The sequence below is a fragment of the Arachis ipaensis genome, chromosome B07 (genome assembly GCF_000816755.2).
Source record: "Arachis ipaensis cultivar K30076 chromosome B07, Araip1.1, whole genome shotgun sequence".
In the NCBI taxonomy this organism is placed as follows: Eukaryota; Viridiplantae; Streptophyta; class Magnoliopsida; order Fabales; family Fabaceae; genus Arachis; species Arachis ipaensis.
The window spans coordinates 64,396,615-64,463,182 of record NC_029791.2 but is presented as its reverse complement, the minus strand read 5'-3'; the positions used below and the strand labels follow the sequence as shown (position 1 = coordinate 64,463,182).

General features: G+C 37.7%; 1 protein-coding gene and 2 long non-coding RNA genes across 10 annotated transcripts; 1 reads left to right on the top strand and 2 right to left on the bottom strand.

The window, feature by feature from the left end:
* LOC110264236 lies at positions 15,595 to 18,053 on the bottom strand. The gene is made up of 2 exons (XR_002350000.1): positions 17,478 to 18,053; positions 15,595 to 15,857 (listed from the first exon to the last, which is right to left on the bottom strand). It is a non-coding gene; the product is annotated as an uncharacterized LOC110264236 (long non-coding RNA).
* Positions 29,122 to 29,743, bottom strand: LOC110264637. Its single transcript, XR_002350808.1, has 2 exons — positions 29,583 to 29,743; positions 29,122 to 29,202 (listed from the first exon to the last, which is right to left on the bottom strand). It is a non-coding gene; the product is annotated as an uncharacterized LOC110264637 (long non-coding RNA).
* LOC110264235 (actin-depolymerizing factor 1-like) lies at positions 45,779 to 62,782 on the top strand. Of its 8 annotated transcripts, none has more exons than XR_002349996.1 (11): positions 45,779 to 46,186; positions 46,670 to 46,935; positions 47,182 to 47,261; positions 47,403 to 47,547; positions 48,047 to 48,178; positions 48,386 to 48,937; positions 49,085 to 49,197; positions 49,374 to 49,678; positions 50,591 to 50,719; positions 51,063 to 51,124; positions 51,227 to 51,533. XR_002349996.1 is itself a non-coding variant. In XM_021105945.1 (5 exons), exons 1-5 carry the CDS (start codon positions 46,184 to 46,186, stop codon positions 48,076 to 48,078), a joined length of 489 nt encoding a protein of 162 aa, XP_020961604.1. In that variant the 5' UTR covers positions 45,782 to 46,183; the 3' UTR covers positions 48,079 to 48,265. The 8 variants fall into 8 exon arrangements, 2 of the variants coding, with proteins under 2 accessions (XP_020961605.1, XP_020961604.1); XR_002349995.1 differs by adding an exon at positions 50,822 to 50,983 and having other exon boundaries at positions 49,085 to 49,678; XR_002349997.1 differs by having other exon boundaries at positions 45,780 to 46,186; positions 46,670 to 46,805; positions 49,085 to 49,678.

The following is a 66,568-nucleotide window of genomic DNA, read 5'->3' as shown; positions in this document are numbered from 1 at the left end:
GAGCGGTTCGTCCTCGTGAGCCTGAGGGATGGACTGATTGTGTTTTATTGCATACTCTGGGTCATTTTTCTTTCGTGCTATTTAGGATATCTATTTGATATGTATCGCATGCTTGTTTATGAGCGTCTTCTTGGGATAATTGAAGCATTGGACTTGAGATATTAAAACTGATTACCTTGATATCGATTGTTTGGTGTAGACAGGACCCTGAATGGCAACTTGCAGGCAAGGTCGATCACGTAATCGAAGAGAAAATGAGAGTAACCACATTTGATTTTGGTTTACGTATAGATTATATGGTGATTGATACAACACTAGGTAGATGGTGGATTGTTAAGTGTTGAGATAGATAGGGCATGTATTAGGCTTGAATTTGACTAGGTTTGACATTAAGTGGTCTTTGATTTTAGTTATGATAAGTAGAAATTCATTAATTGTTTATTATATTTAAGGGAGGTTGAATTGTATACATTGGAGAAATTGTAAATGAATTGAATAATTAAATGTAGAATAAACGGTATGGTGGTATTGTGGACCTTGGGATTTGTTGAATGAGTGAAGAAAATGGAGAAAAGAATATTTTAGGTGTTGGAATAATTGAGTATGTTATGAGTGTGACTGTGTAGATGGTATTGAAATTGCGATTAGTATATGAACTGTTGTTGGGTTTGAGTAATTTATTGTAGTAGATTGAATTTGAATTGTTAGGCTTTGAAAGTGTTGGATAGTTGGAAATTAATGGATGAGTACTTGGGTCTGTGGAAAACGGTTTAGGATTAGAATTAGGAGTAGTAGAATGGTGACCATAAATATCTTAGGTTTTGAATACCTAAAACGTTAGCGGATTAATAAAAATAATTATTTCTAGAAAACTAAGTTTGAATTTGACTCTAAGATTAGATTGATTCCGAAATGGTTGTGGAGATGAGTGTAGGTGAGTAAGTTGGATTTAGGTGATGTAATACCCTACTACACAGAGTTTTACGCTTAAGTCATAAAACAGGGGTAGTGTGGTGTTACAGACCTCTAAACAGAAAATATTTACATATAATAGTGGAAAGAGATAATTTACTAGGAGCCTTGAAAAACGGGTAAAACAAAATCGCAAAATAAAAGGCGGAATGCTCAAGAAATAGAATTACTTGCGTGCTAAGAAATCTAAAAGTTAAGGATAGGAATAAGCGATAGAGTCACAAGAGTGCCAATAATACTGAGGAACTAGCTCCTGACTCAGCCTGCGAAGCCAAGGCTAGCCGGAGAATATTTACATATATATACATAAGTATTCCAAATACCAAAAATACAAAAACAAGTCCTTAACTCTGCTGTAACCTCTATGAGGAATAAAATAATCAAGTTTCTTGGAGACCAAGCTAGTACATATATACATACATATACAAACTGAAAACCCAAAATAACTCGGGGACTACTCCGCCTCAAAGATCCAGACGCCTAGCGAGGAGCCTCTCGACTTGCATCTGAAAACAACAACACAGTATGGGGTGAGAACCGGAGGTTCTTACCATGGTAAAGGTGCCACACGTATAATAAATAAGGTCCTGGGAAGGCCAGAGGCAATCCTAGAACTCCGTCATACACTTGTAAAACTTAATTTCTAAGCAGAAGCCATAAAAAGGGGTAGGTAATCTAAGCATTCCTAAACTTACTCACTTTTAAACCTAACATACACACCAAACCATTCTACCATTCTACCCTTCCTCTTCTCCTCCATCATCCATGATTCAGCAAAGACAAATAACCAAACAAGTTCACGCACCAGTAGGAAACAAATAGTGCAAATAATAGATATAACAATTAGCAGGATATATGTTCAGTTAGGCAACCCAAATAATGCACAGCAGACAAACAAACAAGATGCATATGATGTATGCCTGTCCTATGGCTGATGAGACTCATCTGTCGGTTATCCGGCCAACATGACAAGTCCGAAAACCTTAGACTGTCCCTCATCGCGCATCCCCATGAGTCTATGCATAGATTTCACATTCATTCATCATTTAATCATTCATTCATATATCACTCAATGGGGATATTCATACCCAAGAATTTATACATGCCCGGTCACCCTTACGACGGAGGGTCAACAAAGTATCGAGATCCAACCTGAAACACGTGGTGGCAAGCCACGGTTCTGTTACCCAGAAAAACTCGTATCTTAGATAACATCATTCATAAGCCATTTTGTATTCATAATCATTATTTAATCATTCATCGAAGCCATGGCATTATAACTTCATTTAACATTCTCATCTCCTTCGTATAACTCATCATTTTGCCTCTTACTTCACCCCTAAGTTACCTTAAATTCCTAACTTCCGTTAATTACTAAGCTTACCACTAAAACCTAAGGTTAACAGGGCAAAAATAGGGGTTTAGGGGTTCAAAACCAAGTTTAAATCATAAAAACTCAGGTGCTGGAAATAGTGGGTGTGCGTAGCACAAATGTGTGCGTGCGCACAGCCCAGAAAGAAAGCAAAATGTGTGCGTACACACGGATGTGTGCGTGCGCACACCAGCCAGGGGATTACTTGGTGTGCATGCACATCACTCCCTGTGGGCACCACCAACAGAAAGCCTATCCTGGTGTGTGCGTGCGCACAAGGGCGTGCATACGCACACTTTCTGAAAACACCAAGTGTGTGTGCGCACAAAGACGTGCGTACGCACAGGTAAAATTTTTGCTTATGTTGGGTGCGTGCGCACAACAATGTGCATGGCACATACCAGAAAAACCTGGTTCTGTTGCAACATTCAAAATTCCAGTATTTCGCACCGAATTTCCGGCGTCCATAACCTCCTCTATAGAATTCGGTTTTTCGCAAACCTTATATCATTTTCAAGCTTTAAAACCTTCTTTAATTTGAAACAAACCTCATCCTCATCCAAAATTTGTGGAGCAAGTTATGGACTCCCGAAGTTCATTAAAATTTACTTTTTACCAAAATACACCAAACCCCACTTTTTACCAAATTCACATTCCTTACCCATAAAACCTGCACATTTACAACATATCAACAAACCATTATTAATTCTAATAACACATATTCATTAACACCAATAACTCATTCTCATTATTGCCAATCATCTCACATCCATTAATTCCAACACAGGCCTAATCATCAATTTACCATCAACATCACAAAACCAATCATTTAATGCATAAAACCATTTCAATTTATCCTATAGTTCTCTAGCCTAAGTTTTCACAAAGCCTTATATATTAAACACGCGAAACCTAAATCATACCTTGGCCGATCGCTATATTTTGTCCAAGGCAGCCACACTAGTCACAACCACAGCCCCTCAAGCTTGAGAAACCACTCACAATCTTAGCTCCAATCACCACCAAGCTTCCAAATGCCCACAATTCAACTCCAATGCATATATATCTACTTAATTCACACGAGATAATTTACAGAAAACATTTACATATAATAGTTGAAAGAGATAATTTACTAGGAGTCTTGAAAAACGGGTAAAACAAAATCGCAAAATAAAAGGCGCAACGCTCAAGAAATAGAATTACTTGCGTGCTAAGAAACCTAAAAGTTAAGGATAGGAATAAGCAATAGAGTCACAAGAGTGCCAATAATACAGAGGAACTAGCTCCTGACTCAGCCTGCGAAGCCAAGGCTGGCCGGAGAATATTTACATATATATACATAAGTATCCCAAATATCCAAAATACAGAAACAAGTCCCTAACTCTGCTGTAACCTCTATGAGGAATAAAATAATCAAGTTTCTTGGAGAGCAATCTAGTACATATATACATACATATACAAACTGAAAACCCAAAATAACCCGGGGACTACTAACGTTAGGATTTTTGCCAGTAAAGAATTTTATAAAAACAGTCGTGTTGTAGATACAGTCTCTAAACCAACAGAAATCCCTTCGTACAAACGTTTTGGTTGTCACAAGTAACAAACCCCTAAATAAATTGATAACCGAAGTATTCAAACCTCGGGTCGTCTTCTCAAGAAACTGCAGGGAAGTATGTTCTTATTATTGGTTATGGAGGTTGTAAATTGGGGTTTTGAGAATGAGGAGCGAATGGTTTAATTAGCAATTAAAGTAAATGAAGAACAAGTAATTTAAAAGGCAAGTAAAATAAATAGATGATTGTAAATAAACTTTTGGCAAGGTATGAGAAATTAGAGGTCCTATCCTAGCTATCCTTATCAATGATGATGAAAATTGAATCTTAATTCAACTTTGTTAACCTTTACTAAGGCAAAGGAAGGTCAAGGGATTAATTGGTTTGATCTTCGGATCCTATTTATTTCCTAAGAAAAGATTGGGATTATTGAAGTTCAATTTAATTAACAAAGATAACAATTATCAATCATGTTTGAGTTTGATAACTCCTGAGTTACTGATTTCTTAACCAAGACCAAAAGGAGAAAAGTAAACCTACTGGAATAAAAATGTCTTCAGATGGGAATAGCAATAATGTAAATAAAAGAAAGCAATAATAAAATAAAATACCTCAAATAACATTAATTCAAAGAGTAATCTGTAACATAGAAGAATTCATAAATAAAATTGGGAAAATAAGAAAAAGGAATATTGAACCTGATAAAGAGAGATAATCCTGAAAGCGCTTAAAATCCTAAATCTAAATCCTAATCCTAAAGAGAGAGGAGAGAATCTCCCTCTCAAAACTAAATCTAAATCATGAAAACTAACTAAAGTGGAGACTCTCCTTGAATGGATGCATTCCCCCACTTCATAACCTCTGGTCTATGCCTTCTGGACTTGGATTTGGACCAAAAAGGGCTTCAGAATTCGCTATGAGCATTTTCTGCAATTTCTGGTGCGTAGCCTCTGTTGCGCGTCTGCGTGGGTCACGCGGTCGCGTCAGTCATGCGACCGCGTCATATGTGTTTCGCTCGAGGCGCGCGGTCGCGTCAGTCATGCTGCCGCGTCAATGCCTTTTCGCGCTGGCATGCAGCCGCGTCGCCCATGCGATCGCGTGGCTGCCAGTTTCTTCAAAAACTCTGTTTTGTGCTTTCCTTCCATTTTTGTATGTTTCCTTTCCATCCTTTAAGTCATTCCTGGCTTAGAAGATCTGAAACTACTCAACACACTAATCACGGCATCGAATGGAAATAAAGGTAATTAAAATAATTAATTTTAAAGCATAGGAAACATGTTTTTCACATACATCACATAATAAGGAAGGAAAAGTAAAACCATGCAATTAATATGAATAAGTGGGTGAAGGATTGAATAAATCACTCAGATTAAGCACAAAATATATCATAAAATATGGGTTTATCAACTACTCCTCCTCAAAGATCCAGACGTCTAGCGAGGAGCTTCTCGACCTACATCTGAAAACAACAACACAGTATGGGGTGAGAACCGGAGATTCTCAGCATGGTAAAGGTGCCACGCATACAATAAATAAGGTCTTGAAAATGCCAGAGGCAATCCTAGAACTCCGTCATACACTTGTAAAACTTAATTTCTAAGCAGAAGCCATAAAAAGGGGTAGGTAATCTAAGCATTCCTAAACTTACTCACTTTTAAACCTAACATAAAGACCAAACCATTCCACCCTTCCGCCATTCCTCCATTATCCAGGATTCAGTAGAGACAAACAACTAAACAAGTTCACGCACAAGTACGAAACAGATAGTGCAAATAACAAATATAACAATTAGCAGGATATATGTTCAGTTAGGCAATCCCGAATAATGCACAGCAGACAAACAAACAAGAGGCATATAATCATGCCTGTTCTATAGCTGATGAGGCTCATCTGTCGGTTATCCAGCCAACCCGACAAGTCCAAAAATCTTAGACTGTCCCTCGTCGCGCATCCCCATGAGTCTATACATAGATTTGACATTCATTCATCATTTAATGATTCATTCATATATAACTCAATGGGAGATATCCATATCCGGGAATTTATACGTGTCCGGTCACCCTTACGACGTAAGGTCAACAGAGTATCAAGATTCAACCTGGAACACGTGGTGGCAAGCCACGGTTCTGTTACCCAGGAAAACTCGTATCTCAGATAACATCATTCATAAGCCATTTCGTATTCATTATCATTATTTAATCATTCATCAAAGGCATGGCATTATAACTTCATTTAACATTCTCATCTCCTTCGTATAACTCATCATTTTGCCTCTTACTTCACCCCCAATTACCTTAAATTCCTAACTTTCATTAATTACTAAGCTTACCAGTAAAAGCTAAGGTTAACAGGGCAAAAATAGGAGTTTAAGGGTTCAAAACCAAGTTTAAATCATAAAAACTCAGGTGCTGGAAACAAGGGGTATGCGTACGCACACATGTGTGTGTGGCACAGCCCAGAAAGAAAGCAGAACATGTGCGTGCGCATGGATGTTGTGTGCGCACACCAGCCAGGGGATTACTTGGTGTGCGTGCGCATCACTCCCTGCAAGCGCCACCAATAGAAAGCCTATCCTGGTGTGTGCGTGCGCACAAGGGCGTGCGTATGCACACTTTATGTAAACACCAGGTGTGCGTGCTCACAAAGGCGTCCGCACGCACAGGTAAAATTTTTGCTTCTGTTGGGTGCGTGCGCACAACAATGTGTGTGGGCACACCCCAGAAAAACCTGGTTCTGCTGCAACATTCAAAATTCCAGTTTTTCGCACCGAATTTCCGGCGTCCATAACCTCCTCTACAGAATTCGGTTTTCCGCGAACCTTATATCATTTTCAAGCTTTTAAAACCTTCTTTAATTTGAAACAAACCTCATCCTCATCCAAAATTTGTGGAGCAAGTTATGGACTACCGAAGTTCATCAAAATTCACTTTTTATCAAAATTTACCAAACCCCACTTTTTACCAAATAATTCACATTCCTTACCCACAAAACCTGCACATTTACAACATATCAAGCCCCATTTTATTAATACTATCTACTAACACATTAATACTCACACCAATTCATAAAACTCATATATTATTCAAAAATCCACCCATAAATCATCATTAACCAATCAAAAAACCATTATTAATTCTAATAACACATATTCATTAACACCAATAACTTATTCTCATTATTGCCAATCATCTCACATCCATTAATTCCAACACAAGCCTAATCATCAATTTACCATCAACATCACAAAACTAATCATTTAATGCGTAAAACCATTTCAACTTATCCTATAGTTCTCTAGCCTAAGTTTTCACAAAGCCTTATATATTAAACACGCGAAACCTAAACCATACCTTGGCCGATCGCTATATTTTGTCCAAGGCAGCCACACTAGTCACAACCACAGCCCCTCAAGCTTGAGAAACCACTCCCAATCTTAGCTCCAATCACCACCAAACTTTCAAATGCCCACAATTCAACTCCAATGCATATATATCTACTTATTCCAGGTAGTATATGTTTCATTTCACATGCAATCTTTAAGATAACAAATTTGTAAATTATTAATCTTTCATATATTGTATGTTAATTTTTTAGGAAGGAAAAATAAAAAAGAAAGCAAAAAAGGTGCAATATGATCTATATAAACTAGAATTTGGGGGTAATTTACGCCTATAAAATGAATGGAGTTCAAAATTACACAAATATCCTAAACTAGAATTGGTTACATGCCCTATCTTAAATATTTCTATATAAATTGAATCAACTTGATTCAATTTACCATATATATGTTGTACCAATAGTAAATCAAATAAACTACTAATACAACATATACACAGTAAATAAAACTAGCCTGATTCAATTTACTACTTATACAAATTATTGACAACACGTTCGAGGAAGATAATTGTAACACCCTAATATTCAAATCCTTATGCTCGAGTCATAAGTCAATGATATTACGGTGGTACGACTCTCAGGTGGATTTTTAATAAATAAATATAGGTAATTTCGAAAGGAGTATTGATCGAGAAGCCTGAAAAGAGTAGAAATAAAATCGCGAAGACGTATCTCTCACGTTTCGACAACAAAAGATAAACCGTGAAGCCGAAAACGATATACGGACAAGGCGTAAAGGAGATTAAGAGATAGATAACAGATAGATATATATAACATAAGTAAATAGCTACTAGTCGCGACCCGCGAAGTTTAGGTCAGCTAGAGCTAGTACCAGACAGATCTCAGCCGGTACTGCCGGTCAAAATTCCACTGCGCACTTTTACGCAGAAAACTATATTTTCCGACTCGGAAAAATTCACTAAATCCAAATATCATATTTAAATTATCAAATTCCAATTGCCAAATCTTCCAACCATATTCGCTCCTATTTAACTTATTATTTAATTAATTTCGGTTAGACCGGGTATTACATTCTACCCCCCTAACAGAAATTTTTGCCGTCGAAAATTCCATTCATCACTATCCTCTCCCTCTGCCAAGCCAATTACCACTTATCACAGCTCAACTCCAAGCATAACCTCCAAACTTACTTTCTTATTCTCAAACCCTCAAATTTCTACATGACTTGCTATTATAAAGTCTCTGACTCATCAATCAAAAACCCCTTTCATTTCTAGAAAGCAAATGAGTTCGAAATAACAATTTAACAAAAATCATGAGAATCCACTTTCCTTTAATAATCTATAAAAGCATTCGAGACACATCTCTTTCGTTAAAGTTACTCATATAAAAAATTATCCTCAAAACCATAACCAGCACTCTTTCAAATTTTTTGGAGAAAAATTTTCAACAGTACCTCCCCAAGAATTGGAGTTTACCACCCGTCACGGGCTCCTTCAAACCAATCTCAGTACTGCATCTGTATTTCAATTTAGTGGCTTTCACATTCGTCTTTCAAAACTAATCATTATAAATCTCAATTTAATTCCAAGGTCACTATGACCAAACATCATGGTACTCATCTCTCAAACATGACAACTCGCACTCTCTCATCATCTAAATCCAATTATGCATCAATGATAATTTCCTCATCCGTTTCAGAACATCAAGGCCCACAGCCCGCAATTAATTCCAATTACCTAGAATCATTATCTGCATAGCTCACTAAACTTTTAAGTACTCAAAGCATAAAGCATTTCCAATCATGCTCTACTTTTCCTTATTATTACCATACTATGCTAACGCTTTAGCAAGCTTCTGCTATGCCACCTTGATTTCCCGTCAAGTATTAGTTCCATCACTTATTTCCTCAAGTACTAAACCACCACTTAACTTGACCGACAATTCGAATTAATGTTTCCAAATCCATCATTTAGGACCATCCCTTATCTATTTAAATCAAAGGAACTAAAAGTCACGAGTTCAATCCATTTCACCAAAAATCCAAAAATCAACCAACTACATAACAAACACAACACATCATTCTCAACAGAAATTCATTTACATCACAGGCATTTATCCATTTGTATTAAGGCAATTACCTCAATCTTACTGTCGCAATCGGCCCGCATCCTGACTCTCTCCTTGTTGGCAATTTCTTGATACATGCCCTGGTAACCCGCACTTGTAACATACACCTAACCCCAATCGGCACGGCCTATTTGGGTGATGACTTCCACATCTCTGACAGATTGAAACATCAGAAGCAGCCGCTGCCCGTTTTCCCTTACCATTCCTTTGGGACTCCTTACTCGTCGCAAAGTTATTCTGTCCTTGGGGAAATTGTTGTACGTATCCTCTCTCCTTAAACTCTCGACCCCTTGGTGCGAATCCTTGGTTGTGCTCTCTATGACTTTCCTTCTCTGCAACCCTCCTTTTCACACACTCTTCAGCAATTCCGCTCTTATTCACTAACTCTGAAAAAGTTCGGATCTCCATTGGTCCCACTGAACTTAAGATGTCGCTCCGGAGCCCTCCTTCATACTTAATGCATTTCCATTCCTCGAAGTCTCCCGGAGCTCCTTGACACATGCGGGAAAACCTGAATAGCTCCTCAAATTTGTCTGTATACTCAGATATGGACATAGCACCTTGCTTTAGCTGCAGTAACTCCAATTCCTTGGCTGTCCTGGCGGAATTCGGAAAGTACTTCTTATAGAATTCCACCTGGAAGGCATCCCAAGTGATATGATCATTCCCCTGTTGCAGGAGACGTCGAGCCGCTTGCCACCAATGCGATGCTTCCCCCATGAGTAGATAGGTAGCGAATTCAACACGCTGCTCTTCAGGCACCAACTGCGCTTGCAGTGCTCGCTCCATGGCCTGAAACCAAGTATCAGCTTCAGTCGGATTGGTGGTTCCCTTGAACTTAGGTGGATTAACCTTTAAGAAGGTTGCCAGTGTCATCGGGCCCTGAGCTTCCCTTCCGCCATTGCCATTATTGTTCATCTGTTGCCCAAGAGCCTCCGTAGTGGCCTGCATAGCAGCAGCCATATTCTCCAACACTGCCATAAGGTTTACCGGGTTATTCGGGTTGATTTCCGATTCCTGCGTATTAGTACGATCTCTTTCACGTCCCCGACCGGGTCCACGAGGTGCCATCTGGTTCCTATACACACCAAACAATCGATATCAAGTTGATCAGTCTCAATATCGGAAGTATAGTGCTTCAAAGTACCAAAGGTACACTCATGGACTTCATGCTAGATGTATCGATTAGATACCCTAACTAGCACAGGCACAGACTTAGAGTATGCATTGAAGCATAAGCAGTTCCATCCCTCAGGCTCACGAGGACGAACTGCTCTGATACCATAATGTAACACCCTAATATTCAAATCCTTATGCTCGAGTCATAAGTCAATGATATTACGGTGGTACGACTCTCAAGTGGATTTTTAATAAATAAATATAGGTAATTTCGAAAGGAGTATTGATCGAGAAGCCTGAAAAGAGTAGAAATAAAATCGTGAAGACGTATCTCTCACGTTTCGACAACAAAAGATAAACCGTGAAGCCGAAAACGATATACGGACAAGGCGTAAAGGAGATTAAGAGATAGATAACAGATAGATATATATAACATAAGTAAATAGCTACTAGTCGCGACCCGCGAAGTTTAGGTCAGCTAGAGTACATTATGAAATTAGTTGACAACAGTATATCCTAATCTCTCCCGAAGGAAACATGAGAGCCTCTATAGGCAAATTCAAAGAGTTCAATACATAATATAAACTTTCCAAAACAAAGGTGGAGAGATTCTAATCAAAACACAAAGTAGAGGAAATAAAGATCTTCGCCGTCTCTCAAACGACCCAGAACTCACTTCTGAGCACCTGGACCTGTATCTGAAAAACAAGAGATATATACGGAATGAGAACCCCGGGCCCATGGGTTCCTAGTACGGTAAAAGTGCCAAATAAATTCAACCATATCTCATATAATCATCTTTGATCATCATTCATCATAACTTTTCCCCTTGCTTCACTCGCAAGTTACCACATCCCCTATCTCATTGCTAGGCATATCAGAATGATTTAATACATGAGAGGTGAGATCGGAGGCTTAGAAGTATGAGATTTGGCTTTTAAAACTCAAAAATCAACTTTGGCATGAAAACAGGGCCACGCGTACGCGCACTCCACGCGCACGCGTGGATGGCCACAAAACTCATCGACGCGCAAGCATTATATGCGCGGACGCGCGGGTTGAAAAATAGCCAAACGACGCGCAAGCGTCAGCCACGCGTACGCGTGGATGCTCTTGCGCCCCAAGCACAAAACTGGCACCACTCTGGCACAACTCTCGGGAAAATAGCTGGGCATTTGGTGCAGCGCATCGACGCGCCCGCGCACACCACGCGCACGCGTGGATAGTGCCTTCTTGAAGAACGACGCGTACGCGCCAAGTGCGCCTACGCGTGGAGGGTCATTCTGCTAAAAATTTTCTAAGTTAAAAGCTGCAGAATTTACAGATTCAACCCCCAATCTTCCGACGGACATAACTTTCTCATTTTAAATCATTTTTCACCCGTTCTTCAAACGGCATGGACATCCCGGATCCAATTTCATTTTTAAACAGATTTGGCACAAAACAGAGATCCGTAGTCCAAGTTATGTCCCGTCAAAATATGCCCAAAAACCATGTTTTCATACAAAACCACTAGGTGCCATTTTCAAAATAAGCCATTTTCAACTCTTTTCAAAATCAACCAAAACATGCCAATTTCAACCCTTTTTGAAATCAATCAAAATGTACCAAAATCCACATAAAGCCATCCTCAACTCACACATTGACACTTTACCAAAAATTCCCAATGGCCCAATTTTCACAATTTGAATGCATAAACCACAAATCAATACTCATTACCCAGTACATCAAATTCTCAATACACCAAGCATACAAAGTCACACAATTCTCAACCCAATCATTAATTCACATTACATATCAACTATGCATATTAGCACCAACCATTTACACAATCCAAACTTAATCCTAGGGGCATCTAGCCTAGGAATTCTCATCACAACACACGGTACTTAAATGAAACTTAAACCGTACCTCTTGTAGCCAAACCAATTGAGCCTCTTCTTTGGAATTCTTTACCAACCTTAGCTCCAAGCCTTACCAAAGCTCCTCAAGCAATACCAATCTCCCAATTGGGCACCAACATCACCAAATACACTAACATAACCAATGTCACATACATACGTCAACCTAGGGCTCATAAAAATGACAAATCACAAGGGTTTGAGCACTTCTTACCTCAGCCCATATGAAGTAGGGATAGAACCCACTTAGAATCCATATTGGAGTATCCCTAAACACCAAAAATCACAAGATTTCAACACTAACTACCCAAAAACGTGTAATAGTGGGGAATTTCGAAAACTGGGCAGAGATAAATGAAATACTTACCACCAAACTTAGATAGAATTGTAGAGGATGAGAAGAGCAACGCGTGGCCGTAAACGGCTCGTCAATCGGAGCTCCGTAGCTCAAGTTATGGTGGTTTGAAGATCAAAGAGAGTTAGGTTTTCTCTCTTCTCTTCTCTCTTCTCAAATCAGCGCCCCAACCCTTCTTTTTAGGGTAAAATGAGCTGAAATGCTCACAACTAATGTTTATATATGTTGGGTCTTGGGCCCACTTAGGCCCGGTTCACTTATTTTTCCCATTGGCCCAATTTTGGGCCAAAACCTTTAAGATTAGCGCTCTAAATCGCACTTTAAATATTTCTACCTTCCCTAATTATAATTCCTCATTTCTTAATCTTATTTACCCATAATCAATTTCCTCAATTGTAGTACGAGACAGATCTCAGCCGGTACTGCCGGTCAAAATTCCACTGCGCACTTTTACGCAGAAAACTATATTTTCCGACTCGGAAAAATTCACTGAATCCAAATATCATATTTAAATTATCAAATTCCAATTGCCAAATCTTCCAACCATATTCGCTCCTATTTAACTTATTATTTACTAAATTTCGGTTAGACCGGGTATTACAATAATCGAGCAACTAATGAATGAGTCTACTTCTTCGTTACAAAAGCCAACAATTTTTTCCTCACAAAGTTCGTCCATTTTGTTCGAGGAGAGAAAAAATTGAGTTCAACTCAAAGAGACCTTTTTACATTTGCTATGGTTGAAAAATCTCGAAAATGCCGTTTTTGTAAATATTCTAGGTATAACATTTGAACATGTCTGAATAAAGATCAAGATCTCCAAAATGACTACATTGTGGAGTCAACAGATTTGAATATGGATTAAGTTTTTGTACCAATTTTTTGTTAGCAATGTATCCTACTCTTTTGATGTTAACAACATGTCTTTGTTTTCTAATATGCTGCATGTGTAGGTTTTTCATGTATTCGATGATTTTATCATATATGATAATGTATTTTTTTATTATTATAATTTGAATTTTATATGAATCTTTGTCTGTTAACATTGATATGAATATAACAATATAATTGAATTAAATTATTTTTTATGTGACACAATTATTAGATTGTCAGTATGTTTATACGTAAAGAGTGCGAAATTTCATGATTTTGAAAAGATGAATTGTCAACACTTTTTTATTTTAGAATGATTTTATATACCATATATTGTTCCACAAATAGCAAGGGTATTTTTTCAATATTAATGAAACCATCATTAAAATATGTATACATTTATTATTATAATCAAGTAGTAGAGATTGGACAGTTTTTTAAAAACAGACAAAATTAGGGATATTTTAGTAAGATAAAATAGTGTATTATTCGTAATTCAAAGATGTGTAATAATTAGTTTTACCCATTAATTAATTGATATCATTAATTAATTATAATTGATTTACTTTAATTAAAAAATACTTTTTAAATCATGTTAGATCATTATTAAATGGAGAAATTGAATTTTAATATAATATAATATAATAGATCATAAAAAATAGCTAATAGATATAGATAATAGATTTTACAAATAAAAATCAAGATTAATAAGGATAAACAAATTGAGAATAGTATCAAAATTTGAAGGTCAATTCCATATTTGCATTCCTAATTATAACAAATATAATCAAAGGGGATTGTTCTCATATCCCATATCCCATTGATAAGGACTAATAAAATATAGACATGTGATATTATTAATTTCAATCAATAAATTATTAAATAATTTTAAAAATTAAAATTTAATCTATTAAAAATTTAAAAAAATACCCTCACCCATAGATCTGGAAAATCTGGAAAACCCTCACTGCAGCGCTTTTCTCCTATCTCCCAAGGATGCAACTTTCGTTGGCAGGTCTGTCACTATCGTCGTTCACCACCGTTCACCACCACCTTCACATCCACTATGTCTTTGACTCCTTTATCTATCTCACTTCTACCTCCGCGATCCCTGTTCGCACCATCCCTATGTCCGCCTCTTTCACCAGCATCGTTGCGCCTGGCCTCACCACTGCTTGGCATGGTCATTCGCTACCAAAAAAAGGCCTATGGTCACGGTAAAAAACCGTGACCATAGCTAGTAAAAAGGGTGACTATAGATCTATAGTCACGGTTTTGGATCTATGGTCACGATTTTTTACCGTGGTTTATTCTCTCGTGGCCATAGGTATGGTCACGGTTTTTTTATCTATGGTCACGATTTCAATTTTCAAATTCTGACACTTTAGGCCAAGTTTTTTCACCGTGATCATAGGTTAATCTATGGTCACGCGTAAAAACCATGACCATAACCCCTATGCTCACCCCTCCTTAAAACCGTGACCATAGACTCTATGGTCACCCCTTCTTAAAACCGTGACCATAGCCATATCTATGGTCACCCCACCTTAAAAACAGTTTTTGCCGTGACCATAGCTCTATGGTCACCCCACCTTAAAATCGTGACCATAGCCCTATCTATGGTCACAGTTTTTACCGTGATCATAGCCTCTATGGTCACCCCACTTAAAATCGTGACCATAGCCCTATCTATGGCCACGATTTTTACCGTGACCATAGCCTCTATGGTCACGGTTTTTCGCCGTGACCATAGCCTCTATGGTCACCCCACCTTAAAACCGTGACCATAGCCTTATCTATGGTCACTGTTTTTCACTGTGTCCATAGCTTATCTATGGTCACCCCACAAAACCGTGACCATAGCCTTATTTGTTTTATGAGATTTAATTTTTTCTAAAGCATAATTACATCCCAAAATGATTATAATCACAAAATAAATCTAAAAAATAAAAAATAATTATCAACAATTAAGATAAGTTGTAATTAAAGTAACCAGCTAACATATCAATATAGTTGAGTGAATACACTTATCTCAATCTTAGTTTTATACAGTGATATATACGCTAACACTAAGTAGACACTATTAACAGAATTGTTCCACAATCGTGAGAGCAATACAACTTAGACTCTGCCAGGATAGATTGTTTCTGGTATTACTATTCTTTCTTCTCAACGCTCGAGAACTTTTGTTTCAGCCACTTTACCATTTGAAAGCTCAGCACCTACTTCATTAACATGCAAAGTAAAATCACATTAGACATAAACACCTACATTTATTCTTCTTCAACTTAGGAAAAAAAAATATCATTAAAACATATATACATCACACATATAATAGCTAGTACACACTATACAACACACATCCACATCATAGTATATGACACATCATAAAACAATATAAAGTACTTGAAGAGATACAGTATATATTACCAAAGAAACTCAACAACTATTTATCAACAAAACCAATTTGGCAAGCACAGGAAATAGCATTGACATGAATTATTTATTGCAGAAGTATTTAACTCACTTGGGATACATCTCCATTCTGCCTTTCAAAACTAAAGCTCAGTGATATGTTCAGCAACAATTCAACATACGACAACAAATTCATCTCAAATCATAATTTGCAACAACAAATTCAACTTTGATAGTTTTCGAATCCCTAGTATTCAGCAAAACAAAATTAGCTAAATCATAATTTCAGCAACAAACTCAACTTTTAACAACAAATTCAAGATGTAATAATAATCAAGGTTGCGAGAACCGGACCGGTCAATAAATCGGTAAAGTCATTGGTTCAATGGTTTACTGGTTCGACCGAGGTTCAACCAATTTAATATTAAATAAAATTATTAAAAAATTTATATATAATTTTAAATATATAAATTCAATAATTTCTAACTTGATAAAATTCAAAATTTTACAATTTTACATAATAAATTATTCATAATTTAATATTAAAAATTCACAAACAACTTCAAACATGAGCAATTTAGTAAATGGAGAAAGAGCACTTATTCAACATTATGGACTTCCTTTTTAGATTCAGAAACAGAATTAAAAGGCACAAATTCAGCTTGACAAAAATTTGACATCAATATAACAATAATGCAATGGAAGTTAAAGCTAACATAATGTCATATGACACATATTTTACAAAGGTAGTTACATGCTCACCAACTTGCCATTGGCATAGGGGCCGCCAATGCACATTTTAATGGTTGCAGAAAATAACTAGTAAGAGAACTATAATGTGCTAATGAATCCAAATTAATTAGGTCTGCAAAGAACATCTAATTATATCAGCCAAACTATACATAGTAAGCACATGGCAGCAAACAATTTCATATTAGAAAGAATTAGTAGAGGATCTACAATTAATTTAATATGATATTTTGTAATTAATTGCACGATTTAATCAACCAAAAGTAATTCTAAAGCAATACTTTGAGCTTTTTGTTCGACATGCACCATAGAACACAGCAAGTCAACAAAAATATGATCACAAAATTGTAAAGTTTATTAAAAGTATACCATTAATGAAACTTTTATTTGTGTCATATGATTCCAAGGGATTATCAAAGCTATTGTACCTACCTTTGAATAGAAGTTAATTAATTAACTTCAACTCAAATCACTCTTTTTGAAGGTAAATTGACAATAGTCAACCTCAACTGAGAACAGTAGAACACCCCCAATCAATTTTCCCTCAAAGATAAGAGAAACCCCCTTTTTGTATTTCCAGCACAACCAAAATAGCATAAATCAAACAAACCACAAAAAACAAAAAACAAAAATCCAGAAGCTATTCCCTCAATTGAAGAATGAACAAAAGAAGAAACCTTTGAAGTAGAATCAGTGACGTTCAAGTATCCTCGACACCCCAGAAGACCAAATTCTGAGAAACTGGAACTAGATCCATCCAAATCAGAGAAAGGTTTGAACTTTGACAAGCGCAGAAAACCAACAAAAGGGAATCAGCATGCAAAAGACGGAACAAAATATACGAAGAAGTGACGCGGATGGCATCCTTCGTGTTCTGTCTCCCCGTCTCCTCGGGCTTCTCTGGCAACGGCGAGAAAGACGGCGATACGGGCTTCCTCCAACTGCGGCGACGATGCATGCAGTTTGGCGGCTACGCGGTGGCAAGGCGCGATGACTCGACGATTCGACAGCGGCGATGACCTCTCCTTCTGCCGGCGATTCTCCTCTGTTTCTCTCTCTCTCTCTCTGTGTGTAGGATGGCGCAACAATAGAGGGTGAGGGAGGTGTGTGAGGCTGAGTGTGGGTGTCGAGAGGGAGGTCCATGTGTGTGTGTGTGCTGCGGTGTGGAGGGAAAGGAAAATGGGGGTTTGGTGGCTGCTGATGGTAAAAAGGGGAAGTGTGGTGGTGAATGGCGGTGAGGCAGTGAAATTAGGGTTAGGTTAGGGTTAATGGGTGTTAATTTGGGAATTTAGGGTTAAATTAAGATTTTGATTTGGGAATTAGAATTTTGGTAGAATATTAATTTAAAAAAATTTAATCTAATAATAATATCTATAAAAATATTATTTAATTATTAATTTAAAATTTATTTTTAAATAAATACTCTAATTATAATCTTATAAATAATTTATTATTTAATTTTCAAAAATTCGGGGTGACGACGGACAATGGGAGACAAGCAGGACGACCCACGACGTGCGACGAACGACGCAGAGAAGCTTGTGGTTCACGAGTGTACAAAGGGGTTGGAGGTGACCGGTTGGACAGTAGAGAAACGACCAGACCATAGGGACGGCAGCAGTGAGAAGAATGGCAACGACGATGGAGGCTATGGTTGAGTTCGACGGACATGGCGGTGATAAAGGCTAGGGCTTCCTTTTTCATTGGGGACTGGGGAGAAGGAAGGAGGATGGAGAAAGAATGCTCTAGGGCTGGGGGCACTCGCATGATTTCTGAAGCGATACGGTGTCGTTTCATTTGAACCTACGGGATTTCCATTCGGTCTGATCGGCCGGTTTAGCGATTTGCATCCAGTTTTTGAAAAAATGATTTTACCTAAAGAATTGAACCATAAAACATATCGGTTCACGGTTAGACCGGTCCAGTTTTTAGAACCATGCTAGCGACTGATGACCAGAGGTGAGGGGCTGGCGACAGACAACGTAAAGACCATAGATACCTTTAGGTTACTCTCCAAAACCGTGACCACAGAACCTTTTAGGTCACCCTTTTTTGAAAAATCGTGACCATAGACCATTTAAGGTCACCCCCCAAAACCGTGACCATAGGCATCTTTAAGTCACCCCAAGAAACCGTAACCATAGACCCTTTAGGTCACCCTTTCGTAAAACCGTGATCATAGATTCTTTTAGGTCACCCCTCAAAACCGTGACCATAGACCACTTTAGGTCACCCCAAAAACCATGACCATAGAACCCTTTAGGTCACCCCCTAAAAACATGACTATAGACCCTTTTAGGTCACCCTTTTTGAAAAACTGTGACCATAGACCATTTAAGGTCACCCCCCAAAATCGTGACCATAGACCCCTTTTGGTCACACCACAAAACCGTGACCATAGACCCCTTTAGGTCACCCTTTCGTAATACCGTGACCATAGACTCTTTTAGGTCACCCCTCAAAACCGTGACTATAGATATCTTTTGGTCACGGTGAAAAACCGTGATCATAGACCATTTTAAGTTACCCCCAAAACCGTGACCATAGACCCTTTTATGTCACTCTCCAAAATCGTGACCATCGACACCCTTTAGGTCACCATTTTTTGAAAAATCGTGATCATAGACCATTTAAGGTCACCCCTCAAAACCCTGACCATAAACTCCTTTAGATCGCCCCAAAAAACTGTGACCATAGACCCTTTTAGGTCACCCCGTAAATCGTGACTATAGACCCTTTTAGACCATCCTTTTTTTAAAAACCATAATCATAGCTTTTTTTCTTTGGTCACAGTAAAAAACCGTGACTAAAAATCATGGCCATAGGCTCAAAATATTGTCGTGATTGTGCACTCTATCACTATACAAAACTCTATTTCTCCCTCTTGAGCCAGAGGCACATAGCTAACAGTGATATTTTGTGAGGTTGTCATCATTTAATTTTCTCTTTGGTTTTAGACTCATATATCATGTTTATGCCATTTAGTATAAGAAATTTTTGGTTCATTGATAAATCTTTATCTTGGTTGATATCGGCTTGAATAACCACGGTTGTATTTTGAGCTCGGTCCAATTGTGCTCAAGACTTTTTAGAATAGGAATAGGTACAGTGAAATATGGTCTACAATAATCTCATTGTCCTAGACATATCAAAAGACACTCTTTATTTAAAGCTCAATTTGTTGACGCTCACTACAAGGCATTTATTAAGATTTGGTACTACTACAAACTAAGTCTGAAGAATGGCGTTCCCAACACTCTTGGAATTTTTTTTAGCGTTGTAACATTTTGGTTATTTAGCTTGGATCCCTAAAGGCCTCAGAACTTTGGATTACCTAGAATTTGATGTTAAATCTATTGGCATTTCAGCTGGTATGGATTTGAGAAATTTGTGTATGTATATTTTGTATTGTATAAATATCTGAGGTGAGTAAGCTAATTGATTAAGATAGTTAATTCACTTTATTTGTTGGTGTATTTCTTTGGCATGGTAGATGATTATCCTAGATCATTTATACTTGATATGGTTTATCTTGTACTCAATTGAATAATTTTTATCAATTTTTTATCCACTTATTCATACTATTTGCATGGTTTTACATTTTCCTTCCTAATTTTGTGCTATGATTGAAAACATGCTTCTTTGGCCTTAAGTTCCCTATGTTTAATCCTCTCTTATTACCATTAGATGCCTTGATATGTGTGTTAAGTGATTTCAGAGATTACAGGGCAGGAATGGCTCAGAGGATGGAAGGGAAGCATGCAAAAGTGGAAGGAATACAAGAAGTTGGAGAAATTGCTAAGCTGTCCAGCCTGACCTCTTCGCACTCAAACGGCTATAACTTTAGCTACAGAGGTCCAAATGACGCGGTTTCAGTTGCGTTGGAAATCTAACGTCCGGGGCTTCGATTTGATATATAATATGCCATAGTTGTCCTGATGCTAGGCCACGCGAACGTGCGCTCCACGCGGACGCGTCGCAGTTCCGAAAATCAGCGTGGCAGTTTTCTTCTCCAGCGATTTCTGGGCTGTTTTCGACCCAGTTTTCGGCCCAAAAAACATAGATTAGAGGCTATAAAGTGAGGGAATCCATTCATTCATAATGAGAAGCTCATAATTCATAATTTTTAGTTTTAGATGTAGTTTTTATAGAGAGAGACTCTCTCCTCTCTCTTAGGATTAGGATTTAGGATTTCTTTGCTTTCAGGATTGTTTCTTTTTATCAGGTTCAATTTTCCTTTTATTTATTTTCCCAATTTAATTTATGAACATCCATGTTAGATTTGATTTCTTTTATTAATGCAATTTGAGGTATTTTCAGATTTAATTTTGTTTTGCTTTATTTATATGGATGCTATTAATTTAATTTAGATATTTTCTTCCTTTTGGCTTTGGTTAAGTAATTGGTAACGCTTGAGTTGTCAAATAAAGCAGTGGTTGATTTACCTTCATAGTTATAGGTTAACAAAGTGAAATTAAAAATCAAATTCTCATCACAATTGATAAGGATAGGACTTCCAGTTCTAATACCTTGCCAAGAGTTTATTTTATTATTTCTATTTTATTTTTCTTATCATTTAACATACTGGTTTCTTACTTTCAAAACCCCCAATTTACAAGACTCAAAACCAATAATAAGAACATACTTCTCTGCAATTCCTTGAGAAGATGACCTGAGGTTTAAATACTCGGTTATCAATTTTAAAGGGATTGTTACTTGTGACAACCAAAACATTTGTAAGAAAGGTTGATTGCTTGGTTTAGTAACTATACTTGCAACGAGAGTTTACTATAACTTCTAAACCATCAATCTTCAGTTCTTCAAAATGGCGCCGTTGCCGGGGAATTGCAAATGTGTGCCTTATTATTGGTTATTGTAAATATTTGCTTTTTACTTGTTTATTTGTTTTTATTTTTGCTTTTATTTTTACTTTTTCATAAATTAAGAGGTTATTGGTTTTTTATTAAAAAATTTTCAAAAATTTGTTCTTCGTGTTCATCTTGATCTTCAAGTTGTTCTTAGTTGTTTTCTTCGTTTTGATCTAAAAATTTTAAGTTTAGTGTCATTTTATTGTTTTTCTCTTTCCTCATTAAATTCAAAAATTCAAAAATTTAAAACTCAGATTTCAAAATTTCAAATTTCAATTTTCAAAAATTCAAATTTAAAAATTTAAAATTCAAATTTCAAATTAAAAAAAATTTAAAATTTCAAAATTTAAATTTCAAAATTCAAATCTTTTTAAAAAATCATATCTTTTTCAAAATCTTATCTTATCTTATTAAAAATTTAAAATTCAAATTTCAAATTTAAAAAAAATTTAAAATTTCAAAATTTAAATCTTTTTAAAAAATCATATCTTTTTCAAAATCTTATCTTATCTTATTTCAAAAATCAAATTTCAAATTTCAAATTTCAAAATTTAATTTTCAAATTTCAAAATTTAATTTTCAAATTCAAAATTCAAATTTCAATAACCTTTTAATTTAAAATTTGTTTTTATTTTTGTTTTTAATTTTTAATTACTATTATGAGTTCTCACCCATCTCGCTTTGAGTTTGGTTCCAATGTTGTTGCAAGGAATGGAAATTATAACAGGAACATGCATCAAGGTCAAAACAATCAGAGATGGAAGGAGCCACGAGGATCTGATCGACCCTTCTGGCAACAACACCTTCCACAGTACCACAGACAAAGACCATTCCACGATGCATACCAAGATAATAGTTATGGTGGACCCTTCCGTGACAACCAACATCCACCAATTTACTATAGTCAAGAGCCATTCCAGGGGACATACCAAGATGATAGATATGATGAAGCCCCATTATATGCCTATGAACCTCCTCAACACAACTTTGAACCACCACACTCACAAGCCAACTACCACCATTCACCTCCATATGACCCTAACCCGTATCCACCATACCAACCACCTTATGAGCCAAATGAACCCTCCTATCCACCCCAAACCTCTATGGAGAAAGCACTTACCGATCTAAACTCTACTATACAAGCTCTCGTCACCCAAATCGAACCACCAAACACCTTCAACAATCAACCCTCAAGCTCTAGTGCACTTCCTTTTCAACCACAGAATGATCTCTCCATCCCATCACCACCATCCATGGAAGAGTACCCACATCCATCAATCCAAGAGCAACATGATCCCAATGATGCTATTGACATGGAACAAGAGAGAATGGATCATCTTCGCGAATCCATACTTCATAAGGAGCTAGAGGAGGCCCTAAAGGTGAAGGTAGTAAAGACCCTTGAAGATGAAAGAATAGTTGAAAGGAGTTATCATGGAAAGAAAATCATCAAGGATGAGTACGATTTTATATTAAAACTACTGGACAAAGCAGTAATTATTGAAGAGGAAAAAGTGGTTGAAGACTTGTGAGATGCTGAACCTCCATGGGAAAGTCAAGACATAGAGCCTCCTTCCAAGACGGTTGCATTTGATGTTGAGGAGGGTGTACAACCTCCAAGGCATACTCTGGTTGAAGACTTAGAAGAGGTTGATCAAGAGATGGAGATTCAAGAAAAAGAGGTACAACCTCCCATGTCCTTGGTGAGAAATGAAGAAGAGATTGAATTGGAAGAAAGCTACCAAAAGGAAGAGGTTGAAATTGAAGAAGCTTGCAAAGAGGTGGAAGATGTCAAAGAAGAACACAAGGAAGTGGAGCTTGCAAGTTCATTAGAGACACCTCCCCCAAGGCCATTACCGTCCAACACAACATTCAAGTGGGTAACATTCTCATCCTTGGAGACGGATGGTCAACTTAGAGCTCTTTGTGGCATTAAGAGTAAGAGGAAGATGGTCAGTGGTAAGAATTGTCCTGCTAGGTTCATTATGGTTGGAAGCTTTAAGTTTAAACGCAAAGGTTGGTGTAGAGCTCAACTGAATGGGTCTAGGAAGTTATTTGGCCGCTTTAGTGAGAATTCAGATTGCTTGCTACCCGGATGAAATCATGATGATCAACACAAAGACGGGTGTAAAAGCAAAGTTTGGGATCCTGGAGTCTGTTCTGACATTCAGCATACTGAAAGCCTGAGAACCTGTTTAAAACTGCTCAAGGGCTTTACGTGCCTAATTTGGGACCCCGGAGGCCATTGGAATCACAAACATTGGTGGAGATTCCTAGATGAGTTCAAGCACAAGCCACCATAACAAAGGACTCTCCAAATGTCTAACTTAAGGACAATAACTAAAAGTGCTAGGTGGGAGACAACCCACCATGGTATGATCGTTCCTTTTTCATTTTTTATTTAGTTTTATTTGTTTTCGAGTTTTATTTTATTTTATTGTATTGAACCTAGAGTTTTGCATAACATTCATATTAGCATTGCATTCTGCATACTGCATTATAAAAAAAAAAAAATCACGCACGCGACGCGACAGCGTCGCTGACGCGTCCGCGTCACCAGTGCGTTGTGAAGAAAAGAAAGTAAACAGGAAGTCACGCGAAAGCATGGCTGGAGGCGCGCTTTAGGCTCAAACATGCCCACGGGTCTGCGTGACCCACGCGGCCGCGTCATTTGGAAAATAGCCTCCCACGCGTCCGCGTCACCCACGCGAACGCGTGGCTCTGTAAAATCGACGTAAAGTGGTGTATGGCAGTATGTTGGGCTGGAATGGGGCTAGACTCGTGCTGGATGCCCAAGCCCTCCCACGCGAATGCGTTCCCCATGCGGCCGCGTCATCTTCCAAAAATGGCCATCCACGCGATCGCGTCAATCACGCGACCGCGTCACCCAAAAATTTGGCAACAATAAGTTTTGAACAGAGAGTTGTGCGAGCGCGAGGCTACTCCCGCGCCAGTAGCACAGAACAAGTCACGCGTCCGCGTGACCGACGCGTCCGCGTGACCGACGCGTCCGCGTGACCGACGCGTCCGCGTGACCGACGCGTCCGCGTGACCGACGCGTCCGCGTCGACTCATATAAGCTCCAACCATGCGACCGCATCACCCACACGTCCGCGTCACATGCGGCGCACAGCTTATCTAAATTAGCCAAAATATCTTATCTTTTCTTCCCCAAATCCTTATTTTTGTTTTCCCTTATTATTCTTATTTCTTTCTTCTCTCTTCTTCCTTCTCTATTTTTACTTTTCCATTTTTCTTTTCTTTTTACATCCATTATCAAGGTTCTTTTCTTCTCCCCTCTCTACTTCTTCATTATTATTCCTTATGATTTGCTTATGGATTGTTAAGGAATTGTTTGACAATTATATATTACCTTTTTAAAGGGTTGCTTGCATGTTCAATTTAATACATTCAATAACTTATTTACCATGCATGCTATGTGTTTGTGAAAAAGCCCGTATGGTATTGTGCACTATTTTTAGATTTCTTTTATTCTACTACTCTAAATGCTTGCTTTTCACAAAACCCTTTTTATATTTTATTACTTAAATATAATTGTTATTACAAACATGTTGTTAGTTTGAAAGACTTGGTAATCTTACTTGGACATTGAATGCTTGATCTATGCTACTCATGCCTTTGCCAGCATGCCAATAAACATCTTGCATTTAATTGTCATTACATGCACTTGCTATATTTCCATTGATGATTTTTCACATGTAGTCATGACCATGTGTTAACATCATTCTTCCTTGCTGTGCATTGATTACCACCTTTCCCGCTCTCTTCCTTGCTCTAACCCTTAGCTTTAAAAGTTACTTTCTTTTTCCCTTTTCAGGATGGCCACCAAGAAGGTAAAGAGAAAGCTACTCCCAAACACCGGCAAGGACAGGAACAAAAAGAGCCCCAGCTGAAGAACCACAACCCCCATCCACTTGCACATCTTAGCATGCACCGAGGACGGTGCAACCTTTAAGTGTGGGGAGGTCGATACCGATCTCCATGGGTTAGCCATTTTCTTCTTTTCAACACCAATATTTTATTTTCTTTGTTTGTTCATTATTGTATTTGCATATTTAATTGCATGTTTGTTTGATTTTATGCATTTAGCTACTGATTGGTTAAAGTAATGAGTTTCTTCTAAGACCCCATTTTTGAAAAAATTTCACTAATTTAAATCAAAATTTTTGTGTTAAATTTGTTTGAAGTTGTATTTGGAACATAGTTTAAAAAGCTAAGAACACACAACTCGTGAGATTTTGAGCTTATCTATATGGTTACATTATTTAACCATAAATATTTTATTCTTGTGTGTTTACTTCTCTATGATTGTAATCTTTATTTTGTTTCATCCTATATGTCCAATATTTAATGTGTTACATGCTTGCATATGATTGAGGCCATCATTTGATTTTAGCTCACTTATCCCAAATAAGCCTACCCTTTAAATCACCCTTTGTCAGCCACTTTGAGCCTTTTAATCCCCATTTATTCTGTATTTTACCACATCACTAGCCTTAAGCAGAAAACAATTAAATATCCCAATTGAATCTTTGGTTAGCTTAAGATAGAGATTGTGTAACAATTAAGTGTGGGAAAACTGTGGGAACATGGGTTAATAAGGGAATGTGTTATGTTTTTACTTTGATAAAATATTGGGAATTTGGGTACCTACTCATGTGAGACTAGAAAAATAAAAAAATCCATGTGCATTGATAAGTTATGTTTATTTTTCTATTTAAAAAAAAGAGAAAAAAAAAAGAGAGAAAAAAATATATATTCAATAAATAAGTAAATAAATAAGGGGACAGAATTACCCCAATGTTAAGTTAATAAAAAAAATCAATGCATATGTGATAAAATTAAAGAAAAGTTGATACATGAGTATGTGATGCAAAAGTGAGAATTTTGGGTAGCTAGGCATGATTCTAGAGTTATATAGAGTGTATATATGTTAGGTGAGAGCTTGGTTAGTCAAAGATTCAATTTATAGCTCACTTAGCCATATATATACCTTTACCCTTACCTTAGCCCCATTACAACCCTGAAAAAGACCTCATAATGTTTGCATTGGTACATTAAATAATGTTGATTGGTTAGGTGAAGAACAAAATTTAGAAATCATGATTAGAGAAGAGTAGAGTGATTACCCTATACATTTGAGAGACTAGAGTGCATATACATTATCAATGAGAGTTCAGTGCTTAATTCTATGTTCCCTGCTTTCATGAGATATCTTCTTACAAGTTTACTTGCTTTTTATTGTATGATTTGAATTAGTGGAATTTGAATTATTTTTGTCTTGGAGAACTTGTTTACTTTTAACCAAGTAGATAGAAACATCTTAGCATATAGTTGCATTCATATAGATAGGTTGCATTTCATAAATTTTACCATTCATCTTCACTCTTTTATAGCTTCTCTTGAACTTAGCATGAGGAAATGCTAATGTTTAAGTGTGGGGAGGTTAATAAACTACTATTTTATGGTTTATCTTGTGCTCAATTGAGTGATTTTTATCAACTCTTTACCCACTTATTCATACTATTTGCATGGTTTTACGTTTTCCTTCCTAATTTTGTGCTATGATTGAAAACATGCTTCTTTGGCCTTAAGTTCCCTATGTTTAATCCTCTCTTATTACCATTAAATGCCTTGATATGTGTGTTAAGTGATTTCAGAGATTACAGGGCAGGAATGGCTCAGAGGATGGAAGGGAAGCATGCAAAAGTGGAAGGAATACAAGAAGTTGGAGAAATTGCTAAGCTGTCCAGCCTGACCTCTTCGCACTCAAACGGCTATAACTTTAGCTACAGAGGTCCAAATGACGTGGTTCCAGTTGCGTTCGAAAGCTAACGTTCGGGGCTTCGATTTGATATAATATTCAATAGTTGTCCTGATACTAGGCGATGCGAACGCGCGCTCCACGCGGACGCATTGCAGTTCCAAAAATCAGCGTGGCAGTTTTCTACTCCAGCGATTTCTGGGCTGTTTTTGACCCAGTTTTCAGCCCAGAAAACACATATTAGAGGCTATAAAGTGGGGAAATCCATTCATTCATAATGAGAAGCTCATAATTCATAATTTTTAGTTTTAGATGTAATTTTTAGAGAGAGAGGCTCTCTCCTCTCTCTTAGGATTAGGATTTAGGATTTCTTTGCTTTCAGGATTATTTCTTTTTATCAGGTTCAATTTTCCTTTTTTTTATTTTCCTAATTTAATTTATGAACATCCATGTTAGATTTGATTTCCTTTATTAATGCAATTTGAGGTATTTTTAGATTTAATTTTGTTTTGCTTTATTTATATGGATGCTGTTAATTTAATTTAGATATTTTCTTCCTTTTGGCTTTGGTTAAGTAATTGGTAACGCTTGAGTTATCAAATAAAGCAGTGGTTGAAATTGGGAGTTGCTTCAATAACTCTAGTCTTTCCATAGAAATTGACTAGGACCTGAGGATCAAGCTAATTAGTCCACTTGATTTACCTTCATAGTTAGAGGTTAACAAAGTGGGATTAAAATCCAATTCTCATCACAATTGATAAGGATAGGATTTCCAGTTCTAATACCTTGCCAAGAGTTTATTTTATTATTTCTATTTTATTTTTTTTATCATTTAACATACTGGTTTCTTACTTTCAAAACCCCCAATTTACAAGACTCATAACCAATAATAAGAACATACTTCCCTGCAATTCCTTGAGAAGACGACCCGAGGTTTAAATACTCGGTTATCAATTTTAAAGGGGTTTGTTACTTGTGACAACCAAAACGTTTGTAAGAAAGGTTGATTGCTTGGTTTAGTAACTATACTTGCAACGAGAGTTTACTATAACTTCTAAACCATCGATCTTCAAAAATAAAAAATATTAGCTGAGGTTAACTATACAAATCAAACAATGCTATAGCCAAGTTACATTGCGGTCAATTACACACTTAACTCGATACAATCAATACAAAGAATAAGAACTTAATTTGTAGTCTTAAAAATTGCGGTCAATTACACACTTAAAGCTTAAACTTTTTGAAACAGAATTCAAAGAATAAGAACTTAATTTGTAGTCTCTTTGCATAACCTTCAAATAAAACAAAGCCAAAAAAACTTACTCAGCAATAAAGTTGGATTATCCAAACAGAGGATAGTTAATGAAAAGCAAAATCAACATTACCTGGAGCAGATCAAACTGAACTCTCCCTTCTACAGCAACTTTACTTTCAGGAGTCCTGAATAAGTGGGTTATCTCTGCTTTGGGCCCATATCTCGTGTATGGATCAACAGCTAGTGGAGAAAGACGGGGTGTCTTGATAGTAGGTGCTTCTAGAAGATCTAATTCAAGATGGTCAAGTGGCCGTAAGAAAGAGTTCTCCAGAAACAATACACATTTTTTTCTCAGATTGCCAATAGAATTGAGAAAGGGGAAATTAAGCTGAGCAAACACTTCAAGATACCATGACAGCATCACCAACAGTCAGCTCAATGTCATATCTGCCAGAGAGATAGTAAAATTTCTCCACCAAGCCAAGAAAATCCTAGAAAGCCAAAATTACAAACATCAGTAGAACATTAAACATGATGTACCTTGAAAAAATCCAGAATATGACACTGCATAACTTTTGAGAAGCAACAACAACAAAGAAACACAATTGTGAACTTGTGATTCTTTTCTTCACATCAGTGGTAAGTCATGCTACCTTGAAATCAAATTATTAAGAAAATAAATCCAAAAGAAGAAAGAGAAACATTGAATTTCATGTTCATTCCTCTAGATTGAAAATATTGAAGGCCTATAATTTCTTCACCATCTGCAAACAAATTGAAAAAACCCGAAAACACTAAGTACACAAATTTACTACGGCCAACCATGAAACATACAAAGTATATTGATGATTACGAAACAGAATATACTAACCAAGTGAATGAACCAGGATGGAGCAACTGCCAAAAGTTGTTGCAGAATAAACTTTAGAAGAAGTTGGTGCTGAGTGTTTTGATGAACTAACTTCCAGAACTAGCATCCTCCCTGCGAGCATACTTCACCACCTTCTTATTCGAATTAGCAGCAGATGCCTTTGCCTTCTCAATGCACTCATCATACTCTCCACAACGAAATGCCTTCACCTGCTTCGATTTCTCAAGGTTATACCAGTCCCTAAATCAGAGAAAAAAAAATCACAACTCAAACAATAAACAAACTCAAGGATGACAAGCAACATTTCTTGAAAAGCCAACGAAAATTACATCATTCCTATATCTAGTTCAGGTTTCAGTCACATACTTCCCTGGCGTGCTAGCGAAATTCCAAATTTTCAATCGAAAAACATCAAACAAGGGCAGAGGAATACAACAGAGTAGTACCAAAAGGAAGCTAATTTAGTGAAGAAAACAAATAGAAAAGAAAAGAGGAATACAGAACTTAAAAAAAGAATCACGGGTACAAACATGTAACCATAGGTGCAAACACACAAAACAACAACAAAATATTCTATAAACAAGGTTATCATATTCAAGAACCCCCAAAAAATTGGCTCATGAATGCATTTATAAGCAGATGGAATTCAAAATTTCCAGAGGCTTGAACTCATAAACAAACCGTCCTTTATTTCATCGTTATTTTTCAATTCCCGTTCCCCACCAAAACCTCCCCCAAATTGTGCTCAACACTAAAAAAACCCCTAAAATTTGCAAATGCACTGCTGGCGCGAATTGAAACATGAAAGAAAGAGGAGAAGAACCTGAAACAACGCAACGAAGCAACTATTCCTTCAACAAGGGCAAGACCGACATTGACACCGAGCAAGAGACGTGGAAAGCCATTGGCGCTGACGCTGACGGTAAGGATGCTAGTAACGGCGACAAGGAGACGAGGCAGAGAGGGAGCGGAGGCTAACGGCGCAGCGAGGGTGGTGCTGGAGACGGCGGGGATGTGAGCTCGAATAGGGTAGCAAGGGTGAAAGAGTGACCAAGGGATGTGATGAGCTCGATGAGGGTAGCTCGATAAGGGATGGGGATAGGTTGAAAGAACGTCAATTGGGTTGGGGACTGGGTTGGGGGCCGGGTCTTTAGGATTTTTTTTTTAAAAAAAAGCTTTTGGCCACGCTTTTAAAGCGTGCCAAAAGAGTACTACGATATGGCCACATTTTGTAAGCGTGGCCGTAATGAAACTCTGTCGCCACGCTTTAAAAATGTCCCTGTTTCTCTCTATGGCCACGCTTTTGAAGCGTGGCAGAAAAAAAACGTGGCCGTTTCTCTAATCAATTGCCACCCTTCCAAAAGCGTGGCCGTTGACCCTTTTCGCCACGTTTTTGAAGCGTGACAAGAAAAAACGTGGCCAAATTTCTTTTCAATCGCCACCCTCACAAAAGCGTGGCCATTGACCACTTTTGGCCACGCTTTTAAAGCGTAGCAAAAAAAAAACGTGGCCATAGACCTTTTTTCTTATAGTGTTTTTTTAATTAAATTTTGTGAAGATTTTAGATTTTTCTCTTATTCTAAATGTTATAAGAATTTACTAAATTATTTCTATGCATTGGTTCAACTATAGAGACTTCTAGTTGTGTTTAAACCACATGCCAAAATGGAATTAAATGAAACAAACATCTAGTGGTCACATACTTATTTGAATTTAACAAAGAAAATAAATTTGATAGATAAATATGATATCTGCCATATATATAATTTATATTTTTTAGTGCTTAATTATAAAACATTCGTATATCTCTACTGTATTTTCTGTAAGTATTATTCAACCCTTGTTTATTGTGTTGTTTACAATTTATGTTAGGAATATTTATTAAGGTGTTAATTAAATTTAAGAATATTTATTAAAAATTCAAAATAAAAAGTGAATCTGTCTTGGATGGTATCAATGAATCTAACAGTTACTTGGTGCCCTCTCTATTTTACTTTATAGAAAAGTTTCTCCTAAACCTACTAATACATACCACTATATTAGTCTTATCGTGTAACTTAAAATTAAAATTTTTTTTTTATCAATATTGTGTATTAATGAAAGAATATAAAGTATAAATATATGCATACTGTCAAGTGCAAGCAGTAATTGAGTCATTCTATCCCTAATAGAAAAAATTCTCCTTCCTAAATGATGGTACAATATAAAAAATTTTTCATGAAAAAGGTAAAAGCCCTTAATAAGATAAAAATACTTCAATGTGAACTAAACATAAATTCAATATTCAATACTTATTTTTATTAAATTTTGTTTGACCTGATTTCACACTCAAATATTTATCTTTATCAATCTATTGATATCTTGTTTTATTTCATATGCACGAACCTCAGATAATTTAGTTAGACCATAGTTATCAAACCCGGACTGAACCGGTCGGTTCGACCAAAAAATCAATAAACCAAATTTTAAATCGGTGAATCGGATTTTAAACCGGTGAACCGGATTTTAAACCGGTCAGAGTTAACATTTGAACCAGATAAATGAACAAACTAGTTAAACTCAAAAAATTCGGTCAAACTCGGTCTAAACCGAGACTCGAATCGGAGCGGGTCAACCGCTGATGTCAGCATCGCTCAATTTCAAAAATTGAGAATATACACTAGGCGCTGCTATTGAGATTCGAACTTGAGTTATTCAAGTTGCAAAAAAGTCCTTTCAATCACTGGGGCAAGTCTTCTCTTTGTGTTATATGGTGTGTTTTAATAAATATATTACTAACTATTAGACACATCCTAATTAATCACTTGTGTATTAATTCTTTTAGTCATGTACATTTAAGATATTTTTTTATATTTTTATTCTAATAAATAGTATTCATAAATGTAATAGATACTAATTAATTAATGAATTAGAAAATAAGTTAATTTGATATAAAAAATTAAATTTTATATAATTAATTAATTAATTATGATCGGGTCAACCAGTTGAACCTGTGACCCACCGGTTGAACCAGGGACCCAGTGATTCAGTAACCTGACTAGGTCGATTGTCAGGTCGGTTCTGATAACTATGAGCTAGACTCTAAGCCAACAACAACAACAACAACAACAAAGCCTTGTCCCACTAAGTGGGGTCGGCTACATGAATCAAACGACGTCATTGTGCTCTGTCATGTATCATGTCTATAGAAAGACCGTTTACATGTAGATCTCGTTTGACCACCTCATGGATGGTCTTCTTAGGTCTTCCTCTGCCTTTCGCCCTTTGTCCATCTTCCATTTCATCCACCCTCCTGACTGGATATTCTATCGGTCTTCTTCTCACATGTCCAAACCACCTGAGACGCGATTCAACCATCTTTTCCACAATGGGTGCTACTCCAACTCTCTCCCTTATATCTTCATTTCTTATTTTATCCAATCACGTATGACCACTCATCCATCTCAACATCTTCATCTTTGCCACACTCAGCTTATGTTCGTGCTCCCTTTTAGCCGCCCAACACTCCGTACCATACAGCATATCCAGTCTTATAGCGGTGCGATAGAATTTACCTTTAAGTTTTAAAGGCACTTTTTTGTCGCATATAAAACGAGATGCACTCCGCCATTTTGACCAACCTGCTTGAATCCTATGATTTACATCATGTTCAATCTCTCCATTATCCTGTATGATGCACCCAAGATACTTAAAACTTTTAACTTTTCGTAGGATGTTTTCTCCAATCTTCACCTCTATATTGGGGTTTTCCCTTCTCAGACTGAACTTACATTCCATATACTTTGTCTTGCTACGGCTTATGCGCAGACCATACACTTCTAGAGCTTCTCTCCATAACTCCAACTTCTTATTTAGGTCTTCCCTTGACTCTCCCATAAGGACGATATCATCGGCAAAAAGCATGCACCATGGCACAGGCTCTTGGATGTGCTCTGTGAGTACTTCCAAGACTAATGTGAAAAGGTATGGACTTAAGGATGATCCCTGGTATAATTCTATACCAATAGGGAATTCCTCTGTCACACCACCTTGAGTCTTCACACTAGTTGTGGCCCCATCATACATGTCTTTAATTGCCCGAATATATGCGATCCTTACTTTCCTCTTTTCTAAAACCTTCCATAAGACCTCCCTTGGTACCCTATCATACGCTTTTTCCAAATCAATAAACACCATATGTAGATCCCTTTTATTACTATGATACCTCTCCATCATCCTTCTTAATAGGTATATCGCTTCAGTGGTAGATCTGCCTGTCATAAATCCAAATTGATTCTCTGTTACTTGTGTCTCTTTTCTCAACCTCCGTTCTATCACCCTTTCCCATAACTTCATAGTATGACTCATAAGCTTAATCCCTCTATAGTTTCTGCAACTTTGTATATCCCCCTTATTCTTGTAGATAGGTACCAAGGTGCTCTATCTCCACTCATCATGCATCTTCTTTGACCTTAAAATCTCATTAAAAAGCATGGTTAACCAGTTGATGCCTTTTTCTCTAAGATCCTTCCAAACCTCAATCAGAATATTATCAGGTCCTACTGCCCTGCCATTTTTTATCTGCTTTAGAGCCTCTTTTACCTCGAAGTCTCGAATCCTTCGATAGTAGTCAAAATTTTGATCTTCTTCCCTTGTGCATAATCGACCAAGGCTTGGAAGAGTCTTCTGTCCCTCATTAAATAACCCGTAGAAGTAGCTCTTTGAAAGAGCGGAAGATTGATGGTTTAGAGGTTATAAAAACTCTCGTTGTAAGTATAGTTACTAAACCAAGCAATCAACCTTTCTTACAAACGTTTTGGTTGTCACAAGTAACAAACCCCTTAAAAATTGTTAACTGAGTATTCAAACCTCGGGTCGTCTTCTCAAGGAACTGCAAGGAAGTATGTTCTTATTATTGGCTATAAAGATTGTAATCGAGGTTTAGAAGGTGAGAAGCAAGTGATTTGAATGAGAAGTAGAATAAATGGTAATTAAAATAAATAAATACTGTAAAGCAACTTTTGGCAAGGTAAGAAAAATTGGAAGTCCAACTTAATTATCTCTCTCAACAATAGTGAAAGTTGAATCTAAATTCCACTTAGTTAACCTTTACTAAAGTAAAGAAAAGTCAAGGGACTAATTAGTTTGACCTTCGAATCCTATTTATTTCCTAAGAAAAAGTTGGGATTGTTGAAGTTCAGTTCAATTAGCAAGATAACGATTATCAATTATGCTGAGTTTAATAATGTTGAGTTACTGATTTCTTAACCAAGACCAAAAAGGGAAAAAGTAAATTGCTGGAATAGAATATCTTCAGATTGGAAACAATGGTAACACAAATTAAAGAGAAAGCAATCAATAACTGAAATACCTCAAATATCATTAATTCAATTAACACTCTGTAACATGGAATAATTCATAAATTAAATTATAAAAGTAAATAATCAACTCAAGTGCTGGAATAAATAAATAAAAGTGAAAAGGGAAGCTTAAAACAAGAAACATAAAACCTGGATCGAGAGTCACTCTTAAAAACTAAGAGAAGTCCTAAATCCTAATCCTAATCCTAATCCTAAGAGAGAGAGGAGAGAACCTCTCTCAAACTAAATCTAAATCATGGAAAGTGAAAATTGGTGAGCTCTCCTTTGAATGGATGCATTCCCCCACTTTATAGCCTCTAGTCTGTGTGTTCTGTACCTGGATCTGGGCCAAAAGGGCTTCAGAAATCGCTGGGGGCGTATTCTGTAAATTCTGATACGTGGCCTCTGTCACGCGTCCGCGTGGGTCACGCGTCCGCATCAAATGCGCTATGCTCAAGTCGTGCAACCGCGTCAGTCATGCGGCCGCGTTGCTGCTTCTTCGCTCCTGGCACGCGATCGCGTCGCCTATGCGATCGCGTGGATACCAGTTTCTGCAAAAATCCATTTCACACTTTCCTTCCATTTTTGTACGTTTCCTTTTCCATCCTTTAAGTCATTCTGCCTTAGAAAATCTAAAACTACTCAACACACTAATCCCGGCATCGAATGGAAATAAAGGTAATTAAAATCTTAGGAAACATGTTTTTCACATACATCACATACATCACATAATAAGGAAGGGAAAGTAAAACCATGCAATTAATATGAATAAGTGGGTGAAGGATTGAATAAATCACTCAAACTAAGCACAAAATAACTCATGAAATATGGGTTTATCAACCTCCCCACACTTAAACAATATAAACAATACATGCTAAATCCAAGGTAAAGAATAAGGTAAAGCCAACCTTTTAATAATAAAGCATTTTTGCAAATGAGATGGGAAAAGAAAAATATTGTACAAACTTGCAAAACAATTAGTAAATTAAGCACAGATATATGTTGATGAGTTATTAAACCCTCACTGGAATTTGTGTTTACCCTCTAGTCACTCAGTGTTTATTGGGTTTATTCAGTCTACTTTTCTTTTTATTCTTACTTTCTATAACTTTGTTCTTCATCTAACCAATCAACAATTATAGAGTACAGTCATACCAGAAGTCATGAGGTCTTTAATGAAGGTTGTAATGGGGCCAAGGTAAAGGTAAGGATATATGTATAAGGCTAAGTGAGCTAATAAGTGAATCCTTAATTAGACTAAGATCTCACCTAACATACATATTTAGTAGAACAAGCTTCTTTACCAATTTTCCCATATTATCCCACTTGTTGTTACATGATCATGTTTCAATTTTATTTTTATCCCATGTGCATTGCTTTTATTTTGCATTGGGGACTTCTTTTGTATCCCCTTTTATTAAATGCTGAAAAATAACTTTTTTTTTAAATGCACATGGTAATTGAATCACTTTGATTTCTCATTAGCATGCTTCCCAAATTTTTTGAGTTATTTTATTTCTTTTAACTTTTTTACCTTTTGTTTCTATCATCCATGTTCCCAATAGGTTTTCCATATTTTAATCTATTCATAATTTTCTATCTTAAGCTAACCAAGGATTCAACTTGGGATTTTATTTTGTTTTTCTACTTAAGGCTAGTAGTGTGGCTAAATAGAATAAAAGGGATTTTAAAGGCTCAAGGGGGCTAACAAGGGTGATGTGAAAGATAGGTTATTTTGGGGTATGTGAGCTAAAATCAAATGACAGCCTCAATCATTCTTTTGGTATGTATCTATATTCTATATTCTATATTCTATAATTGGACATATAGATTAAAGCAAAGTAAAGAACGTCAGAATAAAAAGAAGCGAAACACACAGGAATGAAATTATGGTTTGAATGCAACCATACAATTAAGCTCAAGACTCACAGGTTGTGTGTTCTCTAACTCAAGCATCATATATCATTCATATATGTTATGCAGGTTTAGTTAAAAATTCTCATTATTCTCATAAAAAAATTATTTAGGGTAGCCTTTAAAGTTTTAATGTTCCTCCTTGATGAAATGTTGTCAACTTAACTATATGATGTAATGCTATATATACAAGGTTTATGGATTTAAATCTATTATGTTCAATTTCCTAGTTTACTTCCGTTTTATATTTTTCAAATTAAACTATGCTATCTTATGCTAAAAAGGGTAAACTATACTAATTAATCCACTAATAAGTCAGAATTGCCAACTAAACTAAAAATATGAACTAAAAATGCAAAATACAGAAATAGAGTAAAAATACATAAAAGTAGCAATGTATAAGTACTCAGAAAATAACAGTAAAAAGAAAAATACAGAAAAATATCCAAAATAAAAGAAAAAAAAGAGATGTAGTGGTTCACCAAAATAAAACGCCAGAGATGGCGACCTCCCCACACATAAAATGAAGCATCGTCCGTGATGCTCAGTCAAGCCGGATGTGAAGGGGTGTCATCACTGGTAGGGATGGTAGCTGGAGGCTCTGTGGTGGTGGTGGGCTGAGGGTCTGGCTGCTGTAGAGGAGGTGCTGACTAGATCGGGATCTCCGGATCTGCAGCCTCTATCTGATGCGTAACCTCCTGATGTGGTGCAGCCTGCTCTGTGTCTGCCTGCTGATGGGTCTCCTCCTGGAAGTGAGTCTCCTCCTCGTACTCATCCTCCTCCTCCTCTGATGGCTCTGATGGTGTGTCGGGCTCGGAGGGGATGTCACCACCCTGTCGGATCATCAGCTTCAGATGCGAATAGCGTCGCTGGCTGCGACACTCCAATCTCTCATACCGACGCCGGTTACGGCGCTCCATCTGATCAAGCTGTCAGAATAGGCGGTGCACGAGGCGGTATACGGGCTCAGAGGCAGGTGGAGGTGCAGTGGTGGCAGCAGGGGCAATAGGGGCAGCCGTGGATGAAGAGGGTCCAGCAGACGGTGGGATTGTCTCATCAGTAGCAGTGAAGGGTGGTGGTCTGTAGCCCAAAGCTAGGAAGTTCCTGCTGTGAGGAATGATCTTCCTGCAGTCCACCGCTGGTGGTCTCTCATCGGCATCCTCCCATGGCACGTCAGCTCGACGGCCTAGCTTTGTAACCAGATACGAAAAAGAGAGGGTGCCTCGGATGTGGACCCTGGCCATATAATGCCGGATAAAGCATGGCAGATAAAGGTCCTTACCCTCCATCACACACCATAGGAGGGTGATCATAGTAGCTGGGATCTCCCTCTCGTGAGTACTCGGCATCACATAGTTGCTCAAGATCTGGTGCCATAACCGAGCCTCATCATTTAAGTACGCCCTCTTGATCCCTCTAGGCATGGTGGTGTCCTGACCCATCTCCCAAGGAACTGTCGGGTCGTGATCTATCCGTGCCTTCACAGCATCCCAATCAAACTGCATCAGGCGCATGTCCTCCTCAGCCTTTGTATAACCATCAGGCTGATCGGACTTGGCTAGGAGCCGGAGAATGTCCTCTAAGGCCTCCTCAGTGACTAGAATTTGTTTTCCTCTCAGGTTTACTGCATCGAGGGTGGTGATGTAGTAGTTGCAGTAGAATTCCCGGACCCAAGATGCATTGACCTCTGTCAGTGCTCTTTTCAGAAAGAACCAGCCTCTTTACTTAATTTGCTTAGTGGTGTACTACTGGAGTGCTTCTGGAATCTTCAGAGTTCTCTCCAAGTATAGATTCCTAGAGTTTGCAAATGCCAGATACTTCAGCTCGCAGTATCGGTTTGCAAATTTTATTGAATCATTTGCAGGGAGTAGTTGGTCAGCTTTTTCCTGCTGTATAAAGTTCTTCTCCCGCCATGAGAAATCATGCATGAGGGCAATGATGGACTGGGAGGAATCTCCTCTCTTGCGCTTGCCAGTGGCCTTACCCTTTCCTTTCCTCTGTGAGGCAGACATCCTGAAAAATGGAAAACCAGGATATATGAAAATAGGAAAGCAAGTAGGCATATAGGCAAAGAAAATACAAAGTGGCATGGGAGAATTTAAATGAGGTAAATGAGTTAAGTAATGGCGTATTAAGAATTGTATAGTAGTTTAAAATTTGAAAGGAAGAATTTACAATCCAAAATGTATCAGAATTCAAGTTAAATAGAAAAATTGTCATTATGCCATGGTTAGAAAGTTAGAGGAAAGTGAAAAATCAGAAAAGAGATTTTAAAAGGTTAGTATGGTTAGAATGTGAAAAAGAAGTTAGTAAATTAAAATTAGTGAGTCAGTAAAATGCGGGTTAAAGTAAGTGGCATAAAGAAAATAGTCCATGTAACAAGGATTCACAATTATGACTAGAAATAACTCATAACCGAACAAGCAAAACAGGGTGATGTTGATTCAAATAGATATAAAGAAAGCAAGAACTGGAATCAGGATATCACAAATGCAGTCTATAAACCAGGAAATCAAAGAGGATAAGAAAGTCTGCCATAGCATTCATGAAACGGTTCGGTTAAGGCAGAGGACAACAGAGTGCAGATTGCCAAACCAAAACATGAATGAAAACAATTCACAAAAAATTTGGGCAGCATTCTGGCAAAAATTGGATTGTCCCGGAAAATAAACAGCAAACAAGGCAGTTCATATGAATTAAAAAGTCAAGCTGCAGTTACCTATAATTAATAGAAACATGAAAATTCAATGTAAAGAGCAGCAATATACAAGAAATACAGCATATGAACAAGATTACAGCAATAGCAGATTTGCAAATATGATGAAACAGAAGCAAGAACAGTGCAAATAAACAGACCTAGAGTCACTAACCACAGCCTAATCTACCTAACAACCTAAAATCCACTACAACATGCAAGACTATCTATCCTAATTATGAACAGAAATGGAAAAAAAATAAGAAGAACTACGAACGGATAAAAGGGATTGCGTGTTGCGGAACCTGGAAGGCGAAAGAAGGAGGTTGGGGTACAGAGGTGGCTGGGGTGGTGGCGGTGATGTCCGGCACGGCGGGTGGCGGCGGTGGGCACGGCGGTTGTGGCTGTTAGGGGGTAGGGGCTTTGGGAAGGGTAATGGGTGAAATAGGGGAGGGGATTGGATAGGGGAGAGGGGGTGGCGCGGCTGGGATGGCCGGCGGTGGTGGGTGGTGGTTCGCGGAGGGCAATGGCGGGAAGGGAGTGGAGGAGGAAGAAAGAAGAAGAAAGAAGGGGAGGGAGGAAGGGGGGTAGGTGGCGGCGGCGTCTGGACGNNNNGGGCTGCGCGAATGTAGGGTTTCGCGTGATAGGGGGTGTTATATTTTTGAATCCACGCGGCCGCGTGGTTGGGGTGAAAATGGGAAGGATGCGATCGCGTGGGGTGCGCGATCGCATGAAAGGGGTGGAAGAGGAGATGACGCGATCGCGTGGGTCGCGGGATCGCGTCGCTGGAAATTGTGCTAAACGCACGACTCCAGCACCGTTTCAGCGCAACTCTCTGTCTCCTTCTGGGGTGATGTGCAATCCATGCGACGCGATCGCGTCGCTCACGCGGTCGCGTAGGATTGGTATTTTGCAAGTGACGCGATCGCATGGGGCATGCGATCGCGTGGGCCAATTTGTGCAAAACACACAAGGGCCGCACGATTCCAGCCTAACTTTCTGGACGTTGGATATTTACGCTGATCTCCGGGTCACGCGGCCGCGTGGGTGACGCGGTAGCGTGGATAGTGTTTTCGCAATATGACGCGATCGCATGGGGCATGCGGTCGCGTCGTGCATCCCCCTTTTTTTTTACTGAATGCAGGATGCAATGCTTAATGTGAATGCTATGCATGATTCTAGGTTTAATAAAATAAAAATAAAATTCAAAAACAAACAAAATGAAATAAAATTAAAATTGCAAAAGGAACGATCATACCATGGTGGGTTGTCTCCCACCTAGCACTTTTAGTTAAAGTCCTTAAGTTGGACATTGGGAGGGCTTCTTGTTATGGTGGCTTGTGTTTAAATTCATCCAGAAATCTCCACCAGTGCTTGGAATGCCAATAGCCTCCAGGGTCCCAAACTAGGCATGTAAAGCTTTTGAGCAGCTTCAAACAGATTTTCAGGCTCCCGGGGTGACGAATGTCAGAATAGATTCCAGGATCCCAAGCCTTGTTTTTAAATCCGCCTCCGTCTTGATCTACATGTTTCCATCCTGGCAGTTTAAAGAGTAGAATCTCACCATGGAGACCAAACGTTCTCCGTGATCCATGCAATTGAGTATGATACCAATCCATGTGCTTCGAGGTGAAGCGTGGAACCTTATTGAACCTCGTGCACCAGCTCTGAGTACGAGCCATTTCCCTCTTACTCTTAAAGCCGCAAAGAGCTCTAAGCTGGCCATCTGTTTCAAGCAAACCATATTCAAGTGAATAAGTAAAGGTATAGGTTAAGGATTGTACCCACTTGAAGCTTGTATTAGGTGGTAATGGCCTTGGGGTAGGTGTTTCTGGTGGTTCTGTAAGTTCTACTCCCTTGTGCTCTTCTGTGAATTCCTCCACTTCCTTGCAAGGCTCTACAATTGTATCTGTGTCCTGGTCAAAGTTTTCTATGTCTTCCTCATCACTTGAGTCATAGATTGGAGGTTGAGAGAAATCTACCTCCGCATCGTCTTCATATTCACTTGGGGAAGATTCTTCGATCTCAGAGAATTCACTTGCAGATGCAAATTCATTACTAAGAGAATTTGACTTGTGACTATCATCATCAAGGGAATTTGTGTCCTGGGTCATTCCGTCTGATTCTTCATAAACAACTTGCCTAGGAGATTGTACAATATCCTCCTTAGCATCAACTGTAGCGTCCTTGACGGAGTTCTCCTCAGTTCTGGATTCCCATGGAGGTTCAGCATCTCCTAGATCTTCAACCAACTCTTCTTCTTGAACGATGACAGCTTCTTCTACCTGTTCTAGTACGAATTCATGTTCTGTCTTGTCCACTGGAGTTTCTGGTATCTCCTTCATGCTACGCTCTTCGTTAGACTGTTCACATGGGGCTGTGGTTGATCCTTGTGTATTTGAGCACCTAGAAACCCATTGAATTATTGTTTGCTCCAGTTGACGAATGGTTGTTTGAAGTTTATTTACTGTTTCCTTTAGGCGAACCTCTGCTTCTCGGGTTGCCGGACTTGGGCATGATACATAGGAAAGTGGTGGTGATTGGGAGTGATTGGATTGGTACTGGGGTAAGGAAGGATCATATGGTGGCGAACGGTGAAGAGAAGCTTGTGAGTGTGGTGGTTCGAGGTTATGTTGAAAGGATGGTTTATATGCACGGGGTGGGACTTGTTGGTAATTACAAGGTTGTCCACCATATCTTTCAGCTGGGTATGCATGGTAGAATGGTCTTTGTCCAGGATATCTCGGAGGATGTTGCTGCCTAAAGGGTTGATTAGATCTTCTTGGCTCCATCCATCATTGATTGGTCTGACCTTGATGCATACTCCTGCTGTAACTTCTATTTCCTTCAACAAAGTTAGAACCAAACTCAAAGCGAGAGGGGTGAGAGTTCATGGTAGCAAATAAAGATAAAAAGGAAAAACAAAAATAAATAAACAAACAAAAGAAAAATATTTACAATAACCAATAATAAGGCACACGTTAGCAGTTCCCCGGCAACGGCGCCATTTTGAAAGAGCGGAAGATTGATGGTTTAGAGGTTATAAAAACTCTCGTTGTAAGTATAGTTACTAAACCAAGCAATCAACCTTTCTTACAAACGTTTTGGTTATCACAAGTAACAAACCCCTTAAAAATTGTTAACCGAGTATTCAAACCTCGGGTCGTCTTCTCAAGGAACTGCAAGGAAGTATGTTCTTATTATTGGCTATAAAGGTTGTAATCGGGGTTTAGAAGGTGAGAAGCAAGTGATTTGAATGACAAGTAGAATAAATGGCAATTAACATAAATAAATACTGTAAAGCAACTTTTGGCAAGGTAAGAGAAATTGGAAGTCCAACTTAATTATCTCTCTCAACAATAGTGAAAGTTGAATCTAAATTCCACTTAGTTAACCTTTACTAAAGTAAAGGAAAGTCAAGGGACTAATTAGTTTAACCTTCGAATCCTATTTAATTCCTAAGAAAAAGTTGGGATAATTGAAGTTCAGTTCAATTAGCAAGATAACGATTATCAATTATTGAATGGATGCATTCCTCCACTTTATAGCCTCTAGTATGTGTGTTCTGTACCTGGATCTGGGCCAAAAGGGCTTCAAAAATCGCTGGGGGCGTATTCTGTAAATTCTGATACGTGGCCTCTGTCACGCGTCCGCGTGTGTCACGCGGTCGCGTCATATGGAGTTTTCCTTGTGGCGCGGTCGCGTCGGTCACGCGTCCGCATCGAATGCGCTATGCTCAAGTCGCGCGGCCGCGTCAGTCATGCGGCCGCGTCGCTGCTTCTTCGCTCCTGGCACGCGATCGCGTCGTTCATGCGATCGCGTGGATACCAGTTTCTGCCAAACTCCGTTACGCACTTTCCTTCCATTTTTGTACGTTTCCATTTCCATCCTTTAAGTCATTCTACCTTAGAAAATCTGAAACTACTCAACACACTAAACACGGCATCGAATGGAAATAAAGGTAATTAAAATAATTAATTTTAAAGCTTAGGAAACATGTTTTTCACATACATCACATAATAAGGAAGGGAAAGTAAAACCATGCAATTAATATGAATAAGTGGGTGAAGGATTGAATAAATCACTCAAACTAAGCACAAAATAACTCATGAAATATGGGTTTATCACTCTTCCACCTTTCATTAATCTTCTCCTCTTGAGCCAATACCTCTCCATCCTTATCCTTTATGCACTTAACCTGATCCAAATCTCTCGTTGTTCTTTCCTGGCTCTTTGCGATTCTATATATACCTTTTTCTCCTTCTTTTGTACTCAAATACTGGTAGAGACCATCATATGCTCTTGTTCTTGCTTCACTTATAGCCACTTTTGTCTCTTTCTTATCCGCCTTATATTTTTCCCAATTATCTGCATTGCGGCATAAAGACCACTCTTTAAAGCATTCCCTTTTTATCTTTATCTTTTCTTGTATACTCGCATTCTACCACCAGGACTCCTTGTTTCTTGGTCTTATTCCTTTAGATTCACCAAAACTTTCTTTTGCTGTTCTTCTAATAACTTCTGTCGTCTCCCTCCATATCTCTTCCGCGCTTCCATTCCCATCCCACTTTGCCTCTTCTCCTACCCGTCTTAGGAAGTTTCTTTGTTCCTCACCTTTCATCCGCCACCACCTCGTCCTTGGGTTCTTCGTATGATGTCTTTTCCTCAACTTTTTCTCAACGCGAAAATCCATGACGAGCACCCTATGTTGTGTTGTCAAACTCTCTCCCGGGATAATTTTACAGTTAATGTAAAATTTCCGGTTGCCCACTTGCGGTGCATAGGCGCTAATCACATGGAAAGCACCTCCCTCCACCACAAGTTTGATAGAGATGATCTGATCTCCCACCCTCTTGACATCCACTACGTCCTTCTTTCACTGCTTATCCACAATTATTCCAACCCCATTCCTATTCTTCACCTTTCCTGTATACCAAAATTTGAAACCAGAAGTATCCAACTTCTTAGCCTTTGCACCAACCCATTTCGTTTCTTGTAGGCACATAATGTTAATCTTCCTCCTTGTCATGGTGTCCACCACCTCCATGGACTTTCCTGTTAGAGTGCCTATGTTCCATGTCCCAAATCTCAACCTTCTGTCGCTTCGACCTTTACCTTTTACTTTGTGAACTAGCTTATTTACCCTCATTCGTTCACGAAAACGCGAGAACCCTTGCTCATTTAACATTACATCCGGGCACCAATGCAGCGGCTCTTGCTTTGACACCGTACTCGAGCCATATAGCGCGTTGCTTCCGGGCAACGACCTAGCTTTAGAGCAATAATGTCTTTGATTCATGTCATGAGAGTTCGGCTATATTTTTATGTTGGTTGCCGAAGACCTAACACAACCCTCCTCCTTTATCCGGACTTGGGACCGGTTATGTACCGCAAGTATAACATAGGCGGAGTTGAGCTAGACTCTAAGCCAAACTCTAAAAAATGGAGAGAAAAAAATTTAACATTAAAAAAAGAGCAATTATGTTAATTTGTGATCTTAACATCTATCTTTCATATGTGAATTTTTATAGAAATGGTATTTATTCTAATTCAACTTACCCAAATTAACATGCTATGTACATCAATGAAATATTTTAAAATGATTCATTTTATTATGATTTTGAGACCACTATTAAGCTTAAGGTTTTTTATTTTGCTGATCTAAAGCATATAGAAATAGGATAACAAAAAATGAGCCCGTAATGATTTAATCTTATCTTTATTTTATTTTTTAAAGATATTTTATTATATACTTTCTTATTCGTGATTTTTTAATTTTTGACACTATTCGTGATTTTTATTTTACTTTTTTTGGAATTTGGGTAGCAATTTGGATAAAAAACTGTATTTAGAATAACAACTACTCTATTAGGTTAAGCATACTTTAATATTATCAAATAATTTAGCATTTAGTTTTAAATTAATGAAGTATTATTTACTACTCACTACTAGAAAATTAGTTATTATAAATGGATATTTCCGACGGATTTTATCCCACAAAAATACAGATGGAATGTTAGAGGGATGTTTTTGTCGGAAAACAAATAAAATGAATTAGCATAAATTACAGACGGAAAAGAGAATCCGTCAATAATTCTGTCGGAGAAATTAATTTTTTTCGTGGGAAATTGTTCTGTAATCAAATGCACAAAACACTGCGTTTTATTAAATTATTACAGACATAAAATCCGTCTGTAATTTAAAATTTTCCGTCGAAAATAATAAGCTAAACCTATCATTGCCCGAGCTCCATTCACAGTAGACAAATCAAACGAGATAAACCTAGCATTCCTCACCCTTCTTCTCCGTCAACAGGCTACTTCTTCTTCTCCTTTCCTCACCCACAGCACCACTGCCGGCCACCCTAACCGCCACAGCTACCTTCTCCTTCTTCTCCTCTTTTTTAAACACTGAACCAGTAGAACACAGCCCCTGTCTCTCTCGTTCTTTCTTGTTCCCAGAACAAAGCAAGCTCAAGCTCCACCACCACCGCCCCTCAAGCTCGCATATCTTCTCAGCGCTACAGCCATCATCTCCTCTAGTCAATGCCGCAGCTACCTTCGCGCAAGCTCTAGCTTCTCAAATTCATTCCTATATCTTCTCCTTCCTTTACTTCCCTCTCTTCAAGTTTCAAAGGCAACGCGAACGCAACCATGGTATAGTCTGGCCTCTTCGTTTCTCCTCTATTTCCACTTCTTGTCCTTTTTTACTGTGCTTCAATTTTCTAGATAGCTCCTTATTATTTATTTTTTAGTTTTGAAATTCGTAAATATTTTGATCACCGGTTTGGGCACTTTGCGTTTGTGTTGCTGATCTTATCGGCTTCTTCCACATCCTCGATCTGATCATTGTATCATTCCCTTCCAGATCTGATTACTGATTTTTGTTCCTAATTTTAGTCTTGCTAACCCTAAAATTCATAACATGCTTTGGGATCTCATCCACAGAATCTTCCCCTCTAATTTGTTGAATGGACATCAAATTAGGGGTGAAGATCGAAATCACTTGATTTTATTTTTTATTGAGGAACTATTAGCTACTCAAGTGGCAAAAAGATTAAAATATGCGTGAGTAATGATTCGTGTGGGTATCTGCTTGATCATAATTTCTTTGCTTTGCTGTGCCTTTCAATCTCTCAGGCAAATGCAGCTTCTGGAATGGCGGTCCATAATGACTGCAAGTTGCAGTTTTTGGAGCTCAAGACAAAAAGGACTCACAGGTTCATAGTTTTCAAGATTGAGGAGAATCAAAAACAAGTCATTGTGGAGAAGCTTGGTGAGCCAGCTCAAGGCTACGAAGATTTTGCTGCTTGCCTCCCTCCTAATGAGTGCCACTATGCTATATATGATTTCGAGTTCTTGACCGAAGGCTATGTCCCCAAGAGCAGGATTTTCTTCATTGCTTGGTAATTAGATGTTTGCTTGTTTGTTTGTTCATATGCCTGCTGGTTGCTTTTGCTGTTGATTGATATTAATTTGATTTTCGTGTGCCTTTGTGCCTTTGTGATATTAATTTGATTTTCTAGTTATAAATTAATCTCTAAACAGTTGCATTGTGTTACTTATTCCAATTTTTCTTGCGTACTACTTGAATAGCATGATGAGGTTCAAAATTTTAAATTTCTTAACCCTGTGCATTTCTTCTTTGACAGTTTTGTACAGGAATATGATCCCTAGTAACTTTATTATGAATACATCTAATGTGATGGCTAGTTTGGCCACAGATCTGCTGGTGAGTTACTTTTTTATTTTAATTTACAATGTTCTCTTGTTGATGGCAAAGTTTTAGTTTCTAAGTGTAACTCTAATTTTAATTTCAATTTTTGTGTTCTTTCTATGTGAAAATTGGATACTGCTGCAAATATCAAAATAGGGATCAGCATCAAAGACAGAAAACACCAATTTTCTTGAATCCGCTTTCTTTTCAGGCCTTCCTGTTTATTATCTACAAAAGCAATACACAGAGAACTCTACATTTTACTTTCCACTCCAGATAGAATCCTATAGTATACAGCAAGGTATAGTATATTCCTGTATTGATAAGATTTTGTGTATAAAAGTGGTAACTAAAAAGTGAATCGATAGTTATGGGCTTATGTCTGTGCTGTTTATGTGGTTATTATAATGAAAATTGACAATCCCTTTTGCCATTCCTGTTTGTGAATCATCGATAAATATGCATGTGCTGAAGAGTAATTGAACTAGCTGGAAGTTATGATAATGGTATCAGAAGTGGAAGAAATACTTTAATAATTGGCCTTTGCATAATATATTGGTTTGTGTACGTAGCTTAGTGCTTGCTTGATGCAGTTTGACTAATCATAGAGTATTTACTTTGTCAATGAGAAAATTTAATTAAGGATCATTAAACTTACTGAACAGTCAATGAGAAAGTTACTGAACAGTCAATGATAAAATACTGCACTAGAGTTTCTTGTCTACATGTCCAAAGGCCATGGTTTCTTTTGGTTCTAAAATGGCAAATTATATTATGAATTATTGTTTTCAAATTTTCAGGTTATACGGTATTCAGATACAGATGTTGCTGAATATCTATATAATTCGAAGCCTGATGCCGATTCATTGTACACATATCTCTGCAAAGACCTTACTAAAGCATGCAGCACCAAGGCACCCCCTGTCCCTAAGGTAGTGACAATCTGAATTGTTGTTTACTTACTACTTTTGAGTAAATTTGAATTAGAATGGACATTAGTTACTAACTTACTATAAATATTGCACAGCTGCCCTATTTTTCGGAAACCAACTATGCACTTTTAGGAACAAACTAGAAACTAGAAACTATATATATATATTGCATAGCTGTCCCTAATTTATCGATTGAATTGAAACCAGATAGAAGAAGGGAGAGCAGTTGTGGTGTTGTGGTCTCCTGGAGCTGGTATCAGAAGTGAGTAGTGGTATCAGAGTTGTTGGTGATGTTGGCGGCGATGAAGGATGAGGAGGGGGATCGAAGTGGGAATGGAGTGATTTGGAGAAATCGAGGTTGTTAGGGGAAGGGCGCCTCCTCCTTGGCTTGGTACCAAGAAAAGAAGGGAAGTTCCATTGCTCCTCTGATACGTATCAATGACATACATTATGTTGCTGATTCTGATACGTATGTTCCTGCAGGGGACACAGAGTTTGCTAAAGATGCTGCCTTTCGCTACAAATCTTCGACTCTGCGTGATGCAAAAGCCTCTTTGTTCCTTTTTATTACTGGATTGTGCTGACTTTTTTTTTATATTGGCATAGAATAAATTTTTTAAAAGATATTTATCCAATTAGTGGGTAGAAGAGAAGACTAGTGGTCAAATACCTGCATCCACTGTTGCTTCTGCTTCCATTGAACTTTTGAGGAAAGGAGGACTAGATGCAGTTTGCCAGCACCTATGTAGTCTGAAAAAGGTATACAGAAATTGATAATGCACTTTAGATTCTACATTCTTAAGTTATAAGAAGAAAACAAGTGACTTAACTTTGTCTTGTTAGAATATTATGAATTAGTGTGTGTCTATTACCAGTCCCCTTACCGTGTTTCTATTGTAAAAGTAGGGTTCAGCATGTGTAGTTAATGCAGCTAGTGAAAGAGACATGGCTGTATTTGCATTTGGAATGATCAAGGTTAATCGCGTAATCGTACTGGACTGTAGCTGTTGTTGACCTAGGTTTGTGTCTGGATTCAAATTATTCATATATATTAGCGTTTATTGACAAAGATGTTACTGATTATTACTTCGGAGTATAATGTTTGAAGCTTGAAAGGTGAATATTGTTTATGTTTATGTTTAGTTCTGCAATACATTCTGTTGTTTTTATTTTCTAATGTGATAGCTTTGTGTAGTAAAAGATATCAAATTATCAATGAGGTTTTATGATAAGCATTACAATGCTGCTGGAAAGCTACCGGATTATGGAGCGATATTTTTGTCAAATAGTGCAACGAAGAAGGAATGTTTTAATAAGGGACTTTTCGGTCTCCCTTCATCTGCAATTCACTTTGTAGAGCAGATTAAGGCTGGCACGATTCTGTTTCTATTTGAATATGAGAAGAGACAACTTCATAGGGTGTTCAAGGCTGCCAGTGATGGTGGTATGAATATCGTGCCTAATGCCTTTAGTTCGTTGAGGACTCAATTTCCTGCTCAGGTAAGAATCCATCCTCTTTCAGATAAGTTGGTGGGATTAGATTTGACTTCTATTTGGTGTGAATTTTGGGATTTTATGATGCGAATTTCTCTTTTAGATTTCATGTATGTTGCGAGTTTGGAGTGTTTTGTTTAATCCTTAGTTTCTCTTGTTTGCTCTTGCAATTGCAATGTAAATCTGTGTACTCTTTCTCTCTGTAGTAGTCAAATTCTTCTATCAAAGAAAAAGATGGAATCCTTCCCTTTTCTCATTTTTTGAGTTTAAACTATAGTGAAACATTCCTTTCATTTGATTTTCATTTGTGCAATTTTCTTACATAGGGTAATATTGTGGACTACTTGTGGTCTCAGTTTCTTATTAATGTACTATGTAAGTTAAGTTCATTCCAATATGGCATTGTAAGCCACTCTCACAAAGTGTATTCAAGTATGCAATCATAGAAAACTACTTTTCAGCCAACAAGTTCAACTTTGGGCTTTCTATAAAGCAGGTTTGCTATTGTCTTGTAGATGATTAATTTTGAATGAAATGTAATTTTTCTTTGTAATGCAAAAGTTTGTCTTTCTCCATTTTTCTTTTCTTTATCTTCTCTCCACCTCAATTATAGGCATAGAGTTAGAGAAAAAAAGGAACTATATTATGACATTAATAGTAAGATGATCTTCAATAATACCGTAGCCTAATTCACTTGTTTTCCAATCAGGTCAAGTTCTATTGTTACTAGTACAATCCCAAGCCTAGTATTAAATTATTAATAATCCTGACTCTATCAGCTTTCTATGTCATCCTAAGATAGCTTACCGTTGTTCTTCATCTGAACTTCTAAATAACCACGTCAAAGTGCTTTTAAATGTTAGAAATATAATTTCATGTCCATCAATCTAATCTTCCATTTTATTTTCAAATGTGCAGCTGCCTCTGAAAGTTTGTACATTAATTTTAAAGTGAGCTCTGCTTTGGTGGAAATAGTGAAAAGAATAACTACAAACCTCGCTATATACTCGCAAAGGTGTTTAAAGGACCTAGTCAACCTGCATTTTGGTATGAAAAATTTCATATTCCTTTTTTCCATGTCTTTTTTTCCTTTCATGTTACAAAATAGGAATTACACTCATATAAGCTTCTCAATGTATTCTCTCTTAGATATTTGATTTGTTTGGCGCAAAGCACAATGTGATACTTGGTTTCGAAGAGTTTGCTTGTGCTCTCTCAGTTTTCCAGTTTGCATATCAGCATTAGGGTTCTTATAGTAGTTCACTTGGATCAGCAGTTTGCCCTTTTTATTGCTCCTATTCTGGTTTCATGGTAACACATCAGTTATTATTGCTTTGAATAATTTATTAATTAATTCATTAATAAGCATTTTGTTGTGTTGGTTGTTCAGGATGAGCTACTGTGGGACCTGCATGGCTTTTCAGAGCAACAAATACTGTCACTTTCTTGAAGGTATGTATGTCTTTCTAATAATAATATCCCAATAGATTTTAGATATCTAATTTTCAAGATTCTTAAAATTAATGTTTAATTTGTTTATGTTATATTAAACAGGTAAATAAAGCTGGACACTTAGTTCCTATGGACCAACTAGAAGTTGCACTTGACTTGCTCACAAGATGGACGCAAGGAAAAATAAATTAAGTGAAGCCCTCGTCACAAAATCAATTCAAATCAAAATAAATTTATAAATGATTATCTCTTGTATGTTAGAAATATATACTAATGATATTGGACTAGTTAGAGGAGATTACTAAATGTCTTTGTTCTTGATACATTGTCAAAACCAAACATCATGTTTGATTCTATTCCTAATATCAAATATTAGTTATTTTGAAATACTATGAATGTTTGGATACAAGTTAGATGAAAATTAGTTAAAAATTTGTATTCATTAAATTTATATTTATTTTGTATGAAACTAGGTTTATTTTACAATAAAAAATATAAAAAATGCTATTTTACCTTATTGACGGATTTACAGACGAATTTTCTGTCTGTATTCAGAGTGTGGGATGATTTTTCAAGGTTCAAATTACAGACTGAAAATTTGTCAGAAAACCTGTTACCGATTATCGACAGAAAATTCGTCGAAGAATCTATCTGTAATTACTAACGGAAAATGCATCGGAAAATCCGTCTGTAATTACCGACGAAAAATCTGTCGAAAAATTCGTCTGTAAATACCGATGGAAAATCCGTCGAAAAATTCGTCTGTAATTACCGACAGAAAATCCGTCGGAAAGTTCGCTGTTTCAGGAAAATGGAGGGAAGAATTTATCGAGGGAAAATCCATCAATAACTAGTAAAAATTCGTCGGTAATTTTTCGACGGAAAAAAATCCATCGGTAACTAAAAATTCGTCTGTAATAAAGACTAAATCTGTCTGTATTAAGCAATTTTCTAGTGTGACTTTGTATTTTGTTTTAGATTGATGACACAACAAGAATGTGCATTACTCTTAATTTGGTAATCAACCCATACAAGACAAAACAAAAAATTATTGTGAAGGTTGCAAGAAAGAACTACATCTACAAGAATATTGAAAAAAAAAATTAAAAAAAATTAATTAGAAAGTAATTAGCTTTGAGTTTAAGTTTATTATTTTTTTGGGAACAATGTAATGAAATTGTTTATATCATTATTTGTATATTTTTAATTTTTTTTTTTTTTGGAGTTTGAAATACACTTTTCTTATTTTTTTGAATTAATAGGCAACAGGTTCGACAATATTAAACTTAGATTTTTGTTATGCTTTATATAAGTGCGACGTGTTATTTAATATAGACATTTGAGCAAATACTTCTCTCTTTCATTTCAAAAAATAAACCAACAATTTTTTCGAATAAATACAAAAGAAGTAGTAATTCACTGGATGCAAGCTTTTTTCATTTTTAAATGATCAATAACATATAATTTAATTAATGGTTGTTAAATACTTTAATTGTAAATTAAAATAATTTAATAGTATTGGTTACTATAAAATTTGGGAATCAAAACTAACACTATATAACACAATTTAATCTTTGAGTCTCCACATAATTCTTTCTCTCAAAATTTATTATTTTTTCAATAAATTAAACAATTCAGTAGGATGAGAATCCCTCACTTTATTTGCATACTATTTCACTTTCTTAAAAAATCTCAACTTGGAGTTACGTGAGTAAACTAAATATAAATATTTTTATGTGTTTTGTTTTAAACGTAAATCATATTTGAATTATTTGAAATACATTTTTATTCAAATGTTTTGATATATGATTAGATTATATGGCCTTAGTTTCAATTCAAATTCCAAAATAAATTATTTATTTATTTTTAAAATATTTTTTCAAAAGTGAATACAACAACAACAACAACAACAACAACAAAGCCTTGTCCCACTAAGTGGGGTCGCCTACATGAATCAAACGATGTTATTGTGCTCTGCCATATGTCATGTCTACAGAGAGACTATTTACATGTAGATCTCGTTTGACCACCTCATGGATGGTCTTCTTAGGTCTTCCTCTGCCTTTCGCCCCTTGTCCATCTTCCATCTCATCCACCCTCTTGACTAGATGTTCTATCGATCTTCTTCTCACATGTCCAAACCACCTAAGACGCGATTCAACCATCTTTTCCACAATGGGTGCTACTCCAACTCTCTCCCTTATATCTTCATTCCTTATTTTATCTAATCGCGTATGACCACCCATCCATCTCAACATCTTCATCTCTGCCACACTCAGCTTATGTTCGTGCTCCCCTTTAGCTGCCCAACACTCCGTACCATAAAGCATAGCCGGTCTTATAGCGGTGCGATAGAATTTACCTTTAAGTTTTAAAGGCACTTTTTTGTCACATATAAAACCAGATGCACTCTGCCATTTTGACCACCCTGCTTGGATCCTATGATTTACATCTTGTTCAATCTCTCCATTATCCTGTATGATGCACCCAAGATACCTAAAACTTTTAACTTTTCGTAGGGTATTTTCTCCAATTTTCACCTCTATATTAGGGTTTTCCCTTCTCGGACTGAACTTACATTCCATATATTCCGTCTTGCTAAGGCTTATGCGCAGACCATACACTTCTAAAGCTTCTCTCCATAACTCCAACTTCTTATTTAGGTCTTCCCTTGACTATCCCATAAGGACGATATCATCGGCAAAAAGCATGCACCATGGCACAGGCTCTTGGATGTGCTCTGTGAGTACTTCCAAGACTAATCTGAAAAGGTATGGACTTAAGGATGATCCCTGGTGTAATCCTATACCAATAGAAAATTCCTCTGTCACACCACCTTGAGTCTTCACACTAGTTGTGGCCCCATTATACATGTCTTTAATTGCACGAATATATGCGATCCTTACCCTCCTCTTTTCTAAAACCTTCCATAAGACCTCTCTTGGTACCCTATCATACGCTTTTTCCAAATCAATAAACACCATATGTAGATCCCTTTTCTTACTATGATACCTCTCCATCATCCTTCTTAAAAGGTATACCACTTCAGTGGTAGATCTGCCTGGCATGAATCCAAATTGGTTCTCTGCTACTTGTGTCTCTTTTCTCAACCTCCATTCTATCACCATTTCCCATAACTTCATGGTATGACTCATAAGCTTGATCCATCTATAGTTTCTGCAACTTTGTATATCCCCTTTATTCTTGTAGATAGATACCAAGGTGCTCTTTTTCCACTCATCAGGCATCTTCTTTGACCTTAAAATCTCATTTAAAAGCTTGGTTAACCAGTTGATGCCTTTTTCTCCAAGGCCCTTCCAAACCTCAATCGGGATATTATCATGTCCTACTGCCCTGCCATTTTTCATCTGCTTTAGAGCCTCTTTTACCTCAAAGTCTCGAATTCTTCGATAGTAGTCAAAGTTTTGATCTTCTTCCCTTGTGCATAATCGACCAAGGCTCAGAAGAGTCTTCTGTCCCTCATTAAATAACTCATAGAAGTAGCTCTTCCACCTTTTCTTAATCTTCTCCTCTTGAGCCAACACCTCTCCATCCTTATCCTTTATTCACTTAACCTGATCCAAATCTCTCGTTCTTATTTCACGGCTCTTTGCGATTCTATATATACCTTTTTCTCCTTCTTTTGTGCCCAAAGACTGGTAGAGACCCTCATATGCTCTTGTTCTTGCTTCACTTACAGCCACTTTTGTCTCTTTCTTAGTTGCCTTATATTTTTCCCAGTTATCTGCGTTGCGGCATAAAGACCACTCTTTAAAGCACTCCCTTTTTATCTTTATATTTTCTTGTACACTGGCACTCCACCACCAGGACTCCTTGTCTCTTGGTCCTATTCTTGTAGATTCATCAAAGCTTTCTTTTGTTGTTCTTCTAATAACTTCTGCCATTTTCCTCCACATCTCTTCCGCACTTCTATTTCCATCCCACTTTGCCTCTTCTCCTACCCGTCTTAGGAAGCTTCTTTGTTCCTCACCTTTCATCCGCCACCACCTCGTCCTTGGGTTCTTCGTATAATGTCTTTTCCTCAACTTTTGCTCAACGAGGAAATCCATGACGAGCACCCTATGTTGTGTTGTCAAACTCTCTCCCGGGATAATTTTACAGTTAATGTAAAATTTCCGGTTGTCTCCTCAACAGGAAGAAGTCGATTTGAGAGCTTGTCATGCCACTCTTATAGGTTATAAGATGTTCGTCTCTCTTTTTAAAACATGTATTTGCGATGAGAAGATCAAAGGTTGAGGAAAAGTCCAATCTCCCACCCTCTTGACATCCACTACGTCCTTCTTCCACTGCTTATTCACAATTATTCCAACCCCATTCCTATTCTTCACCTTTCCTGTATACCAAAGTTTGAAGCCAGAAGTATCAAACTCCCTAGCCTTCGCACCAACCCATTTTGTTTCTTGTAGGCACATAATATTAATCTTCCTCCTTGTCATGGTGTCCACCACCTCCATGGACTTTCCTGTTAGAGTGCCTATGTTCCATGTCCCAAATCTCAACCTTCTGTCGCTCCGACCTTTACCTTTTACTTTGTGAACTAGCTTATTTACCCTCGTCCGTTCACGAAAACGCGAGAACCCTTGCTCATTTAACACTACATCCGGGCATCAATGCAGCGGCTCTTGCTCATTTGACACCGTACTCGAGCCATACAGCATGTTACTTCCGGGCAACGACCTATCTTTAGCGCAATAATGTCTTTGATTCATGTCATAGGGTTCGACTATATTTTTATGTTGGTTGTCGAAGACCTAACACAACCCTCCTCCTTTATCCGAGTTTGGGACCGGCTATGTACTGCAAGTGTAACATAGGCGGAATTTTTTTTTCAAAAGTGAATAATTTCTCAAATTTAAAAGTAAACCAAATTTAAATAAAGTCAAATAAATTTCAAATTTAATGATACGTAGTAAAAAAAATCAAATCTTTCTTTAATACTATATTAGAGAAACCACACCAAAAAAAAAAGTCCAAAAGAAATAAGCATAAATTTCATGCCTATAACCCTATATATTAGACGAAATGGAAAATAAAAGTCACAAATTAAGCAATTATGATATCCAAATTCAAAAATTTCCAAAACAGAAATGAAAGACTTAACTCATCTTCATTTAACCATGATTCAAGGCATAAATCCCATGCAACCATGCCTATTAATCTAGGATAAATTAACTACATATGTGTTTTTATAGACAAAATCTCAATAAAACATAATCACCGAAAAAAGAGGTAAACTCCTTCGCTTGAACACATGTGCAATATTTCTTCGATATCACAACCTTCTTAATCCAATCTTCTGTTACAATTGTGGCAAAAGGTGTAAGTTCAAGATTTCTTTGATAAATTTAATTTAGAACTCACTACTATAGTTTGCTGAAAAATTTGAGAACATAGAGCATTTTGATACAAATTGTTAATCGATTTTTTCATATTAATCAATTTAAAAAAAGAAACAATTGTTTGATATAATTAGGTTATTGATAAACCCATATTTTATGATGTATTTTGTGCCTAATTTGAGAGATTTATTCAATCCTTCACCCACTTATTCATATTAATTGCATGGTTTTACTTCTCCTTCCTTATTATGTGATGTATGTGAAAAACATGTTTCCTATGCTTTTAAATTAATTATTTTAATCACCTTTAATTCCATTCGATGCCGTGATCAGTGTGTTGAGTAGTTTCAGATCTTCTAAGGCAGGAATGATTCAAAGGATGGAAAGGAAACACACAAAAATGGAAGGAAAGCACAAAACGGAGTCCTTGAAGAAACTGGCATCCACGCGATCGTATGGACGACGCGATCGCGTGCCAAGCACGACGAAGCAGCGACGCGGTCGCATGACTGATGCGACTGCGCGCCTTAAGCAGAACGCACATGACGCGGTCGCATGACTGACGCGACCGCGTGGCAAGAAAAGCTCTGAATGACGCGACCGCGTGACCCACGTGGACGCGTGACAGAGGCCATGCACCAGAAATTACAGAAAATGCTCCCAGCGATTTCTGAAGCCCTTTTTGGCCCAAATCCAAGTCCAGAAGGCATAGACCAGAGGTTATGAAGTGAGGGAATGCATCCTTTCAGAGAGAGCTCGCCAATTTTACTTTCCATGAATTAGATTTAGTTTAGAGAGAGATTCTCTCTCTCTTTAGGATTAGGATTTAGATTTAGGATTTTTCATTCACTTTCAAGATTATCTCTTTTGTTCAAGTTCAATATTCCTTTTATTTACTTTTGCAAGCTACTTTGTGAATCCTTTCATGTTACAGATTACTTTCTTATTAATGTTATTTGAGGTATTTCAGTTAAATATCAATTACTCTTGTTCATGCTATTGTCACTTTTACTCTGAAGACATTTTTTATTCCAAGTAGATTTATTTTTCTCCTTTTGGTCTTGGTTAAGAAATCAGTAACTCAGGAGTTGTCAAACTCAACGTGATTGATAATTGTTATCTTTGTTAATTGAATTGAACTTTCATAATCCCAATCTTTTCTTAGGAAATAAATAGGATTCGAAGATCAAACCAATTAATCCCTTGACCTTCCTTTATCTTAGTAAAGGTTAACAAAGTGGAATTAAGATTCAACCATCATCATCATTGATAAGGATAGCTAGGATAGGACCTCCGATTTCTCATACCTTGCCAAAAGTTTATTTTACAGTTATTTATCTATTTTTAATTGCCATTTAATTTACTTGTCATTAAATTACTTGCTCCTCATTCTTGAAACCCCAATTCTACGATCTTCATAACCAATAATAAGAACATACTTCCCTGCAGTTCCTTGAGAAGACGACCCGAGGTTAAAATACTCGGTTATCAATTTTTAAGGGGTTTGTTACTCGTGACAATCAAAACTTTGCACGAAAGGGATTTTTGTTGGTTTAGAAACTATATCTACAACGCGACTGTTTTTATGACATTCTTTACTGGCAAAAATCTCGTTCGTCAAAAATGGCGCCATTGCCGGGGAACTGCTAACGTGTGCCTTATTATTGGTTATTGTAAATATTTTTCTTTTGCTTGTTTATTTATTTTTGTTTTTCCTTTTTATTTTTATTTGCAAACATGAATTCTACCATTCTACAATGCATACCCTGCTGATAGATATGGTGGACAACCTTGTGACTACCAACAAGCCCCACCCCGTGCCTATAGACCATCCTCTCAACATAACCTCGAACCACCACACTCACAAGCTTCTTTTCACCATTCGCAACCGTATGATCCTTTTCCACCCCAGTTCCAATCCAATCACTCCCAAGCACCACCACTTCCCTATGTTTCATATCCAAATCCATCACCCCGAGAATCAGAGGTTCGCCTCAAGGCAACAGTAAATAAACTTCAAACAACCATTCGACAACTGGAGCAAGCAGTGATTCAATTAGCTTCTAGACGCGCGAACATTCAAGGACCAACCAAAGCCCCATGTGGACAATCTAATGACGAGCGTAGCATGAAGGAAATACTAGAAACTCCAGTGGACAAGACAGAGAATGAATTCATACTAGAACAAGTAGAAGAGGCTGTCATTGTACAAGAAGAAGAGTTGGTTGAAGATCTAGGAGACGCAGAACCTCCATGGGAATCCAAAACTGAAGAGAAATCCGTCAAGGACATTATAGTTAATGCTAAGGAGGATAGCGCACAATCCCCAAGGCAAGTCGTTTATGAAGAATCAGACGGAATAATCCAAGAAGCAAATTCTCTTGATGATGATAGTCACAAATCAAGTTCTCTTAGTAATGAACTTGCATCTGCAAGTGAGTTCTCTGAGATCGATGAATCTTCCCCAAATGAATACGAGGATGATGCAGAGGTAGATTTCTCTCAACCTCCAATCTATGACTCAAGTGATGAGGAAGACATAGAAGACTTTGACCAGGGTGATGATGCATTTGAAGACCCTTGCAAAGAAGTGGAGGAATTCACAGAAGATTACCAGGGAGTAGAACTTACAGAACCACTAGAAACACCTTCCCCAAGGCCATTACCACCCAATACAAGCTTCAAGTGGGTACAATCCTTAACTTTTAACTTTACTTATTCACTTGAATATGGTTTACTTGAAACAGATGGCCAGCTTAGAGCTCTCTACGGCTTTAAGAGTAAGAGGGAAATGGCTCGTGCTCAGAGCTGGTGCACAAGGTTCAATAAGGTTCCACGCTTCAAATCGAAGTGCACGGATTGGCATCAAAATCAATCGAATGGATCTCGAAAAATGTTTAGTTACCATGGTGAGAATTTACTTTTTAAACCGCCTGGATGGAAACATGGAGATCAAGACGGAGGCGGATTTAAAAACAAGGATTGGGATCCTGGAACCTATTCTGACATTCGTCACCCCGGGAGCCTAAAAATCTGTTTGAAGCTGCTCAAAATCTTTACATGCCTAGTTTGGGACCCCGGAGGCTATGGCATTCCAAGCACTGGTGGAGATTTCTGGATGAATTTAAACACAAGCCACCATAACAGGAAGCTCTTCAAATGTCCAACTTAAGGACTTTAACTAAATGTGCTAGGTGGGAGACAACCCACCGTGGTATGATCATTTCTTTTGCAATTTTAATTTTATTTAGTTTTGTTTGTTTTTGAATTTTATTTTATTTTATTGAACCTGGAATCATGCATAGCATTCACATTAAGCACTGCATTCTGCATATTACATTCCGCATTCTGCATATAAAAAAAAAAGAGGGTGCACGACGGACCGCATGCCCCATGCGATCGCGTCAAATGGCGAACTACACTTCCCACGCAACCGCGTCATCCACGCGGCCGCGTGACCTGGAAATTGGCATAAGGATCCAACGTCCAGAGAGTTGGGCTGGAATCGTGCGGCCATTGTGCGTCTGGCACAAAATGGCCCACGCGACCGCGTGAGCGACGCGACCACGTCACATGGATTGCACGAACACCCCCAAGGAGACAGAGAGTTGCACTGAAACGACGCTGGATTCGTGCGTTTAGCACAAATTCCAGCGACGCGATCGCCTGCCCCATGCGATCGCGTTATTTACTCTTTTTGCCCTCCGCGCGATCGCGTCATCCACGCGATCGCGTCAACCACCTTTTTCGCTCCAGCCACGCGATCGCGTGCTCCACGCGGCCGCGTGGATTCAAAAATATAACCCTCCCAGTCACGTGAAACCCCATCAGTCGCGACACTCCCCCCAACTCTTCTTCTCTCTCTCTTCTCCCCCAACCCTCAACCACCACCACCCAGCCACCACTGCGCCACCACCCAGACGCCGCCGACCACCCAGACGCCGCCGCCACCTACCCCCCTTCCTCCTTCCCCCTTCTTTCTTCTTCTTCAACCCTCTCCCCTATTTCTCCCATTACCCTTTCCAAAGCCCCTACCCCCTAACAGCAGCAACCGCTGTGCCCACCACCGCCAACCACCGCGCCGGACGTCACCGCCACCACCCCCAGCCACCTCTGTACCCCAACCTCCTTCTTTCGCCTTCCAGGTTCTGCAATACGTCACCCTTCTATCCATTCGTAGTTTATTCTTATTTTTCCATTTATGTTCATGTTAGGATAGTTAGATATGCATGTTGTAGTGGATTTTAGGTTGTTAGGTAGCCTAGGATGTGGTTAGTGGATTTAGGTCTGTTTATTTGCACTGTTCTTGTTTCTGATTTATCAAATCTGCAATTCTGTTGTTGCTGTATTCATGTTCATATGCTGTACTTTCCTGCATTTGCTGCTCTTTACATTGACCTTTCATATTTTTATTCCGTATATGTAATTGCAAGCCTTAATTTGGATTCATATGAACTGCTTGATTGCTGTTTATTTTCCAGAAAAGTGCTATTTTAGCCGGAATGCTGTCCAAATTTCTGTAAAATATCTCTGTTCATGTCTTGGTTTTGGCATTTTCACCTGTGCTTTCCATAATTTCACCAAACCAATTCATGAATGCTTAGGCACGCATTCTTATTTTCTTTTATCTCCTGGTTCATAAATCGCAATTTTGATGTTTGATTCCTATTTTTGCTTTCTTTATCTCTATTTGAATCATCATCAAACTCTTTTACTTGTTTGAATATGAGTTACCTATAGCTTCTACCTGTGATTACTTGTTACTTGGACTATTTTCATTATGCCTCTTACTTTAACCCATTTTTCACTAACCCACTAATTTTAACTCTAACCAACCTAACCTTTTCAAAACTTCTTTTTTTGCTTTTCTTTCACTTTCTTTTAACATTATAACCAAGGCATGATGTTAATTTTTCTATTTAACTTGCATTCAATTACATTTTGGATTGTGATTTCTTCTTTTCAGACTTTTCACTCCTATACAATCCTAAATGCGCATATTACCTAACTCATATTCATTATCCTATTGCTCCTTTGCCACTTTGTGTTTTCTTTGATTATTTGCCTATTTGCCTTCCTATTTTTATTATATCCTGATTTTCTATTTTTTCAGGATGTCAGATTCCCAGAGAAGGGGAAAAGGCAAGGCCACTTCCGGCAAAAGGAAACGAGGCGAAGCCTCCGTGTCTATCATTGACCTCATGCATGATGCCTCCTTGCGGGAGAAAGCCTTTACCCCGCAGGAGAAGGCCGACCAGCTACTTCCCGCCATTGACCCAGTAAAGTTTGCGAACCGATACTGTGAGCTGAAGTATCCGGTGTTTGCAAACTCCAGGAACCTATAGCTGGAGCGGACTTTGAAGATCCCAGAAGAACTCCAGCTATATACCTCTGATCAGATCAAACAAAGAGGCTGATTCTTTCTGGAGAGACCTCTGACTGAGGTTAATGCATCTTGGGTTAGGAAATTCTACTGCAACTACTTTAAAACTTCCCTAGATGCAGTGAACCTCAGAGGGAAGTAAATTCTGGTTACTGAGGAGGCAATAGAGGAGGTTCTGAAGCTTCTTCCTAAGACTGATCAGACAGATGGCTATCAAAAAGCTGAGGACGATATGCGCTATATGCGATTTGACTGGGATGTAGTCAAGGCCCGAATTGCCCTTGACCCGTCAGTTTCTTGGATCATGGGTCAGAACACCACCATGCCCAAAGGGATCAAGCGGATTTACCTGAACGATGAGGCTCGGCTATGGCATCAGATATTCAGCAACTACATTATGCCGAGTACTCACGAGAATGAGATACCAGCCGCTATGATCACCCTCCTATGGTGTGTGATGGAGGGTAAGGACCTATACCTGCCACGCTTTATCCGGCACTACATGGCCAGGGTCCACGTCCGCAGAACTCTCCCCTTTCCCTATCTGGTTACACAGCTGGGCCGTCGAGCTGACGTGCCATGGGAGGATGCTGATGAGAGGCCACCTGCTGTAGAGTGCAAGAAGCTTATCCTGCACAGCAGGAACTTCCTGGCCTTGGGCTACAGACCTCCATTCCTGACTGCCACTGCTGCTGATACAGCTACACCATCTGTCGGTCCCTCTTCCTCCACTGCTGCACCATCCACCCCTGCCACTACCACTGCACCTCCACCTGCCACAGAGCCTGTCTATCATCTGGTGCACCGCTTGTTTCGATGACTTGACCAGATGGAGCGTCGCAACAAGCGACGCTATGAGCACCTGAAGCTGATGATACAATCCGGCGACATCCCCTCCGAGCCTGACACACCATCCGAGGCATCTGAGGAGGAGGCGGATGCGCCCGAGACAGAGACCCATCCCCAGGCAGACACCGAGCAGGCGGCACCACAGGCAGAGGTCCCACATCAGATCCAGGCTGCAGACCTTGAGATTCCCATTCAGACAGCCCCTCCTCTACAGCAGCCAGAGCCCCAACCAGCCACCACAGAGACACCAGCTACCATCCCTTCCAGTGATGACACCCCTTCACACCCTGCTTGAGTGAGCATCAGGCATGATGCTTCATTTTAAGTGTGGGGAGGTCGCCATCTCTGGCGTATTATTTTGGTGAACCACTACAGACTCTTTTTTTTATTTTGGATATTTTTCTGTATTTTTCTCTTTATTTTTATTTTTATTTTCTGAGTATTTATACATTGCTACTGTTTATGTATTTTTACTCTATTTCTGCATTTTGTATTTTTAGTTCATATTTTAGCCACTAAGTTGCAATTCTAACTTATTAGTTATAGAAATTGTGGATTGATTAGTATAGTTTACCCTTTTTAGCATAAGATAGCTTAGTTAAAATTGAAAAGAAAAAGGAAGTAAACTAGAGACTTTAACAGAATCAAAACAACCCACACCTTGTATATATAGCATTACATGTTAGTTAACAACACTTCATCAAGGAGAAGCACTAGAACTTTAAAGCCATTCAATATAAGTTTTACATTGAGAATAATGAGAATTTTTAACTAAACCTGCATAACATACATAAGTGATAAATGATTTTTGAGCTAGAGAACACATAGCCTGTGAGTTTTTGAGCTTAATTGTATGGTTACATTTAAACCATAATTTTTATTCCTGTGTGTTCCGCCCTTCTTTTATATTCTGATGTTCTTTACTTTGTTTTAATCTATATGTCTAATTATAGAATATAGAATATAGAATATAGATACATACCAAAAGAATGATTGAGGCCATCATTTGATTTTAGCTCACTTATCCCAAAATAGCCTACCTTTTACATCACCCTTGTTAACCCCCTTGAGCCTTTAAATGCCCTTTTTATTCTATTAGCCACATTACTAGCCTTAAGCAAAAAAACAAAATAAAATTCCAAGTTGAATCATTGGTTAGCTTAAGATAGAAAATTATGAATAGTTTAAAATGTGGGAAACCTATTGGGAACATGGATGATAAAAACAAGCGGTAGAAAAATTGAAAAGAATAAAAATAACTCAAAATAAGAAATTTTGGGAAGCATGCTCATGAGAAATCAAAGTGATTAAATTACCATGTGCATTAAAAAAAATTATTTTTCAGTATTTAATAAAGGGGATACAAAAGAATTCCCCAAATGCAAAAATAAAAGCAATGCACATGGAATAAGAATAAAAGTTGAAACATGAGCATGTAACATCCAAAAGTGAAAAAAAAAAGGGAAAATAGGTAAAGAAGTTTTGTTTTACTAAGTATGTATGTTAGGTGAGATCTTAGTCTAATTAAGGATTCATTTATTAGCTCACTTAGCCTTATACATATATCCATACCTTTACCTTAGCCCCATTACAACCTTAATTAAAGACCTCATGTAAATTAATTATTTTAATCACCTTTAATTCCATTCGATGTTGTGATCAGTGTGTTGAGTAGTTTCAGATCTTCTAAGGCAGGAATGATTCAAAGGATGGAAAGGAAACATACAAAAACGGAAGGAAAGCACAAAACGGAGTCCTTGAAGAAACTGGCATCCAGGCGATCGCATGGACGACGCGATCGCGTGCCAAGCGCGACGAAGCAGCGATGTGGCCGCATGACTGACGCGACCGCGCGCCTTAAGCAGAACGCACATGACGCGGTCGCATGACTGACGCGACCGCGTGGCAAGAAAAGCTCCGAATGACGCGACCGCGTGACCCACGCGGACGCGTGACAGAGGCCACGCACCAGAAATTGCAGAAAACGCTCCCAACGATTTCTGAAGCCCTTTTTGGCCCAAATCCAAGTCCAGAAGGCATAGACCAGAGGTTATGAAGTGAGGGACGCATCCTTTCAGAGAGAGCTCGCCAATTTTACTTTCCATGAATTAGATTTAGTTTAGAGAGAGATTCTCTCTCTCTTTAGGATTAGGATTTAGATTTAGGATTTTTCATTCACTTTCAGGATTATCTCTTTTGATCAGGTTCAATATTCCTTTTATTTACTTTTGCAAGCTACTTTGTGAATCCTTTCATGTTACAGATTACTCTTTTATTAATGTTATTTGAGATATTTCAGTTAAATATCAATTACTCTTATTCATGCTATTGTCACTTTTACTCTGAAGACATTTTTTATTCCAAGTAGATTTATTTTTCTCCTTTTGGTCTTGGTTAAGAAATCAGTAACTCAGGAGTTGTCAAACTCAACGTGATTGATAATTGTTATCTTTGTTAATTGAATTGAACTTTCATAATCCCAATCTTTTCTTAGGAAATAAATAGGATTCGAAGATCAAACCAATTAATCCCTTGACCTGCCTTTATCTTAGTAATGGTTAACAAAGTGGAATTAAGATTCAACCATCATCATCATTGATAAGGATAGCTAGGATAGGACCTCCGATTTCTCATACCTTGCCAAAAATTTATTTTACAGTTATTTATCTATTTTTAATTGCCATTTAATTTACTCGTCATTAAATTACTTGCTCCTCATTCTTGAAACCCCAATTCTACAATCTTCATAACCAATAATAAGAACATACTTCCCTGCAGTTCCTTGAGAAGACGACCCAAGGTTTAAATACTCGGTTATTAATTTTTAAGGGGTTTGTTACTTGTGACAACCAAAACTTTGCACGAAAAGGATTTTTGTTGATTTAAAAACTATATCTATAACGCGACTATTTTTATGACATTCTTTACTGACAAAAATCTCGTTCGTCAGTTATTTACGTTAATAAAATGTTTACCTATCAATATCCTTTTTAAATTTATGTAAATCGTATCAAGATAGTTTGATTTATCTATTTACACATAAATCGAATTAATTAAATTCGATTTATGGTCAAAAGCTTAAAAGAAGTAAATTGAAGTGCCCTACATCAATTTACTTATGAAGGGGAGAATTTCGATTTGAAATATGTGAACAATATGAAAGCCAATAAATCGGTCAAGTCTATTACGATTTAGCTTTAATTCGAAATGGAATCTAAGATTGAGATAAGTTAGCACTTCGAATTAAAGTGAAATGAAGCTTAACGTAATTCGTAGGTATCAACGACCATTTATCGTTCTATAAAAAATCATTACCTTTTGAAATAAATAAAATTAAAATAATAAGTACAATTAAAATAAATCTCACCTATAAAGGTATGATATTTTATCTTCAAAGGGGACATTGAATTCTCAATACTGACTTAATCTTCGGAGTGCCTTTGCAGGTACACTCCCCCTTGTTCCTTGCTCACACTCTGCGCAATTGGCATCTCCTTGGAGAAAAGCTCGAACTTCCACAAAAGCTCAAAGGTCGGCACCGAAGACAACAACTCGGCGTCGACTCCCAGGGACCGAGCTCTCCCTTCAGGTATCCATACAAGAACAGTTTTCAATATATTAGTTTAAATGTTATGATCATAATACTAACATTGTCTCAGTCCGTAACCAAAAGAATACGTAACTTTTTTTAAGATTAACTTAATAAATATATTGTCACATTATATATTATAATTTTTAATATATCAACTGAAATGTGATAATCATAATAAGAATATCGTTCAATTAGTACTTATAAGAATACATAAAAAAAATATTTTTTTTTATGATTAACTTAACAAAAAACTATATTGT

What these genes read in the sequence shown, in the direction of transcription:
- LOC110264235 (XM_021105945.1), top strand. An exon ending in TTTCGAGTTCTTGACCGAAG is followed by an intron (nt 46,899 to 47,181) that starts GCTATGTCCCCA and finishes CTTCTTTGACAG; the next exon opens with TTTTGTACAGGAATATGATC. An exon ending in ATCCTATAGTATACAGCAAG is followed by an intron (nt 47,548 to 48,046) that starts GTATAGTATATT and finishes TCAAATTTTCAG; the next exon opens with GTTATACGGTATTCAGATAC.